The sequence below is a fragment of the Lissotriton helveticus genome, chromosome 10 (assembly GCF_964261635.1).
Source record: "Lissotriton helveticus chromosome 10, aLisHel1.1, whole genome shotgun sequence".
NCBI lineage: Eukaryota > Metazoa > Chordata > Amphibia > Caudata > Salamandridae > Lissotriton > Lissotriton helveticus.
The window spans coordinates 326,856,302-326,928,390 of record NC_136071.1 but is presented as its reverse complement, the minus strand read 5'-3'; positions in this window follow the sequence as shown (position 1 = coordinate 326,928,390).

Sequence of the window (72,089 nt, the reverse complement as noted above, 5' to 3'; positions counted from 1 at the left end):
TTGCTGGCCTCAGGACTATGAGCACTTTACCACTGCTAGTAGTTGCTGTATACCTGATTGACCTATTTAATGTACTTGTAAGTCCCTTGTAAGGTGGTATACCATATACCCAGGCCCTGTAATTTAACTGCTACTAGTGGGCTGCAGAATTAATTGTGCCACCCACAAAAGTAGCCTTTCAAACCTGTCCCAGGCCTTCTACTGAAGTGCCTGTTTGTGCAGTGTACTGCCAATTAGACTTGGCATTTAAAACTACTTGCCAAGCCTTAAACTATCCTTTTATTAGGTAATCCCTAGGTAGATCTATGGGCAGGGTGCTATTTAAGTAAAAGATAGGACATCTACCTTTATGTTTTGCATGTCCCGGTAGTGACAAACAGCCTATTTCACTTTTTACTACTGTGAGGCCTACTCCTCTAATAGGTTAGCAATAGCATTGGTAATTTACTTAATACACTTTTAAGCTGTAATTACTGATCAGAGAGGAGTAGTATTTTCATGTTTCATAGGTTTAGACCAGTAATGATAAATCCTCCTTACTGGTAACGTTTAAGTTCACATTACTGTTTTAGAAATGCCACTTTTTGAAATTGGGCATTTCTCTGCACCTACTGATCTGTGTGCCTGACAGCCTGTCTCCAATAAACGGCTGGGGTGCGTAACAGCTACACTTTGTGCATCCCCTCTAGACAGGCACAGTATGGAAAGACAGGTGTGTCTGAGTACCCACCTACGTACATCTGCACTCTGCCTGGGCAGGATGGAAGGGATGGGCTAACACTTCACTTGAATAGGTTGTGTCCTGTACCCACACCAAGTGCTGATTTTTCCCCCATAGATAGCCTGGGAGACAGGACCGGGCTGAAAGGGGAACCTGTGCACTTCAGACAGCTGCTTTGAATTCACCCCACATGTTAAAGGCACTTTTGGATATAAGTACTGGGTCTCTGACCCCCTAAAATCAGACTCTTCCGGATCTTGAACTAAACCTCTTTCAGAAGGACTGCAGTGCTGCTTAAAAAGGACTCATCTTTGGACTGCAGACTTCGAAGGCCTACTTTTCTCTTGTGTTGCCCTGATGCCTGCTGCTCTCTGACACAACTTAAGCTGGACTCTGCCTTAACTCCAAGTGGTCTCTAAGGGCCTGTTGGCTTGCCTCCAGTTGCTTGAGACTCAGGGATATCAAAGTCTCTACACCTGCTTCTGTGCCTTGCTCACTGGAAGTGGCCCACATGCTTCTGACATGGATTTCAAAGCATCTCCTGCCTGAGTGTAACAGAACTGGAGCTTGTTGTGGAATTCTGATAGAGTAGCCGAGGTTTCTGAGGTATAGGGGGAGTCAGTTCCATGAACTGGCTGTGAAGTAGGAGACGGGCCATCTTCCAGCCCAGTTCCAGTGATTGCAGGGGGTGTGAGCTCATGCGAGGGAGGCAGAGCAGAGGTGTCTGGTAGGTTGGTGGAGGCTTAGGAGGTTGTTGATGTAGGCTGGTCCAGAATGGTGAAGGGTCTTTAGATCATCTGTGAAACATGGATGCAGAATGGTGAAAACTACATATAAGTGAATGCACTGGCTAGGTCACATCGTAGGTTTCAAATCCGATAGCCAGGGATTTACACAGGCTCCCATTACTCCATGAGAGCTTGTGCTACGGCCGGTTTACGGCCGCAGCACAAGCTCCCATAGGAAAATTGGAGTATGCGACCACACCATGTGTGGTAGCATTGTAATGGTGGTGTCTGGACCGCCGACCAGAGGTCGTTTGGTGATGTGACCGCAGCAATGATGGGCAGACGTGAGTCCACCCGACTTCGCGATCAGGCTCTAAGTGTCAGAACCTGCCACTGTCTTGGAGGTCTGCCATTTAGAGTGAAATTAACTGCATTAAAAAGACACTGTGTATGCTGGCTTTTGTGTGGCAATGTGTTCTGTACCACACAACTTGATTACCACAACATACCATGAAAAATGTAAATTTCATCTCATCTGATGATCATTGATTTGATGTGCTTGGAAATTTATAAAGCGCAACCAATGCTCATGGGTGTCAAGGCTGTGTAGTCTTACTAGGCTGTTAGGCAGAGCTGAAAACTGGCAAGTGATCAGAAATCATTCCCAAAATCTCCTCTGTCTTACTAAAGTGTGAAGAGCCACGTTTTGAACGCCTTTCGAAAAGGAAAACGTGTCTTTATAGATAGAGGTAAGTTAGAGGGGTAGACTGTTCCACAGCCTTGCAGCCGTGACTGAAAAGGCTCTACCTCCCCATTTCTTCCTGCGGATTCTGGGAACGATCAACCGATTGCAAGCTGCAGAGCGGAGATTTCTGGCTGGTACATACCCTTGTAACGTGGCTTTAATATCCACTGGACTTGCTTAGTAGAGGGCTTCATGAACAACACAGAGTGCCTTAATCGATATGCGCTTTCTCTGCCGAGAGCCAGTGCAGATCACCAACACCTTTTGATGCCGACTGCTGCTTAGGTAAATCCAGTGTGAGTCTTGCTGCTGCATTCTGTACCATTTGCAACTTAGCAATGGTCATCTTGTTGGCCTGGAGGTAGAGTTCGTCACAATGATCTATCCTAGAGGTAACCAGCACAAGTACAATCCGTTTCTGAACCATACAGGTCATGTAGCGAAAAACCATCCTCAACATTTTGATCGTTCAAAAGCAAGTTAACACTGTGCGATTGGCCTGGCTATTCAATGACAGCTCGCCCTCTAGGACAATGCCCAGTGTTTCGATGAGACTTTAGGTAAATGGTTAATTCTCATTCGCAATCTGTTGCTTTAGTGGGAGGATCCGTCTTTCCCAGTTGGCATCTGCAATCAGCAAATAGTCCTTGTAAGTTAATGCTACTGCCAAAACAGTGCACCACATACATTACAATGAATACACTCCCTAGTTGGAGGAATACAAGTTATACAACTCCTAGTAGCCAATGGCTTAGCAGTGGGCTAATCGAAGGCGTGATTAATCCAATGTAGGCGACCAACCCAAACCAACACAATGTTTATTTGTTTAAACTAAAGGAATTGGATACAAAATCAGTTTTAAAAAAAACTGCCTTGTCCATATAGCCAGCGTTTACATTTTTACATTACCCACTTCTAGCCACATGGTATAAGAGGAAGAAGAACGCCCTCTCCATAGGCAGACTCAGGGACGACTGCACCAGTGACATGGTCGTACAGTGTAACAAAGACACACCATACATCACGAGTGGTAAAAATGCAGGGATAAATATGTGAATGGCATTCAACAACCAATGGATGCAGGGGCCGACCTTTTGCCCATTTTCTTTAACAACCCTACTAGCTCTTGGAAAACAACGAAACCTGTCTCCAGACAGACCTAAAAAGGGAACATCCTTGGACCCTTGCTGCTGTATTCAAAGACCTGATGCCTATGCTCACAACTAGTTTAGTGAGTCACATTTCTAAGCTCGCTGAAGCCTCTCTTAACAGGCAAGTAATTCTTCTTACACATGGCAGGAAACATTAAAGTTGGATAACACATGACCCCACTACCACTGACCTCAAGCTCCAGGTTTGAAAAGTCTGGTGGCAGAGGCAAAAAACACCAGTATGGTATGTCCTCGGTGTGAGGCAGCGGTGGTGTGCCCGCTGCTGACTGTGGTTGTACCACCACCCCAGCACTCAACGGAGCCGCCCCCCTCCACCACAACCCCAGTTCCTTGAGACCCTTGCGGGTGAGTAGTTGTGCTTTACCAACCCCTGATTGATTGATTGATTGATTGATTGGATGGATGTCATAGTAAACAAGGTATCTAGCAATATGTCTCAGTGCATTAACACTTGCTGTTGACATTAAAGTCACACATTCAAACAAATCTTGGCGAAGCCAACTCAGGCTCCTATCCTTCTGAGGTGGCTACACTGAGTACAATTACACTGGATAATATTTACACCTGTTATTTATAGTGCTCAGAAACTCAGAAGTGCTATAACAAAAGTAACTAAAATGACGTGACATCTGCCATTTCAACCAGCTCTGGCACAAACCGAAGAGCTAAAAGGGGATATTAAGAGCTCACCTCAGTGGCCTGACACAGAGGCTGCTACGCCCAACATGGGATGAGTCCTTCCAACACATCTGGAAATGGCTTTCCAAACCTTTCCCAGGAGTTGTAAAACATCTAGATTTTTCAAATGCCTTCAACTTCGCATTTCATGTTCCTAAGGTAGAAAACGAGCGTAATGCAGACCACATTCGCCAGGCAGCGCACTGAGAACTTGCTTTCATCAAGTACCGAAAAAAAGATGGCAGGCACAAATGTCAATAATTAGAGTGTTTACTTTCAAAGGAAAACTTTACGAGGCCTAGTAACACTCACACTTGAATGAATCCTGTGATTTTCGGGAAATAAATCGACTGCATGCGTTTACGGTTAGGGATTCAGCTTATGTCCTCCAGATTAAATCATTCCATGAAGTAGAAACATTCTCGCCATGTGGCATTACGTATAGCAAGAAAAAATGTTGTAGTATTGTAACAACAAAGGAGACATATCATGACCAGGAAAATAATGACCAATAAGTCCCTCCAGATACACAAATATTGGCGTTGACATGTGTGTCTCCTCCTTTCGTTTAATGCCTAACTCGGTATGCGAATCCCACGAGGGCTGTATTAGACTGAAGACATACGTACGTGATGCCGTAGTACGTCAACACCAGGTTAATAATGATATTCAAGAACTGAGAGATAGATGCGCGCGCGGTGGGCGTGGAGAAGCCTCACTTCCTTCCCTGCCAGCGCACTGAAAGAGAGTTCAACACTTTGCATGGGTGTTGTATACATCGCCTGCTGAGCAGGCCTAGTCGGAAGGACTACAAATGTAACAAGCACTGGCAAAGGCAATACGTCTGGATTTGTTTGCCAGCTTTTTAGCTTTGTCAATTTTTGTTTTGTTTTTCATTGTTTGTTACACTGCTATTTAGGGGAACTGTTGGACCAGCATTCTTTTGGTCTGGAATAGCACGCATTGTCTACTAGTCCCTGGCATTGAATGGAGCATGTATGTTTGCTATCACTCACAGTGTGCTTAGTTAATGGCAGACGTGGGCTGATTCTTTACCACATGTTGTATGCTGTAGTGGGTGGAACAAAATGTAAATGCCACGACAACAGACCAATGGATGAAGAGGGCTGGCTGTTAGTGTACTCTATGTATAATTTTAGTAAATTTAAAAGATCTTTGCTAATGCCAGATTTAAAACAATAAATTGGGAAGTGCACACTGGTAACAATGTTTCCAGACTGCCAATCCATACGTGTGGAACAGGAAACTGCTCTATCCACCCACCAGTGAAAGATTTCTCCACCTGCTATATACAGGTTTTTTTTCTCATTAGATGATCACCCCAGTGTGCCTGGACCCTTCTCGGGGGTAAACTCTCTGCAACACAAGGTCCATCACACCCTGGCTGTGTGGTGGAATTGTCATCACAGACAGGTTCACGGAATACCCACACTAGAAATTTCCTTGAGGTGATAGGTTTTTCCCAGAACATCATGGACATGTCAAGAGCTTTCTGAGCAGCACTTCTATGATTTACACAGTGGTTCTTGTACAGGCGTAGTTGCACGGGATATACTGACAGTCAAGCCTCCCTAAAGTGGGCAGCCCACCCAATGCCATTTCCCGCGGCATCACAGCAGTCCATTTTGATGACAGAGCCAGTGCTAATTTCCCCACTAGCAGACAACCTTCCTCTCGCCTTCAAATAAGGCAGGTAAATGCAGAGTGTGCAGACATGATACCGCCAAGTTTTGGTGGATTTCCATTTAGGGAATAAAAAGCTGCAAACTTTTTTTTACTGCTATAGGGAGGACTACAATGTGAATTTTGATCTGTTTTTCAATATGGCACTTCAACATGAAAATAGTATCCTTATACAACACTAACAAAATAGTTTTGCATAAGGCCTACTTTACACTACACAGTAAGGAGCCTATTTAGAGGCGTAAGGTAGCAGACCACCTGCCAAAATTCAGCAGATTTCCCACTTGCTCACTGCCCCATTACCCTGGCCCTTTGGCGGTAGGAAAACAGCTTTGTTTGTGATGGCAAAGCCTCTGTCAGCACCAGCACTAGAAAATACCTTCACAGTGGTTCAGATGTCACAGGATCACAGGTCGCATAGTGTCAGAAGTTCAATCCTATTTGGCAAAGTCAATTTGATACTGTTTTTCACACAGATGACTGCCATGACAGCCCAAGACATGAAAAAATAGATGACCCGCCCCCTCGCTAGAAAAACCTCCAAGTCCATCATGGACATTGATTTTTATTTTTATTTTCAAAAAGAAGCCCCTGCTTTGGGCATTTGCCTGTGAAAAAAAATATAAAAAGGCCAAATGGTCTGCCACGTTGGCAAGACATGGCAGGACTCCTTGCAAAGAGCACTTTTACCAAAAGTGCTCTCACCATTCGAGCGGCAGCACTTTTAGGAGGGCCTCGGCTGGAGTAGCTGAGGAACGGCCAGGTTGCTTTTCTGCTGCACAATGCCATTATGCCTAAAAATACATCTGCATAAGGTAAACTTGCAGAGATAAATCGTGCAAATGTTGGCCAATATGCATAGAAAAGCTTTGCGACGGCTAGAATTGCAGATATATAGTTTCAATAAATTTTTCAGCTTGGGTGAATTTAATTAAAGCAGAACTGTGAAAGGTGTACCTCTAAATGTAAAAAACATGTTGCTCGTGTTTAAATTAAACTAGGAAAGTTCCCAAAAGTCATGGAGGGTGAACAACAAGAACTTTGCGAAACTGTGCCAGCAAAAAGCAAACGTTTTACTCCCTTAATCCCAGTACTCCTCACTTGTAAATCAATTTTTTGTCTCCTCATTAGGGGGTATTTAATTTAGAGTTTGGCACAGTGGCCACCATAAATCAGTTTTGGGAGTTTTATTTTTGAAAACAAAAAATCTATGCTGAGTGGGCACAACAAACATGGCACAGGCTCTGCAAGGGTTTGTGCCTTAAGCATAATTTCTCATTTTTGGCCTTTGCCGACCGAGTGGACTGGCAGGCTGCCTGAGAACCCTTTTACTCTCTTCCAGATTTTGCTTCCTTCCCACACAAAAAGGAATCTCTTCTGCTCTTCCAGGCCTTCTTAAACTAGTATTTGCGCCCCTACTACTTCACGCTATTCACAGATGAACATTGATTTTCTGTAAAATGAAAATATTTTCTACTTTTGCTCGTACGAATACAGTTTTATAATTTTACCAAACACACATGGGGCACCAAAAGAAATACCATATGCCATTTGATCCCACTACTGCACTCAAATGAAGGCCCATCACTCATTCATTGATCCACCCCTCGCCCCAACCAGAAACTACAATGGCACATTGAACTTTGCATTTTAACTATCTTTATTTTAAACTGTAAAGATAAAGCCATGCATTGAAAGAAAAGTACTAAAGTATACAAAAATGATGGATGGCATGCTTGAAATAATCTCAGCCTGGTAATTACTCTGGGCTGCATTCCAGTCCTTCGTTATTTTACACACCATTCCACCTCAGTTTGGACCCAGCTTTATATAAACCAATTGTGACCCTCCCCCAATGAGAACAGTCCAACCGAACTCCCAAGCCAGGTCATCCCTGAACTAGAACACAAGCAAACCAGGACTGGTTTCGCTCTTGTTATGGGATCATCAGCCAGGACAGCTTAATTTCAGTGATACAGTGTGTACAGGACCTACGGATGGGCATACGGTCCCACTTAGGGTGGTATACTAAAGAATACAAAAATGATGGATAGAATGCTTGAAATAATCTCAACAGCTGGGGATTTCTCACCCCTAATACGGGAGAACCTTGTCCTGGGTTGCTGGTGTTCCGGTTCAGGGAGGATGTGGCCTGGCAGTTCCAGCTGGACTGTTCCCAGCAGAAGCATAATCAAGACTGATTTGTACATGGCTGGGTCTAAACTGAAGTGGAATGGTGGGTGCAAAAAGTTTTGGATGCAGCCCGAGTGATTGCCAGTAGTTGAGATTCATTCAAGCATTCCCTTCATCTCTGTATTTTTGCATTTGATGCTCTAAGCACTTCGGGCATGCCCAGATGGTTGCCCCGGGCTTGCTCTGCCACTGGAATCAAACTAAACCTGGCTGAAGAGTCCTAATAAGGGCAAATCCGGTTCTGGGTTTCTTGTGTTCTGGTTCAGGGAGGACCTGGCCTGTTAATGCAGGCTGTTCTGTTCCCATGAGGAGGAGGGTCAAGAGTGATTTGCATATGTCTGGGTCCGAACTGAGGTGGCATGGTGGGTGAAAAATGATGGATTGGGATGCGGTCGAAGCGATTGCTAGTGACTGAGATTAATTCAAGCATTCCATTATTCACCTTGTTGATTTTGCATTTGAAAGAAAAGTAGTCAGCAAACTGCAGCCATTGGAAAGCAGACCACAGAGGTAGAAAGAATCAATAAAAATATATCAATTGTAACTAATAACCCATAGAAGAAATAATTTTAAGGAAAATCCCACATTTTAGCCTATTGGCACGTAGTGTTTGATGAAATATTGGAACTAGTGCAAACAATATGAACACAATGCACTCATTGCACAATTAAGTATTTTCTTCAAACCATATTTACTAAGATTTTGCATCAGAGTTACATCTTTTACTTCTTTTGGCGCAGCCCCAAATCAAAATCTATTTTTGGATTCACGCGGTAATGTAAAGCCCAATTGGTATGGCTATGTAAAAAAAAAAAAAAAAAAAAGTAATGTAATGCAGCGCATAGCACTGCCTTGTGTTAGGTATGAACTGCAAACACATATTTACAAAGACTTGTAAACATAGGTTTTCACGAAAATAGCGCATCTATCCGAGGCTGGCATAAACAGGAAAAATATCTTTATTTCGTCTTGTTACTTCCTGAATGCATGTTTGCTGCCATACACAGAGGAATACGCCTCAAAGGATAGTTTTTCTGAAAACACCTATCCTGAATGCATATAATACACCCTTGCAACAAGATACATGGGAGCCTGCGTGGGCTCTGGGTAGCCACACAAGCAGAACTGCAGCATATCTTTGTAGATATGGCGCAGCTCTGCCCTCTGCCTTACGGACAATGCTCAGGGGCGTAACACAGGCCCCCGCAGCCCACGTGGTGTGGGGGGACCCGAAGCTCCAGGGGGTCCCCTCGGCACTGCACTCTGTCCGGAGAGCTCCTAATTGAGCCCAGAGGGGGCCCCTCTACATACCTTGCAGGGAGGCCCCCTCAATTTTCGTTACGCCAGTGACAATGCTGCACACCAACTTCCCTTGCTGTGCTGTGTTGCATGAAAGCTTAGTAAGTTTGGGCCTTAGTCTTTTACACAAAGAGGGGGTTTTAACTTTAATGACAAGCATGTTTTCGCACCCAGGGCCGGTGTACAGTGAAGAGGTAAAGGTGGCACGGTGCTGTGGTTTGGACGGTGAATGGTGGCAGAGAGTTCTTGACCTGGCTGGCATCTGGATATTATGTCTCATTTAACTGAAAAGGTCCCCAGGATTCTTTGGGGGTGGGGGGCATTTTCAGTATGGAAAAGGATTTGAGCCTTCAGCTCCAGCAAAATGCAGCATTTAGGTTATGCTTCATCGTCAACCTTAGGTGCCCACACTGTGTGTCAAATTCAGAGGTAAATTAATAAGAGGCTTGCATCACATTTGCATCAACCAAAGTTGTACATGCGTGACACAGGCCTCTAAGTCAAATTTATGAAGCCACTTTGCGTGGTTCTGAGTAGCTTAAAAAATCTGGAGTAAGGCAACAATGCAAATCGTTGTGTTGCCTTACTGTGCAAGGAAGGTGTTCCATGAGTGTTGCATTGGGTGTTCCCACACAACTCTCATGGTTTTTGATGCATTCCCAGATTTACAAGGACTTGTAAACCTGGGAATGCACCGAAATCTTATGCCTTCCCAGGTAGGCATAGCAACGAGAATTATCCTAATTTCCCCTAGTTTTTCTTTCTTTCTATGTGTGCTGCATTCTGCAGCACACGTAGAAAGATGAAAAAGCCTCTCCAAATAGTTTTTGTGCAGTTAGGTGCCCCTTTCTGCACCAAAAAAATTCTGCATGCAACGCAGGCACCATGGTGCGTAGACACTAAGCTGCCAAAGTGGCATCAGTGCAAGGGGAAAGGACAGGAATGAACCTTACTGGATAAATACAGCACATTTCTGCCCTTTCCCAGTAATGCAGGGCAGCGCAGCTAGGTGACTTGCTGCGCTGCCTTGCCCCACTATTTTAATAAATATGCCCCTCAGTATATATCATGTGCTTTGCTGTCACTCTTTGCGTTGTTGTTGTTTTACACTAGCTCATTGATATTTGTGTGTATGAATGAATGAATTTTTATTTTATTTAATTTTTCACAGTTACTTAAAACCATTTGCAATATGACTTACATACAATTAAAAGGAAGGTTAGAACAACAATTGTTTAAAAAACATTCTTATACAAATAAAGAAAATATGTTATATACATTAGTAAAACAGCAAACGATTGCAAATATGCAATTGGAGTATAGTCCCAGGTACAATGATGTGGTCACATTAATCGATTTGGAAGGGCCCCTTTTTATTTTCCAGCCCCAAATTTGGGGTAATTTATACGGTATTATACTGTAAAAAAATCTTCCCCTCTTGTGATTTCGGCGCAACTGTTAGATTTGAGTTTTAAAGAATTGCATGTACTGATCGACTCTGTTTGGAGTTGGCCCTTTGCCTCTTATCTGTTCTTTTTGCTTATTCTGTTATCACGCCGAGAAGTTTATGCACAAACAATGCCCCTGGCACGTGAGTCTCTGCCAGAAAGGATGTGCTTACACATGGGATTATGGGTTGAGCGAAGCAATGGGACATTGTTTGATGACTTTCTTCAAGAAAGTTTCTCAAGAGCTGCCCAGAACACCATCCCCAGACCACATTGCTTCCCAGGTTTAGAGGTTTTGTCTCGTTATCGCATTCTCTGTATTCTAGCTGTTGGAGTTTGTTTTGGGCTCTCTGTGTTATCAGCAAGCGTTCAAACACTTACCCAGAGAAAGTCATTAATATTGCAGCATTATATTCCGAAAATAAAAAGCGTGGTGTTGATTCGCTGCAAAGTAAATGTCATTATTCCTGTTTGATTTGTTTAGGTTTTGTCAATATGACCTTTTCTTTTCATTGGGATAACATGATCTTTAAAGGGGCATGGAAACAACCCCTCTGAGAGCAATCTCTTCACTGTAAAGCACTGCGTTCTGCTCAGAATAACCAAACATATGCTATCACGTTACTGTGTATACAAACAGGGCTCGCTCCCTTTCAATCTACAAATCTTTGTTTAGTGATTCTAGCACAGATTTTTAGCTTTTCTGAAACTTGAATAGTATATTATTCACCTCTTTTTCTTGAGAAGATTCTGATATAATTAACATGTATTTTATAAACGTTTTCGTATACCTGTTTGGCTTCACCTGCAAATGAATGGGAAACATCCATCACAACGCAACTTTTATGACGCACTACCATTACAACGCAGGATTTACAACGCAAGTCATTACAACGACTTGCGCTGGAGGGCGCTGTAGGATAGGGAATAGTTTAATTTGCTATCCAAAACCTTCTCTACTATCCACGGGGACTGGTGTTGGAATAGTAAATTGAACTATTCCACTATGCAGCGCCCCCAATGCAAGTCGTTGTAACGACTTGCGTTGCAAAACCTGCTTTGTAAAGGCATGCGTAGTAAAAGCATGCGTTGTGATGACATACATCCCAAATGAATATACCATTTTTTATTTACCAGTGTTTTGCAGAGCCAGGGCCGGCTTTATGGCTGGTGGCGCCCTGTGCGATAATCTTTTTTGCCCCTCCATGATCTCCTCCTCGGATCCCCTTACTTCCATTCAGCAAAAGTGTCCCTCATCTCTCCACAGCCTCCAGTAGCGGCCTGTGGTGGGAGTGCTGACGGTCGCTGACGGGGAAGGGGCAGGGTGGGGTGTAGTAAACTGAGAAATATGGCCGCACAGAGGTAAGTACACAAACAAATAAATAAAACGAATTTCGTTGCGCGCGCTGCATCGCCAAATGCAATGCCGCGCACGCAACAAAATTAATTGTATTTATTAGTATGTGGACTTACCTCTGTGTGGCCATATTCCGCTGTTTACTACCCCCCACCCTTACCCTCCGGCGCCCCACGTCAGTGCCCGGCAGCACTCCCACCACAGGCCGCTACTGAGTCAGCCTCTCTCTCACATACATTTCATTTGTTTTAAAGCGCTGGTAAAGGCTGGATTTACTAACACACTTAGCTATCCACTTTAAATACAAATCTATTCTTTGCCACAGGCATATGAATCCTCTGCTTTACTTTATGGTGAATCAAAACTGCCCCTAGACGAAACTCTGATCTCTTTCTCTCTCTAGCAGGAACATTAATCACAAGAGTTATCTTGACATTTTAATTGCTGCATGAAAGCTGGACACACAAGGAACACTGCAGCAGGTGCTTGTAACTGGCAAGTTATTACTAAACACAGCGCCCCCCCTGAGGTAAGTGCCCCCCTTCCAGGTCAGCATCCAGTGCGGCCCCACCAGTTGCACAGGCTCGTCCTAAAGCCGGCCCTGTGCAGAGCACTTTAAACTGGCGGGTAAGCCGTTTCTAAGACTTCTGAACAGTGTTGGATGGAAAGACTGCATGGCGATGGAGTGATTTTACTGCTATGCAATAAACACGTTTAATCTTAAATGTAAATGTATCCAAGGCAACTACATGTCTGGCGATCGTGCCTTTTCCTATCTCATTCCCAACGCCTGGAATGACCTGCCCCTGCCCATCAGAGCCGCCTCATTAGATTCTAAAATCCGCAGGAAACTGAAGACCTGGGGCCTTATTTATGAAGGCCTTGCGCCGCCGGTGCGTCACTTTTTCCCATTTTAAAAGTGACGCACCGACCGCGCAAGGCCTCCATAAATAAGGCCCCTGGTTCTTCGCCTACCCCTGGATATGGCCCGGCCCATACAGCACTTGCTCCAGTGCCAGGATACCTGAGTGAGTGGTGCACTATACAAATATACATAACATAGCATTTCTCACCTTTTATTTTTGGGCAACCATTCTGCAATCATATTTATATAAATAAGGCAATAAAATCCACATTGCCGGTGGGGGTTAATATTTGAAGTAGCTGATTTAATGACAGCAAATAGATATCTGCTTATGCCTCTTAGACTCCTCCTTGATGCTGGAGTCCACTGCAGAGTATTCCTTTCTAAGGCCCTGATTCCAGTACTCATGTTATTTCTGGGAGGTAATCCCACCTGGAAATTTTTTAATTATTGTGCAGTTGTTTTCTACCCCCGGTGCTATTACCTCTTCTTTCCAAGTTCTGCAGGTCAGAATGGAGGTTCTGCATTCCATGCTCCAAATATTGTTATATTATATTTCTTCCATACATTTTAACAAGATTTTTATGTGGTAAAATATGTCTAAGTAGAAGGCTCCAAGTCGATGCAATATTAATGCACTACTTGTTATCTCAATCACGGCACCAACATCCATTTGCACCTGATCTGAGATTACCACAGTCTTCATAATGAGGGCATTGAGCCTAAATAGGAAGATTTAAAACATTTCCAGCTACAACATTTTTATTTTGAAATCTCTATATGCATGAAAACTGAGAGCCACACTTCTCTTCATTAGCCTGGTGTGTGTCCTGGTAGCATCTGGGCCGGGATTAGAGCGGTAGTAGGCACTCAGGCATGGAAACATCTAGGCGGCTTAATCAGAGTTTTCACGTCTGGGTGGACTGAGATATTCTTGGCCTATCCAGCTCAGAGCACAATTCACAACATTTTCTTAGCTTGATGCTTGTAAGACCTGGCATCCTTGGCGTGGTTTCCCCTTATCTTTCTGGCTCTGCCTCCTGTATGCTTAGCTGTGTGCTGGATTTCGTTTTTGCTGGGCTAGATGCTAAGGGAACTTTGCCACTGCAGATCAGTGTCAAAGTGGGCATGCAGCACTGATTGTGCTACCAACACAACCAGCTTGTCAAACGGTCTCAGACCTGCCCCTGCAGTGTCTGCATGCAGTCTTTACTGCCATGTCGACCTGGCGAGTGCACCCACTTGCCAGGTGCTAACTTTCCCTTTTATTACACATGAGTCACCCCTAAGGTAGACCCAAGGTATCCCTGTGGGCAGGGTGGAGTGTATGTGAAAGGTAAGACATGTACGGGTGTATGTAACATGTCCTGATAGTGAAATACAGTGTATTTCGTTTTTCACTATGGAATGGGAGTTTATTTATATCATTTCATAAGTATAACTTCCCATTGGGACAATGAAGAAAGGTGGAGTTTAGTATGCCTGAACTCGCAATATAAAAATGCATCTTTTAGTAAAGATGATTTTTATAATGTGTGTTTGAAAATATAACTTTTAGAAGTTGGCATTTTCTTGCATAGCCATCCTCTGTGCCTCTGCTGGTTTGTGGATTGACTGTCCGGTTTAGAATGACAGGAACTGGGGTTGTGCAGTCACTGTAGACAGCCACTGGGGGGGTTGAGTTGTGTTCTGCCTTTCCTGGATGACTCAGGGCTGGGCTGAAAAGACCTGGGCTGCATTTAGAGTAGTGGGAGGAGATTCTGCTGCACTTGAATAGGCCTAGTCTGCCTTGGATAATTCTGTCTTCACCTCCTGCCAGGAAGCTGGGCTAGAGAGGATAGAACTAGTTTGGACGGGGCACAGAGCCTCTTAGCCACAAGAGAACAAAGAGAAATTCAGTATAAATATTAGGGCACAGACCGGAGAATTTTTGATTATTTCTGGATTCAAGAGGAACCTCTGCCAAGAAGAAGAGCTGGGAAAACTGAAGGAGAAGTACTGCCCCTTTCTTGTGGGTTGGCCTTTAGTGACTGTTTCTGCCAAGAAGAGGACCAAGACTTTGTTGTGTGCTGCGTACCCTGCTTGAAGAATATCGCCACGGGCTTGGTCTAGAGCTTGCTTCCTGTTTTGAAGTCTCAGGAACATAAAGACTTCATCCTCTCTGTCTTCCTGCATCACAAACTGCTGCTTCAGCTGCCACAGAGGGAAATAGTAACACCGAGGCCAGCGAGTGATACCGCAACCTGCTATGAAGCCATGGTCACTGTTCGTGAGGTGCACGACACACCGCCCACTGTCTGCTACCGCCGCAATGTATCGATTCTGATGCTGTCACAGAGGCTGTTGCCTTCACCGGAGGCGAAGGCACCACTCGTGATGCTCACAACGCACCACCCCGACTTGCACCGCTGCCTCAACCACACCAACGCCGGTACTTCATTATCACGGAGCCGATACCTGACGTGGGTGACCTCCTGAATCCATCGACCCTGCATCATCATAAGGAACTAATGCCCCAACACCACCACAATGTCACCTCTCCAGCAACAGTAAGGAACTGATGCCTCACCTCGCCTGCATCGCAGTAAGGAACCAACACCTCACCTCCCCTGTGGTGGTAAGAAACCAACTCCGCCCAGCACCAACGATGCATCACCTCCCTGACACCATCTTTGTTTTCATCGTTTGCCATGGTACTGTTCTGTGGGGTCAGTGTGACTCCGGGCCCAATGCCTCACACCTTTTTTTTTTTTATATATTTTTTATTGAGAGTTCATAGACAATAGAAAAACATTACATGGCATATTTAAGCAATGAAATTGATAAAGTGCATAATACAGTATGTATAAAAACCAGTAAATAAATAAACCCAGTAGCTTCATTTAAATGCATAGTCATATTCAAATTCCAAAATTTTGAGAATACTCCTAAAGTGCAATGTGCATAGTGCAATGTATTGACTCTAAAAACAGACTAAGAAAGAGATTAAGATCTATGTCCAGCATGCGATATCTAGCATTCGAACACACTCCAGTAATTATCATATTTCCGAAGGGCTCCTCATCTCAGTGCATACTTTCTTTCCCTTCCCTGAATCCTAGATAATTTTGCTTTCCATGCATAAAAGGTTGGTGCTTCCTCTGATTTCCAACTCTGCAGAATAAGTGATTTTGCTACCAATGATGCTATGAACAAGGACTCGTCGTAGGGAGTGGAAATCAGGGAGCAACCAAAAACTGAAGTTAGTTCATCAAATGTAATATTGATTTTGATCATATTGCTGAGATATTTTCCTATCTCCTTCCAGAACTCCTGTATTTTGGAACACTCCCAGAATATATGTTTTCAAGTGCCCTTTTCTTCACAGCGGAAACACTTATCCTCGACTTGGGGATATATACTATGGATAAATTTAGGGCGTTCTATAAGTCAACCATTTGCTATAAAATTGCATTCGCTTAAAGTTAGCGCCTCTAAAAATGCATTTGTTAAATTTGTTAACTTTATCCCACGTAAATTTGTTGATTTCAATGTCTTCCCTCTTTTTCCATCTATCTCTAGCCTTATTGTAGAATACAATTGAATTATCATCCTTGAGATTTTTTATCCAGACACTAATTTTCCTTTGCGTCACGCTATTCAATGCTTCCGTTATGACGCTTTTATGAAATAAGTTACATATGTCTAGCTCACTAAACTCAGTGTGGAGGGCGATAAAGGACCATTTCAAGATTGTGTTCGAGTGGTGGATCTCCACAGTAATTTCCTCCCAAGATTTCCATCTATTCCCTAAAAGAAAGTCCTCAATTATCTCGAAGCCGTTTTCCTTCCAAAGTCGCACAGTGTTTTTATCCAGACAACCCCTCTCCCCAATGTTTAAATTAAGTAAATTAGTCGAACTACTTGTTCTAAAAATATCATAATATTTCAGGAGCTGCGTTCTCTGTTTAAATAACCACTGTAAAGACTTATAATGTACCTTCTTTGGGTATTTCGTAATTCTTACTGGATCATATTTTTTAGATTCCAATAACATCTTCCTCATAAAAAAATTGTCTGCTTCGTGATCATATAAAAAGTGCTAAGTGCTAGTCTCGGAATTTTATTAGCCCATAGAAACGAGGAAAGCATGGCATCCACTTTTTTAAAAAATGAAACCTGAATTGCACATGGAGCTGCACTGAAAAGGAAATTGAAAAGTGGTAGGATAGACATATGGATTAGGGCAACACGTCCCATTATTGATAACGGTAGTTGGTTCCAACGATCTAGTTTTGAACCAATCCTTTTTAACAGAGGTATGTAATTTAACGTATATAAGTCTTCCAAATTGTCAGAAATAAATATTCCCAAATATATCTTAGGGTGTGTATTGTAAATCTGCCTAAAATCCGGTAATAAAGTGTCTACCGTGCAGTTAGCTAAAATAATTTCCGTTTTATTGACATTTATTCTATAACCTCCTAATTTTTGAAAGTCAGAGAAGATTTTTAAAATTTCTACTTGACTTGTAGGCTTTGAATTTAGAAAAAGGACAATGTCGTCGGCGTATAGTTTTATATTTATCATTCCGGCTACAGGTACTGTATTGATCATTTTCCCCCTAATTGCAATTGCCAAAGGTTCAATAAATATGGCAATTAAAATTGGCGACAGGGGGCAGCCTTGACGAGTGCCTCTGTTAATTTCACATGTCCCAACATTTATGTTATTAATAATATTCTGGGCCTTAGAATTTTCATATAGTTGTTTCAGGAGAAAGATAAAAACAGTAGGAAAATCAAAGCTGTGCAAAATCGCAAAAAGACAGTCCCATGACACTAGGTCAAAAGCCTTTTTGGCATCTAAAAGCCAGATTTGGGCTTCCACCTTTTTAATCTTCCAATGCCTCCAACAAAAATTTTGTATTAGTATGGAGTTGTCTTCCTGCTATAAAACCACTTGATCTGGACCTATAAGAAACCCTTCTATTTTATTCAGGCGCTACGCAAGAAGTTTCGTAAAAAATGTATAGTCTGTGTTTAAAAGACTTATAGGCCTATATGAATTCGTGTTTTCCTTATCCTTTCCTTTTTTAGGATACCGACCACTGCGGTGCGGAAAGTGTCCGGAGGGGGCCCCTTGTAGTAAGAAATTAGCTAGTAGCAGGAGCTACTTCCGGAGAATACCATTAAGTTTTTTACAAAATTCCGCAGGAAGTCCATACTTGCCAGTAGCCTTGCCACTGGGGAGGGAGCTAATTAACTAGTTCAGTCTTTGTAAACTCCTCAACCAAAGATTTTTTTATCATCGCAACACAGTTTGGGAATTTGGAGTGCATCTAAAAATTCCCGAATATTTTCTGTTGCGCCCCCTTCACTCGATTGGTAAACTCCCTCATAATGTTTTAAAAACATCTCACCTATAGAAGCCGTAGTCTTCGGCTGTAATTTTGGTAATGAGGTCCAAAAGGTGCTCTATTCTGTTGCGGACTTGATTTTCTTTAGCTTGCCACACCAAGAGTTTACCTGTGTATTCACTCTCTTGATAGAACTTCTGGGCATAAAGATTGCTATTTGTATCACCTAAATAATAGTAAAATTACTTCATTTTTCTCTTTGCTTCTACTACCTTTTGCCCCGAGTCCAAAGATCTCGCTCTATAGTGCTCTAGGTTCGCCTTCACGAGGTTTCTCTGTAAAATAATTTTCTCCTCCCTTTTTGCCCTCTGTTTCGGTATTTCTTTGGAGGTAATTATTCCCCTCAAAGTAGCCTTAAAAGCGTCCCAAATTACATTGATTGGAGCTGACCCTCTATTCCACATCAAAAACTCCTCAATCTCCTCCTCGATGTCTGTACACCATTGTGCCTCTGAAAGGTTCAATTTATTAAAATACCATCTTCTAGGTGTCTCTGTTTCTTGATTCCCTATAGTTAACTCCATATAAAGTGCCGCGTGATCGGAATCGGATTTGGTAGGTGATAGTATTTATGAACTTCTAACCCATAGAATGTCAAAAAGAAGTCCAACCTAGATGCTGAATTATATTTTGCAGAATGGCAAGAATATTCGCGATTAGATGTATTGCGAGATCGCTAGTAATCAATGACGTCAATATCTGATTTGCAATTTTGTAAGGCAATAGCAACTTTAGGTTTATTTTGGCGCAACCTATTTCTCATTAATACCTATATATCAAATATAAAACTAATTGTGTGCAAAATGCAGCAAAAACTAGAACTAAAAAAGAAGAAGAGACCTGGGAAAACTGTGCAAAATACATGCATAGAGATCGTAGGAGTTTGAGCAACTTTCTGTGCAAAATACGCAAACCACCGTTCATTTTGCAGCAGGTAGTTGTACAAAATCAACATTTGAAGTATAACTAAAGTGCAACATATGCGGAATCCTGGGATAAAAAATTTGAGGGAAACAGGTGTAAAAAACATTACTAAAAGATAAAAGTTATACCCTCCTATACCTGGCCTCTGTGCAAAATCAGCGATTAAAGTGCAAATGGCATATGACTTAAACCTTACGATAGTTTCCGATATTAGACACAGAGATCGTAGGAGCTTGAAGAACTTTCTGTGCAAAATACGCAAAACACCATTCCATATAGCAGTAAACAGATGTGCATAATCAGCATTAAAAATGCGAATAAAGTGCAACATATACAAAAACCTGAGATATAAAATCGGAGGCGAGGGATATACAAAAGCATCGCTAAAAGAGGTAAAGTTGTAGCCTCCTATACCAGGCCTCTGTGCAAAGTCAACAATTAAAGTGCAAATTACATAAAACTTAAACCTTGGAATAGTTTCCAATATTAAATAGAGGCAGGCTGCCATGGGTTTATACATATTCCGACCGGCACTTGTAATAAAGCCCTCCACTCTGAATCTTAAAGTGCATTTCAGTGCTAAAAAAAAGAAAAAAAAAGTGCATCAGCATAAAGCAAACTACTGCTACTAATTTGCTACTAATTTCTCCAATATCGTGACTGTGCCTCTAACTGACCATGTAACTTCTTATCATATGAACTCTCTTTTTTCCCCTTTGTATCACCTTCCCCCCTCCCAATCCCCCCCAGAGGTGACGGCAAACCCCCGTGCTTCACTTCCGTCTCCCTCTGTTCTTTATTCTTCTTTGTGGATGCCATGTTATTGCATCCTTGTGCGCTTCCTGTCACCCCTTGCAACCGCCCCTTTTAACCCCAACAAAAAAAAAAGAGAAAAAGAAATCAGGTACACATAGGAGCTTCCCCCTCTCTCTCCAGAATATCTTTGATTGTTTATTTAATGTGTAACTATACTGAGAGACCCTCCAAAAAAGACTGGGCTTCTTGTAAATCTGTAAAAATAAAGAATCTCCCTTTGGCGAGGACCTTCAGCTTAGACTGCTGGATGATCATAGCTTGGGCACCTTTGGCCTTAAAAGAATTGATCATCTTGACAAAATCCCTGCGTCTGTGGGCAGATGCCGCTGACATGTCCGAAAAGATCCGAAGTTTTTTTGCATCATCGGTATTGAATGTTTTTCTTGAAAAGGCTGTGTTGAGGATTTTCTCTTTCACCCTATAATCCGAAAAGTTAAGTAATATTGTGCGAGGGTATTTAAGATTATTGGGTTTCTGTGCCGGGACTCTGTGTGCCCTTGTAATTGTTAAGTCGCCTTGCAGTTCCGGTATAGCCGTTTTTAACAGGGACTCTGACCATTTCACTACGTTGGTATCCAATGCCTCACACCTTGAGCTTGAGCTTGAGCTAAAGAATGATGATGGATTAAACCCATATCAGTTGACTGGGGGTGAGTGCTTGCAATGTTCAACACTCCGTCCATCATCCCCTTTGGTTTTGCTTTGTTCGACCCAAGTTGGCAGGGTATGCCCAGACGTGGGTCCGTTGCTCACTTTGCCACTGGATTCAAGCTAGCCTGGCTGATGATGCTGATTAGCCAGAAACCAGTCCCAGGATGCTTGTTTCCGGGCCATGGGGAGACATGGCTTGGCAGTTCGGTCTGGACTGTTCCCATGAGGCACAGGGTCAGACTGATTTGCATATGGTCATGTCTGGACTGGGGTGGGGGAGTGAGCCAAAGAATGATGATCAGTTAACTGGGGGTGAGTGCTTGCAATGTTCAACACCTGGTCCATCATCCCCTTTGGTTTTGCTTGTGCACACCTTGAGGTCGGCACCATGCTTTGGGATTTTCACCTGTCATGACTTCCTAATAGCCCCTGGTGGAGCTATTTGTTGCTACAAGCTTTTTTTTTGTATAGAACCTATTTTTGGTGATCTGATATATGTATGGTGCATTTTTGTTATTTTGGTCTTGTGTTAGATAAAGATTTCCTATTTTTTTCTTAACTGGTGTGGTATTCATTTGTTGTGTTTTTGCTGTAATACTGTATGTGTGCACAAATGCTTTACACACTGCCACTGAAATAAGCCTGTGTGCTCATGCCAAGCTACCAAGGGGGTGAGGAGGGGTTGTCTAAGGGCGTAACTCCCTTACCCTGCCTAGAAGGAAGGGTCCCTACTTGGACAAAGGTGCAACCCATTGCCAACTAAAGACCGCCATTTCTAAAAATGTGGCTGCAAAATTATGCTTTTTGGTACTCTTCTAGATCTACTGCATTAGAGTTTAGGAATTAAAAGTAACCATGATTGCTTCCTACTGACCAGATTTCGGCTTGACCTTTTTCACTATCTCTTGGCCCAACCATGTGGTCTTTCTAGAGGGCAGGGTCTCATGTCCTGTAGCTGTGGCGATGCTCCTCAGAACATGATGCACTGTTTAATGTTTTGCAGTTTTCATGAGGTCCCTAGAAAGTGTTTTATTATTCCTATTCTTAAAAAGGCTTGCTTTATGAGGGTGAGACCTGCTTTTATCTTTTTACAACTTCTCTCAAATGACACAGTACTGTACATGCATAGTTTTTTAAGGGCCGCTATCAGGCTTAGGTTAAGTTGTGATTTACTTTGATAGTGGGATACATTTTTTGTCCTGTAATTAGATTACAATGGCTGTACTGTATTGCTATTTTGTACATATACAGACTTTTATTAATGTTTGTATGACTTTTATGGTTTTAACTGAAGAAACCAAATAAAGTTTGTTGAATTAATATTGCATTGGAGTACATATTGCTTTTCAAACAAATTCATTGGAATATTATCCTGTGAAATAGATCTTTGAACGTCATTTAAAATAAATATTTCTTGGAGGGAGCGATCCCCAAAATCCCATCATGTTCAGTTGAAGCTAACTTCCTCTGTGCAAACTGGGTCTAATATTAAAAAAACTTTCAGGGGATTTTTTTCACTGCCACGTGCAGAAAAGAGATCATTCTTTTGCAGATGGTTGGAGAGCTGTGTCAACTGACATTGTCTTGGCTATGAAGCAGTTAGTTCACTGGCTTTTACTGTATTGTTTAATTTATGAGGGAGATCTGTCTTGGGATTGGGATTCAGGAATCAAAGGCATGTCATGTGTGCCACAGGACTGGGGTCAAATGCCAACTGGAAAAATCTGTGGCCTAACGTTTGGTTAACAATCTCACTCTGAATCAAAAGGTTGGTATACCTTTAGAAGAATCCCTCTGCTTCTTTAATCAGCCTAGCTACAATGCAAAAGGGTTGTGTATGGAACAGCTGTTGGCAGCTAGCACATTACCACTAACCTCTGAATGAAAGCCTAAAACCTTAGCCATCATGTGGTTTAAACCAATAACCAACATACCTAGCCTTTTTTGTTTAGAGGCCCATTTAGGTCATTCCTGTCAATAGGACACGTCTCATATCTTTTACTGATGTCTTTTACAGACATCTTGGCACTAGAGTAGCTGTCCGCCTTTCCAATGTGAGCACTAAGCTGCTTCAAATGACATTCTTCAAAATGTCTGTGATTTCTTCTTTATATCTGTGGTTTGTGGGAATGTTGTGTTCCTCCTACTTAAAGAAGTAATAATGGAAAGAAACAGGGCCGGCTTTAGTACTGGTGGTGCCCTGTGCGACAGTGTTTGTTGGCCCCACCTAATGACCACCTCACCATGGATTCCCTTACTACCAACATTTGACAATGCCCCACAAGTCTCCATACCCACTGTCTCTTACATTCATTTACTCTTATAGCACCACTCATACCAGTTTAAAGTGTCAAAACACTTTACATGACACATACATTGCTCAGAGACAATCATAGGTGTGTAAAACAGTGGATAGGAAATGTTATATAAGACACAGGCCTACAAGATGTATGTGTCACATCTCATCCATACTGGTAGACTTTATAGTTTAAGAGTCCTTGGTCTGGAAAGGCACACATACAGAATTTAAATTGTATCACCATTGTTATGGTTTTTCTTTAATGATAAGAATTGATTTCTACCCAAAGTAACCTAATTTGAACTATTAGGATAATGAAAGACTGAGCAAAAAACATGTAGGCATAATATATTCCTTGCAGTCTGCATGCAGCTCTTTGATGACAGTTAATAGCTCACTGCTCTATGTTCGGATTTTAACTTTTTTTTTTTTTTATTTGTTTATTGGTGTTAATCACAGCCATACATACATGATTGGACGACATGTTCAAGATAATCTACATTATAACTGAGCAGACATAAATTCTCATTGCATATCAAACACTTCCCCACGTCCCGCTTGTCTATGCGTCTCCATTTCAACAGTAGGCGACACACAGGGATCCCCTCGATATGTATTCCAGTGTGACCACTTAATATCCCATTTCTTGGGGCACCCCCAAGTCTTAAAAACCTCAGTCTCTGCCAGCATGCATCTATCCATTTCTTTAGCCCACAGGATGACAAGTGGTGGGTTCGCTCCCCCATTCGCTTGTCAGTTCTCATTTCACCAGCGTGTATCCCAGTGTTGTAAATTGTTGTTCAATTTACGTGAGATCAGTCGCCTCCCATATGTTGAACAGTCCCAGTTGTGGTGTTAATACTATGTCCTTTCCCAGGGCCGTTCGCATCTGTTCTGAGGCTCCCTCCCATAGGGCACGTATCTGTGGGCAACTCCACAGGGTATAGTAAAATGTGGCCTGTTGTCCACACCCCTTCATACAAAGGTCATCCGGTCTAGCTCCTATTCTCGCCAAAACTTTCCCTGTGTTGTATGATCAGTGGAGTATCCGAAGCTCAATCAGCCTGAATCTCTGTGTGATGGCCACTTCTTGAGGGGACATAAGAGCCGCTCGCCAGGCCTCGTCATCTATAGGACCGAAGTCGACTTGCCACCGCTCCCTGAGCTTTGGAAAGGTGTCTGGTAGGTTATTACTCAACTTCTTGTAGGATAGAGATATTGACTTTGAACTGAGAGGCCCGTCTAGTAGACGGTCCTCCAGTGGTGCAGATTCTGGTATATCTTTGAGAGATGGGAACGCCGCCTGTATCGCATGTCTAATCTGTAAATACCTGTACACTTCTTCTTGCGCCAGATGGTATTGCCTCTGGAGGTCATCGAATGTAAGTAGTGCTCCCTTCTTCACCAGGTCTTTCACCACTGAGATCCTGATGAGGTCCCACCTATCAAACCCGGGCTGATAGCACAGCATGCCCAGCTTCTGGGTGAACCACAGTGGTGTGGCCTGCGAGAGGACGCCCATCCACCCCAACCGGGAATTAACTATACGTCAAATTTCCAGTGTATGTTGGGTAGGTCCGAAGAACCTCCCCCTGTTCTGCCTATCAGTAGTGTACAGGACCCCCAGATATCCGGAGCGATCAGTTTGGTAAAGATCAAGAGTATATGCTGGGTTGTCCGGGGGGGTGATACATCCAGTGGTTAACAGTTACTAATTGCGCTGTCCAGTAGTAATGTTGTAGGTCAGGGAGTGCTATGCCTCCATCGTACCAGCCGTTTGTCAATTTCTGCAGTGCGATCCTGGAGGCCCTCCCATTCCACAGCAGCGTACGAATCTCACCTTCAACTGCTCTAAAATACGAGTCTGGCACTCTATGTGGACAGTTATGTAGTATATAAAGAAAGCGAGGGAGGGCAAGCATTTTAAAAAGTGCAGCCCGCCCCAACAGTGTCAAGGGCAGCGACCTCCAATGCTTCACATCAGCTCGTAACCTAGCTGGGGGGGGGCAGATTGGAGCTGTAAAAACAAGCTGGGTCTTGTGTGACAAAGATCCCCAAATATATAAACCCCTCAGTCTCCACCGCTATATTTTCTTCAACATAAACAGTACGGACTTGTGCCAGTTGATCGCATATCCCGAATATTTACCAAAGTTTGTAAATATGTCCAATACCGCTCTGATCGATTTGTACGGGGATACTAGATATAACAGTATGTAGTCCACATCCAAGGATATACGATCCTCCACTTCAGCCGCCCAGCGTATCCCTAGCACCATCACGTAACTGCGCACCCCGGCCGCAAGAGGCTCCAGCATAAGAGAAAATATCAGCGGGGAGAGAGGGCATTCCTGCCTAGTACTCTTTGTAACTCGAATGTCCGGGATGTATAGCTGTTAACTCTCACCTGTCCCAGCACACCAGTATACAGAAGCTTTACCCAGGCTATAAATTTAGGGCCCAATCCCACCTTTTCTAGGACCTCGAACAGATACAGCCATTCGATGGAATCGAACGCCATTGAGCCGTTGAGAGATAGCACCGCCGCATCCTCCTCAATATATTTTCTACCAGCCATCACATTGTGCAGACGCCGTATATTAAGGGCCATATTTCTGCCTGGCATAAACCCAGATTGGTCCGGGTGGACCAGTCTTGTAATAACTGTCACCAATCTATTCGCCCGGACTTTTGCCAACACCTTTGCCTCCACGTTAATCAATGAAAGTGGCCTACAGGAGCCACAATTATCTGCTGGTTTACCCTGCTTGTGGATGACCACAATGGTGGCTAGTCGCTAGTCCACTGGTAACCTACCCACTTCCGGACTTTCTTCATATATGGCTCTCAAGTGTGGCACAGTCAGAGATGCAGTGGCTTTCAAAAACTCTACTGGAATGCCGTTAGGACCCATCGCCTTTCCGGACTTAATCTGTCCCAAGGCCTTGCATATTTCTTCGTTCGAGAGGTCTGTCTCCATGATCTCCCGCTCCTCATCCGAGAGGCCCTGCACATCACTGTCCTGGAGGAGCTGACGGGAGTCCTCAGCCGTGTAATGTGTTGAGGGGGAATACACCCTCTCGAAATGATCAGCAAACTTTTCCGCTATTTCTTGCGGATGCATCACTGTCTCACCCCCTGTGTCGTCAGTTTGTGTACCCATCTGGATCTCTGCTCTCGTCTTTCTAACCACGCCAAAGTCCTGCCAGCCCTATCCCCTAGTTCATAGAGTCTGTGGCACGGTATTTAGCCAACATATGTTCCCCGGTTTTTATCCTGTATTCATCTTGTTTCAGTAGGAGTTTATGGCTCATATCTGGTGAGGGATTTTGTACCTGCTCCCACTCCAGTTCGAGGAGGTCAGACTCCACCTGGACCAGGAGTTCACACTTTTTGACGATATATCCCGTCTTCAATGACAGAGCTTGCCCCTTAAGAACTACCTTGTATGCTTCAAAGATTATTTGTGTGGAGTCGAACGAGCCCACATTTTCAGTAAAATAGTTCTCTGATTGTGTGCGGAGTTCCTCCCTAATATCCGGTATGTGTAAGGGCCATGGGTTAAGAACGATAGTGGTGCGTGCCTGCCGTTCCCAGTGTGTATATTCCCTACAGACTGGGGAATGGTCCGATATGCCTCTGAGTAGAACTTTATACTGGGCAAAGTTACCTATCGAGGACAGGTGTGTGAGGAAGTAATCAATACGTGATGAACTACAATGGACATTAGAGAAGTATATGAATAATTTGCCGGTTACTTGAAGCGCACAACCTACATCTGTCAAATCCAGTGCCTTCACGTCATTAGATTTCTCTCTAGACTTCTGTGGGTGGCGAGTGACGGTGTCATCTAATATCATGTTGTAGTCTCCCCCATGATTAGTGTGCCCTCCCGGAGTCCCGTCAGCCTACTTCCTAGGTTCCCCAGTGCTGCCTTGTCCAGAGCGGGTGGTACATATACTGAGAGGATGTTGATGTCTCTTCCATCCCTCTGGGCCTCTGCCCCTGCTAAGCGTCCCCCGTATCCACCCATGTCTTATGAACAATAAGGGGCATACTTTTTTTAACCAATATAGCCGTCCCCCTTGAACCCGTGGTGTAGTCTGCATGCACTAGAAGTTTGTATCCCCACCTAGTAAGGGTCTTAGATTTCTGGCCCACGAGATGCGTTTCTTGCAGCAAGACCACATCAGGAGAATGCCTTTTTAGGTACTGTTGCACAATCCCTCGTTTAATCTTATCTCCAACACCATTAACATTCCAGGTCATTATAGAAAGTGTTCGGTCCCTATCCCACCCCATAGCTATGCATCACACAGTTCCCCAGTACTCGGATAATTGCAAATGTAGAAAAAACTTGAACCCGCCCACTCAACAGTTGCCGTCCAGTGTTCAATATGGCTACTTTGCTCTTTCGAACCACAGTATCACAGTGCCAACCAATAAAACAATCAAGAAAGAAACATCCCCAATTTCCAGACCCCCTGGTTCTCTCACCACTCCCCACCCTCCTGTCCATAGAACAATGTACCGTCTGTATACCAAGAAAACAGTGGGAAATGAAACACCCCTTTCTCCCTAACTCTCAGGTTCCCTCCCCCTCCCTGCCCCCCTGTCCGTGGATTTAGAACTACCCACTCCCAAACATGGCAGAGTGACTCTTTTCCCCCTGAAATGCTGAAAATGCACGGGGATAGTCAACTCCCATCCCCGCCTATACATATCACAATCATTTTGAATTTGAGCCATCCACTACTAATTCTTAGTATAGTTACATTCAAAACACATCATATAAACCCAACAGTCCTGGCTTGTTAACTAGGAAACAACATCAATGTCTCTCCTCAAATGGTATCCTGAACCTCATCTCTTCCCTCCCATACATGTGCGCTCGACCAGGTACCGGCTCACAGCAACTGTCACTAGGAGTGTCAGTCTCGCTCCGTCCTCTGGTCGTCTTCTTCCGCTTGACCATTGGTCGTAGCTCCCACATTGCTACCTCTTTGTTGACCAGATCTGCCTGGACGATCCCGTTTATGGCTTCCCACTGTGCTCCATCCTTCCATCCAGTCCCAGACCGCCTCCGGTGACTAAAAAATCATGATTTACCATCCGATTCCATTCTCAGCTTTGCAGGAAAAAACATGGCGTACTTCACCTCTCGATCTCGTAGTTCTGTCTTCACTGCCTGAAAGCTGCACCATTGAGCCTGGACCTTGGCCGTAAAATCAGGAAAAAAGGCCACCTCGTAGTTCTCAATTTTCAAAGGGGGACTAGATCTCGCAGTTTGCAGGATAATGTCTCTATCGCGGTAATTGAACACACGGGCAATCAGGGGTCTCGGGGGATGCTCCTGGTTTTGACCTGCCTCCCGGTACACGATGCACCCTTTCAATGGAGAATAGCTGGACAAAGTCTTAGGCTTGAGGTGTTTGGTAATAAGGTCCTCCACATATAGGTCCGCAGCCGGCCCCCCGGCCTTTTCCGGAACGCCTAAAATGCGGATATTATCATGGCGTGCCCGGCCTTCGTAGTCATCAAGCTGTCGTGCCATCCGTTCCTGCTTCTTTTACAATTCTATCATCTGTGTTTGAAACTCAGATGTATCCATCTGCAGAGCACCGGTGACTATCTTTAATTCCTTGACTTTCTCGTCCATCTTCCGGAAGTCGGCCCTGATGAGGGAAACCGCCACTATAACTGAGTCCAGCGAGGTATGCACCCCATTGATCGCCACCATGACATCATGAAGTGTTGGTTCCATTCCTGGCTTAGAGGCAGCGGCTCCCCCTTCTTTATCCAACTGCGGCAAGTCACTTTTGTCTCCCGCCTTCGACCATGCAAATTTGGCCAGTTGCTTCTGAGCATTGGCTTTTGGGCCTTTCCCTCCTGTCGCCATGAGTGCATGCTAGCCGTTGACACGCCGATCAGGAATCCAAGGTAGCACCGATGGCTACTTGCTACCCACCGTTGGAGCAACTGGACTGATAGGAATCTCCCTGGGGATGTATCTTCTCCGCACCGCCTCTGAAAGAAAGTGTAGCAGACTTGACTCCACCTCTGCCTGTGGTGTACCTTCGACTCAGCGCAGACGGATTTTAACTTTTAAACTGCAAGTAACAAAAGGATCTCTCTGACAAATGTGATAACCCACTTCACTATTTCTAGTATATGCATTTTGTCATCTAAATGGAACATGTTCTTTGAAGCAGGCATATTAACCCTCTGCACTAGGAAAATCAAAGCTTCCACTACCAGATAAAGCTCCAGTCTCTCTCCAGGAAGAACATTAATCACCAGAGTTATCCTGACATTTACTAAATGGATTCACATCAAATCACAAAAAGCATAACCTCTGGGTAAATGTCTAGCTTTTTTTCAAATTTGATGTAATTCCATTTAGCCATTTTGGCTGTAGCACTGTTCAATTTTCATATGGGAAATTGCAAGGCAAAAAAACATTTTGACCACCCCGCCTTTTTGCTAGCCATCCCTTGAAGGATCACGCCAAATCTTTCCAGGAAGGAGCTGAACTTTGTTGTCTAAAATTTTGTGAGGATTCACCAAAAAGCACCAAAAGTTAGAAGCAAACCCAAAACAATCAATTTCCTTTGGAAGCTGGTCCTATCTAACTGTAGAGGTAAATAGGGTAAGCATTTTTAAAGTTATAAGGCATTTAAACTTAGTAATATTAGTTACCATGGTAGTTTTGAGCAATTTGGCAAAACTACCGCAGTACATGTGAATGACAAGTCATTATGTGATTTGCTAATGACTGCTTTTAAAAAGTTAAAGGCAATCGTGTTGTGTAAAGACCACTTTCCCTGTGTTTGGGTTAGGGCATAGATTTAGGTAAGTATAAGGTTTTGTAATTTTCCTCTAAATATTACCGCTAAATTAAAGTGGAAATAGGTAGGGAAAACTTATGTACAGTTTCAATGTTCCCCCCAAAACATTTACAGAGGGAAGCAGTACTGCCAAGGAGGTACTGTGGTACTTAAAAAAATGTTTAAAAAAATAAAGGAAATACATTTTAAAAATCACTGTAATCATTTTTTACAAATATAGTGTACTACAGTGTATTTTAATTGTTTTACATATTGAATTCTTAATTAAAAATTGTACAGAGTGCGGTGGGAATTCAGAGAAATTATGATGCAACAATTATTATTATTAGTATTTTTAAAAAGTAAATTTCTTAAACAACACAGTACTTCCTAGGTATTACAGCGGTACTCTGTATACTTTAAAAAATATATATTCAAAATAGAAATACATTTCCCTACCTGTTAACACTTAAAAAAAATGATAATAGGTAGGAAACAATAAAAAAAACTTATACTTAGCTATATTTGAGGCCCTAACCCAGACCACAGCTAAAGTGTAGTAGAAAAAGATGCCTGCCTTTTAATTTTGTAAAGGCAGCTATTAGCCAATTATAGACTGCCTTATCATCAGCATGTACTGCGGTATACTGCAAAGTTACCACGGTATGCCATGGCACATTATATGACTAAGGCACAAATATATTATTTATTACATTACCCTTACATCACACATGGTCTCACATGGGCAACGCAATACTTAACTCACACTTACAAAGCAACACAAGGCCACCATAGTTAAGCCTGCGTTGCTTGGTAAATCTGGAGAAACACAAGGCAATGCAAATTGCTGTCTTGCATTAATCTGCACACCATATTATGCATTCCTAACAAATTTCATGTACATACATTAGCCACCACACTGTATGCTACTCCACTCTGTGCCACTCCACTGTACCCCACTCCAGTTCACGACACTCTACTGTACGGCACTCCACTCTATTCCATTGTATGTCACTTCACTTTATGCTATTCCGTTCTATGCCTCTCCACTGCACTACTCCACTCACTATACACCATTCCACACAATTGCACTGTACGCCACTCCATTCTTAGCTCTTACCCGGTACGCCACTCCACTATGTGCAACAGCACTCTACCCGACGCCATTCAACACTATTCCACTATATGCAATTACTCTCTACGGTACTCCATTGCTATTCCATTCTACCCACTCCACTGTAGGCCACTCCACTCTATGCCACTCCACTGTACACTATTCTACTGTATTCCACTCCACTGTATGCTACTACACTTTACGCCAATACACTGTTGCCACTCCACTCTACATTATTCCACTCCGTGCTTTTCAACTCTTTGCCACTCGACTGAACACTACTCCACTCTACGCCAGTCCACTCTATGCTATTCCACTGTATCCAACTCAACTCTACACCACACTTCTCTATTCAATTCCACTCTAAACCACTCCATTGTATGCCACTCCAGTGTATGTCACTCCACTGTACGCTACTTCAGTCTACACTATTCCCCTTTAAGCCACTAAACTGTACAATACTCCACTCTACGCTACTTCACTGTATGCCACTCTATTCTATACCAATCCCCTCTACGCTATTCCACTGTATGCCACTCCACTGTAACTACGCAACTCTATGACTCTCCACTCTATGCTATTCCACCCTACCCCACCCCACTGCACACCAGTCCAGGCTAGGCAATGCACTATATGCAAGTGCACTGAAACTTCACTGTACACTACTCCATTCTATGCCACTCCACTGTATGCCACTCCACTCTCCGCTACTCCACTGTATACAGCTCCACTGTAGGTTACTCTACACCACTCCACTGTATGCCAATTCAGTCTATGCCTCTCCATTGCATGCTATTCCACTATCAATCAATCAATTGAATCTTTATTCGGATATGAATATATCCATAAAAGCACAGGTCAAATAACAGCAAAGGAATACATTAGACTATAAAAATACATTAAGATAAAAGAAGCAGCAACATCATAAAAAGAAGGAGAGGTTCCCAATAGAGACCGGTAAACACAGATCAAATAGCAGCATAGAATACATTGTTCTATAAAAGTGAAATCAGATAAATGACAGTCCAACATCATAAAACAATTTCAAAAAAATTGACTCGTAAGATATACATGAATCCTATCTCAAAAAGTATAAGAGTTAACGATTAGGCGTGACAAACCCGATGTTTTAACCATGATCATAAATTACAGATTAATACACTCATTAGAAACAGCCTTCAGTGAATGCTCATTGAGGCACGCGTGCAAACTGCGGCTTTCAAAAAAGATCCCACGCAAAAAATTAAATCATCCTCTTCCAACTTAAGAATTTTCATGTAGGTTGCCTTATAATGAATAGTGGCAATTTTATAAAAAAATGCAATTGTATATTTTTTGTAAAAATTGCAAAAAAATTGAAAGTGTAACATTGATTGGTTACTATGATAATCACAGGGACATTGTAATTGATCAAGGTTAGCATTGTACCCTAAGGGGAAACAAAGCAAACATTTCAAAGTACCTGTCCTTAGGCAAAAATATAATCCTCTCTCCCCACGGCCTATGGTTTTTAAAAGGTAACTTAATGACAAATGTGATGACAAATGGGATGCATCCACTAAGGACATATATCTGGCTACTGAGGTTTTCTGAGCCTCATTTTCATACCTTACATTACTATACTGTGCGTATAAAGCCTCCTGTAGGGATTTTTTGTTTATATGCTCCATGTCAGTTGGATTTAGAAATATATATTCAAGATTCACGCTGTTTAGGCTCTCCCTTACAGCAGCAAGCCAAGGTATGTCGCTGACCTTTTCACATTTGAGGCAATCTATTATTACATCTCTAGTGAAAGTCGCTCCCGGGTTTTTCCAGATTGCAAGCCAGAATCTAGCTCGGCGAGCCCTGATATAATCTTCAACGTATGGCAGTTTCAGTTCCTTGTGGCAACCATACAGTGAAGAAGAAATCGAGGATCCCAGAAGTTTGCGGCAAAATCTATTTTGCTCACCCTGGATGCTACTACACTTTGTGAAGCTCCAAACTTCAGCACCGTATGTTGCAGTGGGGATACGCTGTGATTTAAACATTTTGGTAATAGCTAAAACCACCTATGACTTTTTGGGTTGCGGAAGGCAGAGAATTGCATTGATGGCTTTTGAAAAGTTGCTCCTACTAGGTGCCACATGATCAACCCAGGAACCACTGGCTGCGAATACTGATGTAAACATGCAGAACCCACAGAAATGGTATTAATAAGGTGCTTTTTCAGACCACAGGCCATGAAAAACGATTTTTTTTTTAAATTAGTGCAAAGATCTAAGCCAGCCATAAAATCTACAAAGCCCTGAACTAAAGTACATAATGCATTGGGTGTGCGTCCAATTAGGACCGCATCATCAGCGTACAGTAGGGCGGGAAGTATATTGCCGTTAATTCTAGGGACATCATTAGTAAGTATAATCAGTGAGTTATGTAGGTCATTAATGTATAAAATAAAAAGGAGAGGGGCCAGGACACACCCCTGCCTGAACCCTCTACCGATATTGATGTCCTTTGAAACCTCCCCCCCTTACTGATCCTCACCCGAGCTTTAAGGTCCCTATGTAAATAGGCTAAAAAATTAACCAAAACCTCATTGAACCCGTATTTTAAAAGAATCGACCATAAGCTGACCTGTTAACATAATCAAAGGCCGAGGTAAGATCCATAAAATCCAAATAAATAGGAAATTTCTGCGCTATGGTGTATTTTCCAATGATCAAGTTAAGGTTTAGACACTGTTCGACTGTGCCTATTTTACTTCTGAAAACCTAACTGACAAGAATTTAAAATGCGTTCTTCCTCCGTCCACAACCTATTCTTGTTAAACAGGATCCTCCTGAGAATTTTCAATGTTTTATCAATCAGGGAGATCGGTCTGCAACAACTTGGGTTGTAACAGTTTCATAACATAACAGTTTATTTTATTATGATTTGGAATTCCGAGGAATTCCACATAAAAACAAGAACAAAAAAAACAAACATTTCATACAAGTCATTGTGCAAACAATAACGAATTACAACATCAATATTGTAAAAACATCCATTTAAAAATAGGAAATCTCTTTTCTTGGTTATCTTGTCACTTCAATATTCGGCATAATTCAAGTGTGGTACACTTACGGGCAATAATCATCAATTTCCAGTAAGAACATCGTATTGGCTATCACCCTGGGTTAACACATTAACTGAGGTTTCGAAGGCACACAGACGGATTAATATACGATCATCATCCAATATACACATATCAATAAAACCAAAACAATTAAAAAAAAAAACATCATATAGGGAGATCATGGAATAGTATTAGCAGCAAATGATTTTTATAAAGTGCTTAATAAAAGTGCTAATGCAATCAGTAAAGTGCATAATGCATTAAATACCATCTTCCAGGACATCTATTAACAGGATGTATGACGTTATAACGCATACTTTTACTCCGCAGACCATTACAACGCGACTTTTACTCCGCATACCGTTACAACGCATAGCGCCTTGGGGCGCTGGATAGTGGTAAGTATAATTTACTATTCTAACTCCAGTCCCCGTGGACCCTAGGGAAGGTGTTGGATAGTAAATTATACTTATTACCTATCCTAGAGCGCCCCCCAGCGCAATGCGTTGTAATGGTATGCGGAGTAATGGTCGCGTTGTAATGGGTCTGCGGAGTAAAAGATCCGTTGTAACGGGTGTATACCCTATTAACAATAACTGAATAGCAGCAGTGTACCTAAAGTGATGCACGAGATAAATGGCAAGTCATACAAAATTGCTAGTACTCAATCCAATTTTATGAAAGAGTAAAAACTGCAGCGGATGGTTTTTATAAAGTGCTTGAGAAAGTGCTAGTGCATGAGATATTCTCCATATATACCAAGCAGCGATGGAACTCAAAAGCTGCACATGGGCAATTGATTATCAAGAAAGAGGAAGAAAGTGCCGATGCTCTGTACAATTTTTGAAGGATGTTTTCCAACCACCCCTAACAACAGTATAGATTGACAAACAGGGAAATATTAACTACTTAAGGCAACTATCATGTGATACGCGGGTAAAGATTAGTCTTTACAATTATATTGCTGCTATACATGTGGGTTCTCATAATACTATTAACGCCAAAGGGACAACTTAACCCATTATTTTTAAAAGACATTTAAATTTTTTTTTTAAAAACGACAATTTTTAAAACATATCAATTCGGATGGAGGGAACAGAAGAAAATTTCGGGCCTGTTCTGCTGTGGAGATGTTATACTGTAAAAACCCATGCCTTAAGTATTTGCGTCGTATTGAGTAGAGTGCTGGGCACACAATCAAAACATGATTTAGGTCTTGTATACCACTAGCACATAAGTGACATTGTCTTTCATGTTTGGGAATACCCTCCCAGGATCCTGTTACAATTCTCAAAGGGAGCAAATTCATTCTTATTAGCAAAATCACTCTACGTACACCGTGATTCATGTTCCATAGAACGTACGGCTGAGGATTTTTAACAATTGAGCTCCCCGAAATACAATCCATCCTACCATTCGAGTGACATAATTTCAGATCTCTTTCACGTGAAATCACATATATAGTTTTTTTAATTATATGCTTTAATGCTGTTTTATTTAAAACTGCTGCCCCTTCGAACTCTAAGCCGAAGATACTTAAAGCCTTTAAATAATTCCTAAAAATTGCACTTTTCCACATCATGTTTACAAAAATTCCTTGTGCAACGCTAACCTTAATAAGTTGTCATGACCATTTATCAGAGCATTACACCACCTCAAGCAAGCTGCCATTGATAACACATATGTTGACAGAAGGCCAAATTCGAGCCTAAGTGCCGCGATTGGCGCAGCATGACTCAAATTGCATATTTGGCGCCAGATCTTTCCTTCCACTTTCTCAAACTTTGCCCACTCACTCTCATCTATTGTTTCGCTTGCATAATTCAGAGTTAGTGGAATCTTTATTTTATAAACTGCAATAGCATGCGAAAAATGTCTTTTCCTGCATTGCAAGTACAAGCGATTAATTGCGGAGGCTTGTGAGATAGCTTTACTTTTGCAGTGATCCAAATGTCTCTTAGCTGAGCACCTGTTTGTGAATAATTTTCCTAAGTAAGGGTAAAATGTTACTACTTCCATTTTTTCATCTCCCAAGAACCATTTCAAATTTGTTCTAACCTTGCAGCCATTGTAACGTATAATCATCACTTTACTCTTTGAAATATTTATTTTTAAAAAATATTCCTCAGTGTACCCAACTAATTCCGTCAGTCTTCTCTGTAACCCAATTGGAGTTAAGTCCATTATTATAGCGTCGTCTGCATACAGCAAACAACTTATTTTCAAGTTACCCACTTGATGAGGATCCCATTTGCTCTCCCCTATCCGACTCGGTAGGTCATTTATGTAGATTGAGAAAAGCAAAGGGGCCAGAAGGCACCCCTGCTTCAGCCCATTGTGAGTGGATATTTTCTTTGAGAGGCCTTGAGTACCCCCTAACAAGACTTGGGTCCATGTCGAAGAGTGGAGAGCAATTATTAATCGCAAAAGGTTCCCTGGGATCCCCATAGTAACCAATTTCCTCCACAGCGTCCCCCGATCTACCCTGTCGAACGCTGTGGAGAAATCAATAAATGCTGTATACAATGGTATCCTCCGACCCACAGGGTATTTATCGATCAGAGTTTGCAGAACAGATATGTTATCTAAAGTACCACTGTTCTTACGAAACCCGATTGTTCTAGGGGGATTAAATTATTTCCGAATACCCACTCTTGCAAGTGGCCAAGGATACTTTTTGCAAACAGTTTCCCCGTAGCGTCTAGAAGGGAGATTTGCCTAAAACTTGCCGGAGAGTTTTTTGGGCCCTTCTTATATAACGGGACTATTATACTTCCTTTCCAAGAGTGAGGGATGTCCCCGGTGTCATAACAATGGATAAACAAAGGATGTAATAATTTTGCCCAATCACCACAGTCCTGTTTTATTATGGCTACCGGGACATCATCCGGCCCCATTGCCCCTGAGTATCTTGCCCCCTTAATGAATCCTTCAATTTCCCCCCCTGATGGAGCTTCCACATCACCTGCCAATGCTGAGGTATTAATAACCCCCTCAAAATCTTCACCTAGTTGGTTGGGGGCATACAATTGGGATATGTACATAAACCATTCGGTTTCAGGAATCAGCATGGGGTGTGATTTTTCTCTGCCGTCACAATATTTTGCTATCAAAGCCCAGTACTTTCTCGTATCCCCTGATAGAGCCACTTCCCGAAGGGTAATCCATTTTTCATCTTCGACGGCCCTACGATCAGCTCCTATTTTCCTTTTCCGAACCTGTTTTAGTCTGTAAATCTCTTTTTGCCTTAGTGAACTAAAATCTCTAAATCAGCCCATTTATCTCTTTATTAAGTTTTTTTATTTCGCAGGAGATTGTTACTGTTGGAGCACCTCTTATACTTTGCTTCTTTCTGCCCAATTTTCTAATAGCAGTCAAAACTCTTTCATATCTCTCAACTGGGCTCTCCCGATTTATATTAAAAGCGATATTCTTAAATACCCACTGAAAGTTCGGAAGTGACTTATGTGACCAACATGTACGACCATTGTTTCGAGAACAAGTTACATTTTCGTTCCTTTGGTTCCAGAGTTCAGGTTTCTCTAGGTTTTTAACTAAATTTACCACCAGAATATTATGATCGCTCATCTTTGTAGGGAGCACTTTAAACTGTAGACATGCCCCAAACAATTGATAAGATACTGCCATATAATCAAGTAGGGAGTGGCCATATGTCCCATGAAAGGTAAGGGCTGCTGGTGAGTCCTCTGCGAATCTGCCGTTTAGTAATACAAGGTCAAGATTCCTAAGATTTTGAAAAAGAGAAAGGCCACGTTTGTCCGATTTCAAATTGGCCGGGAGTACTGCCTCTGGAATAGACCAAACCTCCTCCAGGTCCAAATTGGAGAAGGACGAGACAGTGCTGTTACTTATCTTTGCGTTAAAATCCCCTACCATCATTATGCATGCTCTTTCTTCATCATTACATAAGCTTTGTACAAAAGTGCAAATGGAGTCAACCAGTGGGTTAGATGCCTTCCCTGGGGGTATATACACATTTACCAAGAACATAGACGTTGCGTGTTCCAAATTATCTTTTCCTACTTTTAACTTTGCGCACATACAACAATTTGAAGGGTGTATATATATAACGGGGTCCCATGCTATCTCACAACTTAGCAAGATGGCTAAACCTCCACTTGCGTGTCCCTTTATAGATTTTTTTGCTACACAACAGTACACATAATATTTCTCTAACTGAAACTCTTCCTTTGCCCACGTCTCCTGAAGACAAATTATCTTGGGGGCTAGGTCTACTAAGGAATTAAGCTTGTGATTCGCTTTACCTAGCCCCGCTATATTCCACGACACAATATTTCCCAATTGGCATCCCCCGCTCTGGAGGTTTAATGTTGGTTGTTTTTGCCCCATTCAAAGCACTTGCGATCCAGCTCCATTTTAACACCTCATCTCCTCCATCTATTCTAAGGGCCTCTTGAGCCTCGGGAACTACAAGCTTAATTTCTCTTATGCCCGATTTCATTCCTATTGTTATTTCCATATCCTCAAATTTTTTATTTGTACGTTCAACCTCAAACCCAGTGGAACCCTTCCCTTGCCAATGATAAGGTGTTTCTAGACTTTTGGGCGGCACACCATGAGCAACTTCACTAATAAAAACATCTATTCCTCTCTTCCTAAAGCCATCAACATTTGCCAAGATAAGAGATGACACTACCCCCGAAGTAAAAGTGGCTTTAGTTACATGTGGATTATTCCTCCATTCTAAGTGTACCACTTCAATGTCTTTGCTGGTAATTAACTTTAGATCATATATTTCGGATATGATTCTAAGGAGGGCACTTCTGTTCAATGTCAATGACTCTACATCGAAGAGAGGAGTAAAAAGTAAAGACTTATTCACTTGTCCAACGCCTATACCAGAAAACCGAGTTATATTAATATCTTGCAGGCTTCGAGAAGGATCATCATTTAGAATCCCCCCATTTTTATTAATAACAGTCATAGTCATTCTCCGACTATCTCCCCCACTGCCACTTGCTGCAAATCCGGTCTTCCTTCTATTAATGGGGGAACAGCATTGCATACACCCCCACTGGACTTGAGTATAGTTACAACAGGGTAGAGCGACTCTGGTTGTATAGAATGACACTTCACTCTGTATCGGCTGTTACTTCAGAGACCATTGCTTCCTCGACTGAATCCCCCTTTTTTTCCTCTTCTCCAGTTTTTTAGAACTGTACTGCTCTTAGAGCTTCTTCCCCCCTTAGAAAACATTGACTTTACTGAAGGATAAGCCTTCAAAAGAGAAAGATGGTCCCTGTTTCTCCGCCGACGAATAGTTTTCTGTGGTTTTAAGGGACTCTTATCCATCTGAATGTTAACTCCTAGAGTTTCTGCAGATTTTACTTTTGACTGTGAACGCAGTCGCCTGACTGACATTACCATTGCCTAAGACGATTAAGATCTTAGACACCACTTAGTCTTGGTGCTCCTCCAGTTGTTGATGAGAGAAAGTTGGGAGATGATGACAAAAAAGAGAGGAAGACAACAGTGTAAAAGACTCAGCCGTAGATGAGATGGAGGAATGGACTCCTCACGTACCACTCACGTGCCACCTTGCCCGAGGCCTGGGCGATTCAGCGGTGACCCAACCAGAGGCAACCAGAGCCACACGCTGACCCCCGTCTGGCTGCTAGGGCTTTAGTGGGCGTAGCAGTATAGGGAGTTTGAATGAGTATGCTCACTGTGGGACGTGGTTCTCCTGTAACACCTTTTCCTCTCTCAGTGTGGAATCGCTGACTCAGACTCCGTCACTAGGAACGCTTTTGAAGGTCTTTTGGGGGTTTTTAGGAGGAAGGGGTATGGCCTGTAGCCCCTTACTCTTCTCAGGATGACCCCCCCTGAGGCTCTGTGTCTCTCGTGCGATGGAGCTCCGCTTTTCCTTATTGCTCCGCGGCTCTCTACCCTTCTGCCCAAGGGTACTGCAGGACCAGCAGCTCCAGAACACTCCCTGCCGCCTACGATCGCCTGCGGCTATAGCCCTTGATGCTAATGGACTTGCACTAGCCTCCGCCGTGAGGTACCGGTTATACCCTGGTCGGTGTTGCTTCAGCTCTATATAGCTCTGTGCACCGCAGCCGATTATTTACTCCTTCGCCTCTATGTCTTTCCGCCTTTCCACCTGCTGAATCGACCCCCTGACCCCCCCACACCGCGCTGCCTTTTGTAATGCGCGGGGGCAGGGGGGGGGGGGCGGAGTGGCAAAAGGAACGGTAACAGAAGAAGCCAAGCAGAGCGGAGCAAAGGAGAAAGCGGGATTGTGTGCTTTTCAGGCTGCGGGCTACTTAGTTTATTTGGAGGAACGGGGGGAAGCAGGGGAACCCGGGGAGCCACACCAACCTGCTCGACCCTGTCCTGGACGCCTCCACTCGGCCCCTGGACCTTGCCACGCCAACTCTCGCTTCCCTGCTCGATTCCTCGGCTCCTCGCTTTCACGCCCGCCCGCCCGCTCGGCAGCGTCACTCCACCACAGCTCTGCAGCTCCGCTCGGCAGCTCAGCAGCTCAGCAGCTCGACTCGCTTGCTCGCTCAGAACACCTGACTGCAATCTTTGTTTTGTGCTGCCTATTCGGTAATCCGTGGTTAAACCAGTAGCACTTTCAGTAAAAAGTCACGAGCCTGGAGGCTGCCTTCGTGCAAACAGACGTACACCGTGGTAGAGCGGAACCTGGCTCTGCTGCCTTCTTTTACTTGCATCCCTACAACTTGGGTTGTATTTATCACCTTTTTAAAATAATGCTGGTAGACCATGTGCTAGGAATCGTAGCATTGGTTAGATTATTAAAAGCATTTAATAAAAGGGGCGCCCAAAACTCCAGTTTATATTTAATAAGATCAATAGGGAGCCCGTCAGGGCCAGGAGCTTTATTGGCCAAACTTTGATGAATTGCATCCTCTACTTCAAACAAAGATATCTGAATCCTAGAAGCAGTTTGACTGCACACCACTCCAGTCTAGGCAATGCACTATATTCAAGTGCACTGAAACTTCACAGTGCACTACTCCATTTTATGCCACTACGCTGTATGCCACTCCACTCTACACTACTCCACTGTATACAGCTCCACTGTAGGCTATTCTACACCCCTCCACTCTATGCCAAGTCAGTCTACACCTCTCCATTGCATGTTATTCCACTATACACCACTCCTCTGTATGCTATTGCACTATATGCCACTCCACTGTATGCCACTACACTCTACGCTATTCCACTGTAGGCAACTCCACTCTATACCAATCCACCATATGCCATTGCAACCTACCCTCTTCCACTGTACACCACTTCAGACTACGCCACACCACTCTATGCTATTCCACTCTATGCGATTTCACTGTACAACACTCCATCCAACGCTATTCCACTGTATGCCACTCCACTCTATCCCACTCCACTATACACTATGCCACTCAACTGTACGCTACTCCACTCTATGGCACTGCACTGTAAACCCCTCCACCCTACGCCATTCCACTGTATGCCACTCCCCCCTATACCACTCCACTATACAGTATTCCCCTGTGTGCCACTCAACGGTATGCTACTCCACTCTACAGCACTGCACTGTAAACCACTCCACTGTATGCTACTTAACTGTATTCCACTCCACTCTACGCCACTCCACTGTATGCCATTCAACTGTATGCTACTCCACTATACCCCACTCCACTGTATGCTATTCCAGTGTACTGCGCTCCTCTGTACACCACTAAGTCCAGAACACTCCGATACATGCCACTCCACTGTATGCTACTCCACTTTACTCTACTCCACTCTACTCTATTCCACTATATGTCACTTCACTATAAAGTACTCTAATCTACACCCCTCCACTATATGCTATTCCAGTGGACCCCACTTCACTCTACGCCATAACATGGTACACCATGATACTCTAAAATATGACACTCTACGACACTCCATCCTATGACACTCAAGTCTACTGCACTCTACGAACCTCTACTCCATTCTACGCCCCTCCACTCTACCAATCGCCACTTGCCTCTGTGCTCCTCCACTGTACAACACTGAACTCCAGTCTATGTCACTGTACAACACAGTAGTCCACTCAATGCAACTCCCTCTATGCCACTCCACCAGAAGTAACTCCAGTTTATTCTATAACACACTACTTGGCTCTACTTGGCTTGACTCCACTCAACTTTATGTCACTCCACTCAATGCAACTATATATCTCCAATGACGACGCTCTACGAGATTCAACTCTAATCAACCTCACTCCTCTCTACAACACTGTAATCCATTCTTTGCCATTCCACTTTACTACACTCTACACCAGTTTCCCACACTCTATGACATGGCATACCACTGGAATGTACAATATGTCACTCCACTTTATGAAATTTTACTCCACTATATGCTACGCCTCTACACTATACTCCCCTCTATGACGCAGTACTATATGAGACACCACTCAACTACATGACTTTACTCCACTCTACGCTACGCCACTTCATTCAACTCAACTCCACTGTACAACAGTTTACCACACTCTATGCTACAGTATGACACTCGCCTCTTTGCCACTCCTATCTATAACACTCTACTCTATAGAAGTCCAATCTACAACATGCTACTACACTCTATGTCACTGTAAACCACTTTGCTACACTGTATGCTCTTACACTCCTCTCTACTCCACTCTATCCCAATATACAACGCTCTACTCTATGCTACTCTACAACACTCTAGTCCACTCTAAGACACACTACTCAACTATCTGTTAACCACTCCACCCCAATTTACTCCACTCTACTCTATGACACACTAATCCAGTCTACTCTACTACTCCACTGTCTGCCGCTCCAATCTACTCAAATTTGTGCCACTTAGCTCTACAATACTCTATACAACTACACTATGACACCTTACTGTATGACACTCCACTTTGCCACACTGTACTCCACACCACTCCATTCCACTGTGCCAAACATCACTCCACTGTATGACACTTGACCTAAAGTATGATACGCCATGCCACTCTACTCCACTCCGTGCCACTCTACCATACAAATTCAAATTCAAATTTAAATTTGTTTTTATTGCACAATTATTTAAAATCATTGCAACATGCAAGAATACAAAAAACGATAGTAGAGACATTCGAGGCTGTTAAAAGCTAAAACTAAAACAGTAAATGGGTGGGAAGGAAAAGTAAAAGGACAAGGAAAGTCAAAAATCGATTACTTGCAAGGAATTAAATGCAGACAACATAACACTCCTCTGTATTAAAGCTTACTCTACTCTATCCTATGCAGTCCTAATGAACCCCAATCCAATCTACTCCACTGTATGATACTTTACCCTACTCTATGCCACTGTTCAACACTCCACTCCACGCCACCCTACTGTACTGTATGCAACTCTACTCTACAACACTACTATACTCTATGCAACTCTAGGGCACACTACTCCACTTTATGCCACTGTACTATACTGTATGACACTCTAGCACATGTCAATCCACTATAGGAGACAGCACTCCATTCCATGACTCTCTCCTTGACAGTATGACACTATACCCCAGTACGACACTTCACTGTATGACACTACACTATACGAGACTCTCCATCACTCTACTGAACTCCACTCCACTCCACTAAACTGTACAACACTTTACTGCACTATACTCCACTCTATGCTACTGCATTGTACAACAATCTTCTGCCACTGTACAACACTATACTCAACAACATTCCACGACACTCAACTCCACCACACTGCAGTCAATAACACACCTCTCCACTGTACAGCATAGCACTCTATGATACTCCACTCTACGACACATACTCCACTTGTCAGTGTAACAATTTACTCCTCCATGGGCTATATCATTTGACTCTTCTCCACTCCCCTCTATTCTGCTTCACATTCTTTGACACTACTCCGTACTACTCTGTCCTCCATCATAGTCTACAACACTCTACTTAACAACACTCAACTGAAGAGGACACTCTGCACTACAATTTAATACACATTTTTATTAAAAATAAAAACCATTTAAATTTAATTAACTACATCAAAGGTTAAGGTTAGTTATAGTTAGTAAACCCTTTTTTAGGTCTCGCCTAGCGAACACAGCAAATGCGCTGATTTGCTTGGCGAGACTCTATTGTCATCGCTTTGGTTTGGGAAGGGAGACAAAACAGGTGCGCGCACAGACAAGCGATGTGCACGCGCATGGTGTCTCCTCTGTACAAGCACACAGCGTGCACATCGCGCGCTTTCACTTTCCGTCCCTCCGGTCGGCTCCACGGAGACAGTTTGTCATCAAGGTTTGCTGCTGTCACGCGCTCATCGTGAACAGGCAGAAACAGAGGAATTCGATCCACGCAGACATGCAGAATGCGCGAGTCATGGTGAGTCGTCTGCAAATGACGCGGTCTGTATTCTAAATAGGGGTGTCATATTACACTGCGGGTCATCTGGCACAGCCAGAGAGGAAGGTTAAATTCCTTTTGTTGCTGAGTGAGCTGAATTACAGTGGATACACATGTATCGACACGGAGCAGGTTACAGTAGAAATACGTGTGTTGACACGCTGGGAGGCTGCTTTCCTGTACAAGTGCGAGTGTAAACACCCAGGAGTCACCAGTAGAAGTGGGTGTGTTGACATGCGAAGAAGCTGCTTTACATTAGAAGCACTTGAATAGATATGCACATAGAAGCACCGATAGGAGCGTGTGTTGAGACCAGGAGGCTCACAGAGACATGTGTAGGAGCAGAGAGCTCTATGAGAAGTGCCAGCAAAGGGGCTTTGATACAAATTTGAAAGAAAACACTCCTTGAGTGCTGCCTTCGCACAGGTGTTATCATAAATCTGTAAGATTACAGATGCTTGAAAATACACTGATTAACTCCGTATTTATACAGGATGTCCTCGCCAGGAGCAAAAACTTTATATTAGTACCAAACACAGAGGCAGAATTCAGGCAAGACTTTCCCAAGTGTTGAAGTCAGAATGATGAATATTCCCAAGTTAGGGAAGTCAATAATAAACTGCTGGGAAGTAACAGTACATAAGGTGAATTAAATAGGTTGCGCCTCTTAAGTAGCGGTCTTTAGTTTAAGTAATCGTTATAGAGAGATGTACAAGATTACTTAAACAAGCATTTGCAATTCAATAGGTCTCTCAGTTACGCAAGTTTAAGCTATTCGCATTGTAAATGACAATGCCTTTTATTTATGCTTTTAAAACAAAAACAAAAATAAAAAGCATTGTTATTTGCAATGTCAATAGCTCAAACTCGCGTAACTGTGAGACATATTGCATTGCAAATGCTTGTTTATTCTTTCTTTACAAACCCAACTTAAACTATACAAACATTAGAAATTCTAATTTAAATTTCTAATTTACGCACCGCGTTGAATTTACTGCTAGTCACATAACTCCATACGCAGTCTTGTCACCTCATTTACCACACTACATTAACTCTAAGATGCCACTGTACCATGCAGTGTATTCTCAGAAATAATGTCATTTCAGATGTCATAAGTGTGGTTATTAATGCTATAATTTCACATGCTATAAGTCATGTATTATGCAAGAGTATAACAAATGCACAGAGAAGGGGGTGAATATAGTTAATGGAGTGTGAGGAGTGAGTGGCAAGACTGTGTACTGAGGTGTGCAACTGAAAATGTAAGTTCTAGCTATAACCCTAGCATTTCTAATATTTGTATAGTTTAAATTGCGTTTGCAAAGAATGAATACATACATTTTTCCCAGCTATAACTTATCCTTTGCCCTAACAACATAATTGAAGGACCAGATCAGAATTCATTGCAATGAAGTGATGAATGTGGTGTAGAGATTAGCATGAACATCTATATACAGTATTCACACTTTACAGGCATATTTACATTTGAACACAGTGTATAGAACAATGTTACAGTATAGGCTGTAAGTTAACTTTTCAAGATTGCAACTACATTTGTTCATCAGTATGAACATAAACAAAGGACTGGAATATAGTTGGAACTGTGTAAGTATGTATTTTTGGCCTGGTGTCATAGATTTTGTAAGATACGGAAACCAGCTTTCACACACAGATGAATCTAGATGCCTGGTGCTGTGTTCGATTATTTGGGAACTCGTAGTTGCTGATTTTTGATGATATGATAAACAGAGGTCATAGACAGATAAACCGAGAGCCTGCATTGCTGCATTTTAAACATGCTGTAACTGGGACACAATAATGAAATAAAGGTATTCAAATAAATAGTTGTAAGGAGAAAACCACACATGATCAGATGTTTTTCTGTGGATCATGAGTCTTATAATTTCAGCACAAAGTAATATGATTACCACACTATTTTTCAAATATGTGGCGAGACGGAAAAAAAAAAGGAGGTACATTGCGGTATGTCATTGTCAGGAGTTAACTGTTACAAATGGGGTCTCTCATTGGCAGTGGTAAGCACCCTGTCCAGGTATGGACTCTACCTTCTAGTCAGGGTAAGGGAGTTACACACCCAAGATCAGCCCTGCTCACGCCGTTGGTAGCTTGGTACGAGCAGTCAGGTCTATCTCAGAGGTCATGTGTAAAGTATTTGTACATAAAACACACAATAACACAGTGAAAACACTACAAGTGGACACCACACCAGTTTAGAAAAATAACCAATCTTTATCTAAACACAACAAGGCCAAAATTACAAAAATCCAATATATAAAACTCAAGATATCACTTTTTATAGGTTTAAGAAATTCAGCCCATAGAACTGTATGGATGTGTTAATTTTTAGGACAAAATACCTTTGGTGCGCCAAAATCCATGAGGAAAAGCAGTCGCAAAGGAGGGAAGCATCAGAAAACACAGTGCTGTGGTGATGCTTGAGTTTCCGGGACTGGAGGCTTCACTACTGGTGTACGCAGAAGTAGTGTTGCATTGATTCCTTACTGCAAGAAGCGATCTGTCAAATTTTGGAATCAGCTCCTTACTACGGGGCAAAGTGATGGCTACTTGGCGCACAGGTGCAATGCGTAGAAAACCCAGGCAGCACCGAAACAAGTGCTGCATCAATTCTTCCAACCGTGAGCGGGTCTGCATCGAAGTCAGAGTGGTGATCTCAGACGTCGGAGATATGGTGCTCTGGACTCGGGTTGTGGCGATATTTCCAGCAGGGAACAGGTGCTGTATCAATGTTTGGGGTGCACCGCAGCGATCTAGGGGTTTTTCAACTGCATGGCAAGCTTGCAGCGAGAAAAACAGCAGCAAAACTACCTAAAACAGCCCAGAACAGGAGTTAGTACCACTTGGCAGGTCAGAACCCCGGTCAGAGGAGGTTGGGGGAGCTGCAGATGGCATCTTTGAGGCAAACATATACAAACCCTCGAAGAACTTGGAAAGTATGATCCCAGAAACCAAAGTCTAGTTCTTTCCCTACTCACAGACAGAAGCAGCAACTGCAGGCCAACCCAACAAAGCAACACAGAAAAGGGGAAGTACACCTCCTGACAGGTTTATAACTCTTCTTCTTGACAGAGTCCTCAGTCCCGCAGGGTCCCAAAAATGTGGGGTTGTAGGTCCAATAATGATACCCCATTTCGCCTTTGAAGAAGGCATACTTTAAAGAATGGTATGTGTAGTGCACAGATCCTGCTTTACCCTGTCCTGGCTCCAGACACACTACAGTGGTGTGGACACAGCATTGTGAGAGGACAGGCACATCCCTATTTTGGTGTCAGTGCCAATTCTGTCTACTCTCTAGAGTGAATGCACAAACAGCCCAACTGTCAGTCTAACTCAGCCGTGGATTTCACAGGCAGGCATTGGCCCAAAATGGTAAAGCAAGAAAATGCCCACTTTCTAAAAGTGGTAGTTTCAAACAGTCAAATTAAAAACCACCTTCAAAGAAAGATGTCTTTTTAAATCCCGAGTTCAGGGAACCCAAATTTCAAATCTCTATCTCTTCCCAATTGAAAGTTACACCGCTAAGATGTTGCAAGGCAGCTCCAATGACAACCAATAGGAGAGATAGTCCTTGCAATAGAAAATGGATTTAGCAGTATTTCACTATCAGGACATGTAAAACATACAAGTTCATGTCCTGCCTTTCACATAACCTGCATCCTGCTCATGGGGTTACCTTGGGCCTACCTTAGGAATGCCTTACATGTAATAAAAAAGAAGGACCAGGCCTGGCAAGTGGACGCACTTACCAGGTCGACATGGCACTTTAAAACTGCACTTGCAGACACTGTAGTGGCAGGCCTGTGACAGGTTTGCAGGGCTACTCATGAGGGTGGCACAAACAGTGCTGCAGACCCACGAGTAGCATTTTATTTGCAGGCAATGGGCACACGCACTACACGTTACTAGGGACCAGAATATGCCAATCATGCCAATCATGGTTAGCCAAACATAATCACAATTTACAAAGGGAGCACTTGTCCTTTAGCTTGGAAATGCCAGGACTAGCTTGAAGCAAAGACAAAAAAATGCCTTGACCACAGAGACTCGCAATATTAGTAAGGGGTAATTTGATATATTTGATACACAAATTGATTTAAAATTGTGTAAGGACATTACTGCTAACAGAACTGCCTTTATAGGCACCAATTTTGTGTAATATCCGACACAGCATTCTCTTTAGGATCATCAGTAAAATTGCAGAGGTTTAATAAAATTGTTAATGTTCAGTGAGGTATATAGACTTGGAAACTAGTTACAGGATGCAAACGTGAAATTCATATTTGTAAGGCAGACAGATGCCCTCCGGGATCAGTGGCCACATCCTAGGAAGTGATACAAGAGTGTAAAGGGTTGCCCATGGGAATTTCACTCCTATTGGTTGCAGCCTCAGAATACTACTGTATTACCAGCCTCAGAACACTATAGGATTGAAAAGAACAGAAGAGGGACTACATCTGTGGATCTCAAAGGAAAAGTCTGCAAAAGAAGGACTGAACTTGTTGAACCAAGTCAGGAAACTGGCCTTAGGATGCTTGTTTCCAGTCCAGGGAGGACCTGGCTTGGCAGTTCGGGCTGGACTGTTCCCATGGGCACAGGGTCAAAGCTGATTTGCATATGGCTGGGTTCAAACTGGATTGGCATGGTGAGCAAAAAAACGATGGATTTAGGCCCAGATCTCTGTACTGGGGTAAATGTATGACATTGTTCTGCATTCTGTTCATCAACTGTTGTTTTTGCAATTGAACCAAATCAGGACTACAGAAAAAGAAGGGCTTCGGTTGACTTCATTGAGATACTCAAAGGCTGGACCTGCTCCAACTTGTGACAAGGACCAGAGAGTGGACTCCTAGGGATAGTGGGCTAGCCTCCTGTTAGGTTTCAAGGGTACAAAAGCTAATGAAGCCCTGCACCTGCAAAGGACCCTGCTGATCAGTTTCCATTGGTCTTGCCCTGGACTTTTTTGGTGGAGGCCAGTGAGAACAAGTGCTATCCCCCAGGTCCTGGACCCTTGGCTGGTGCTAGAGTGAACTATTTCTCACAACAGAAGTCTACTTTATGAGCCCAATGCAAAAGAACTGTTTTTGCACAGATTCAGAAGCTCATACACTACTGCTACTTTGCATGTTTAATCAATCAATCAATTAGGATTTTGTAAAGCGCGCTACTCACCCATGAAGGTCTCAAGGCGCTGGGTGGAGGGTGGGGTACAGCGCTGTTTGATTCGAAGAGCCAGGTCTTGAGGTTCTTGCTGAAGGTGTGCAGGGTCGGAGAGCGTCTGATGTTAACAGGGAACTCATTCCAGGCTTTGGCTGCGACATAGAAGAAGCTCTTCCACCAGTTCTATTTTTGAGGATGCGGGGATCTCTGCTAGGGCGAGGTAAGCGGAGCGGAGGTTCCTTTTGGATGCGTGGAAGGAGACTCTCCCATTGAGGTATTTGGGTCCGATGTTGTGGAGGGCTTTGTAGGCATGGGTGAGGAGTTTGAAGGTTACTCTCTTCTCAATGGGGAGCCAGTGGACGTCTCGCAGGTGTTGGGTTATGTGTTTGTGTTGCGGGGTCCTGAGGACGAGTCTGGCAGCGGCGTTCTGGATGGTTTGGAGCTTGTGTAGCAGAGTTCTGTTGATTCCGGCGTATAGGGCATTGCTGTAGTCTAGTCTGCTGGTTATGAGTGCATGGATGACGGTTTTTCAGCATTCGAGGGGTATCCACTTGAATGTCTGGCGAAGTATGCAAAGGCAGGTGAAGATGGTGGAGACGACAGAGTTGATTTTGCGGGTCATGTTGAGGGAGGAGTCGAGGATGATGCTGAGGTACCGTGCGTGGTCTGTGGGAGTGGGTGGGTTCCCAAGGGTGGTGGGCCACCAGGTGTTTTCCCAGGCAGAGGTGGAGGGCCCGAGGATGAAGACCTCAGTCTTCTCCGAGTTGAGCTTCAGGCAGCTATTCTTCATCCAGTCTGCGACATCATTCATTACATTTTGGAAGCAGAGGCTGGTGTTTTCAGGATCCTTTGTGAGGGGGAGGATGAGCTGGGTGTCGTCGGTGTATGACACTATGCTGAACCCATGTTGTCTGATGATGGTGGTGAGGGGGCAATGTAGACGTTGAAAAGCGTGGGGCTGAGCGATGATCCTTGGGGTACTCTGCAGTTGATCTTTGTGGATTTGGAGTCTGATCCTCTGGGCCTGTTCGTATGTAACCTCGAAACCCAGATGAAGGCTCCCATTGACCGCTGACCTTCGCCTGTCTATCAACTTTGAACCCAACACTGGATAAAGGCTGCAGAGGACCCCGACATTGAGCCTGTGTATAAGAAAGTTTTCATAAATGTGAAGGTAAAAGTTTGACGGGGACAAACCGGGTCCCTGGATCCCACCCCCACTCCATTTCGATCAGCCTGAATCTCTGACTTTGGCCTGGACCCTTGATTTCGAGACTCACAGACTATCGCAACAAATGAAAAGCAGTGATTTACAAAACTTTTTTATTGAGTTTCACTAAACCAGTACAGCAAGAAATATAGAGTGTACTAATATACATCAAAACTAATTGCAATAGTAGCACATAATCGTGTCCCAAACAAGGGTGCATGAAATGTACATTACAAAATGAGAAAAATAAACCCCCCCAACCCTAAACAAGAAGAAAGGCAATTAGCACAGCATCATAATCGCATGTAATAACAAAAAATTAGCATTATGACGATTACCTCATCCTAGACAAAATAGATTTATAAGCATACTCATCAGGTAAAACAGCATCAAATGGCAACTGTTGACTATGAATGGCCCTACAGCCACAGCCCATTGCCTGGACCTCCACTCCATGACATGTTTCATCCCATCTCATGTACTGTGCCTCTAAGATACCTCTGCCTCTCCGGTCATGTGAGTATGAGTCCTAACCCAATCTTGAAAAGGACTCCAAATACCGCAGAGCCTGGATGCCGCCGGCATTAGCTCCTAGAACGTATTAAGCTGCATCTGGCAGTGTATAATGTCAGCAATCCAGGACTTTGTCAGTGGAACTCCAGCCCTCCCCTAAGACATGGCCTCCCGTCTCTTCGCTAGCAGGAGCAGCATCGCCAATAGGCGGTGAGCCACCACAGGGGTGTCGGCCCCAGCCTAAGGTCTAGCATCACTTTAATTATTGCAAAAACATCCGCCCAGTATTTTGCCCGTTTGGGACAGTGCCAAGCCATGTGTAGAAAAGGGGCCTGTGGTGCATAACATCGCCAACACTTAGTATCAGCCCCGAGGCCCATGTGTAGTAGTTGTGCAGGGGTCCTATAAAACCTATGCAAAAATTTAAATGGATTAATCGAAGTTTGTAGTTTGGGGAGAGCAATTCCAGCTGCCCGCAGCAGAATTTCCATTGGTCTTCAGTCAGCGACAAAGGTAAATCTTCATTCCAGAGCTCCACAGATCTTTGTATGACTACAGGATAGGACAGTTGAATGGCATTTTATATGTGTGTGTCAGTATTCCCTCTAGTGCTGTATGTGTAGGTTGAGACGCAGGGAAGGAGTCGTACAACCTACGGCCGGTAGGCGAATCCTATAGTAGAGGAGCAGGTCAGAAAAATATGAGGCACCCGCCCCCTCCTTTACTGGCGGGGGGCTGAAAATTTGCCCAGGGTATCAATCTGCATAAGTCGACCATCTCAACCTTTCAGCTCGGATTACCTCTTCGCGTCCCGACAGTGCCGGTATCTGAGGGTTATACGCCGGGGGGGCAGAGTTAGCAAATAATAGGTCATGTTTAGCCCTACTGCGTAAATTGTCACACGCCCACCGTAGCATTTCTGTGGTGTCTATTTCGTTCCGTGGTCTTGTAAATTTGGAAAAAACTGCCAGATTTAATGGCATCGGAGTGGCTCTATCTGTTTCAATGGCTATGTGGGGTTGAAATAGGGTTGGAAACATCCACTGAAGCAAGAACTGAGCCTGGATTTACAAAAGTTTAAGGGAATATCAGTGACTTATAAAAACCTTGCAAAAATCATAGCTTTGGTTCCCTACATCAGATTTTAGTTTTAGTGTGTATTTTAAAATTTAAATAAATACTATTTGTATGAATTGGACTGGGGTTTTTATTGTGTTATTTTTCTTACTTATTAACTGTTTCGGTTCTACTACATGCTTTACACTTGTTCACCTTTGAGGTAAGGGTGACACTCTCTGCCACAACTACCTAGGATGGAGCTAAGGTTTGATTTAAAGAAATCTGACAGGAGCTGGTCCGGAAAAAATACATTATTACGTGGTGAGGTCTCACAACCTCCCCAAATATTAATCCACATTCTCCTAATATTGAAGTGATTAATGATAAGGAGTAATGATGGTTTGACAAATGTAATTTTTTGATTTCTGATTCTATATGTTATTTCTGTATAACAATATCACGCCCTGAAGAAGTGTCGACACGCATTGGGGATATGTGAGAAATAGCGAAAGAAGTGAACAAACATGTTGCAAGATGATATAGAGATAACAAAGATCAAATGTAGTTATATACATAGATATACTTTCTAATACAAAAAGAGAATGTGGTGAATATAGATAACTATCAAACTTTTTTGTGGAAGAGAGAAAAGATTTAGGGCCAGATGTAGGTAGGCATTTACCGGTCCGACCGGTAAATGCAATTTGAGATGTAGGGCCCTGTATTTTACAGACTCGGTAAATTTACCAATAGGTAAATTTACCGATTATGTAAAATACCGAGTCGGTATTTTTACGGAATAGGGAAAATTGATATGTAGGTGGGACTCTTCCCACAAGCATTAAAAAATCGGTATTTTACCATCAAATACTATTTGATGGTAAAATACCGATTCTGGTGTGCTTGCACATGTGTGCATGCACACCTATGCCATATGACAGGCAGACCTTCCCTTAGGGCAGGTATGCCTGCCACATGGCACCTGAGCCTCTTTTGGGGGTGCCAGAGAGTGTCAAAGTGACACCCCCTGCACCCTTGTGTCAATCGGTATTTACCGATGCGGTAAATACCGACCGGTAAATGCCCAATCATTCCTATGGGCTTCAAAGCCCATAGGAATGCATGGGCATTTACCGGTCGGTATTTACCGCATCGGTAAATACCGATTGTTTCCGAATCGGTAAATGCACATCTGTATTTACCTACATCTCGGTACTTTTATTTTACCACTTCTTAAATACCGAGTCGGTATGATGCGGTATTTAAGAGGTGGTAAAATAAAATTTACCTACATCTGGCCCTAAATAACTAGAAAAGGTTTCATTGAGCACCATGAAAAGCTGTGCAGAATGGAAGCATTAATAAATGAATGCGGAGTGCAAATTACAGATTATTAGTAGGGTACCAGAGATCAGTGGAGCACCCCTTTCCCCACCACCCATTTGTGTCTGAGCAGTGAGGTTGAATGGTGGACAGGGTTAAAGCGCCAAGAGACCTAATGGTGTAATTGCACTTTATAAATTCCCTGTAACATAAAATAACATAGGTAGTGACATAAGAGAGGATTGCCATTTATTGGTATCCCAAATAAAAAATATTTATGGATGTCCGTCATCCATATATAAACCCTTGGTCATGTGTTATTGTTGCAAGTGCACCCAATGTCTAATTGGGCAATTTTGAAAGTTCTTTCTTAAAATTGCGATTTACTGGTGATGATCTTGTCATGAAATGCTGTTCTGGTTTTGTTTTCAAATTGGTCCTGGCTGAAGTATGATATTGTAGTAAGTATGGAATTATACATTATTGCTTGGTTTGAGGGAGAGACATTTAAGCACAAAAAGGGAGATGGGGAGCATATTGTCACAAAAACATTTGATTAATCGAAAGCCCCTATCACCTTCGAGAGTTCCATGCCCTATTAATCTCTGCTGTGTAGTCAGTTGTAATGTTAGGTTGTCAAGGTTGTGTGTTGCACACGGATTGTCTGTCTCAACAGATCGCTCACAAAGGTGTGCTATATTTTATGTAACCTGTACAGGATCATGTTGTATAGGAAGTGGTAATCAGGTTTATAGTCCTCATAATAAAGGGTTGTCTTTTTAGACGTTTGGTGAGTTAAAGATGTAACCCTGAGGTAAGATTGTATGTAATTGACTGTTTTCTTCAGATAAGTCTTCTTTAGAAGACTCCAAATTTGGTTTGAGGATCTCTCTAAACAGCATAAATGTATCAGATATAAGATCTTTGATGGAGATGGACTTGCAGGAATATGACAACTTTGTATTCAAGGAAGACATGTAATTGAAATGAAATTATCAGTAGCTGAAATCATAGTAAATTATGCTAGGCTATACCTAAATGAGCGAACAATGAAAAAGATAGCACCCTATTCATGGCAGATAAGGTGAGGGGAAATCATGAAAATTGCAGTTACAAAGTTTAGGCCTACAGTCCACGAGCCTCATGGGGACAGGGACTTATTTCAATTGTGGGATATATGGAGGCGCTAGGGGGCGCACAGCGGAATGGCTGCCTGAGCTGCAGCTCCGCCGGGCGATCATCAACGGAGTGACCGATTGCCGTTATCGCCCCTGCCAATCGCTCTCCGGGCTCATCAGCTGTTGGGGGAAGATGTGCTGCGCCGATTGCGGTGCAACACGCGCTCCAAAGACCGTCCATTAAGTACTTTTACTCCGTGTGAAACTTTGGCGCGTTGGGCTGCCTGACAAGATGGCCGACACTGGTGGACAGCCGTCGGACGACCATGGAGCTGACGGCGAATAATCACCCTCCCACGCCAGCGATACCACCACAGGGGTAAGGACCTACTCCCTGAGCCTTCCGGTGCCGGTGTCTCGCCCCCTGCCCCAGCGGATGACAGGGTGCTTCTGCTGCATCCCGCTACACGATGCCTGACAATATGGCGGCGGCCGGCACCGGACAGTAAGGACTGTCGCCTCTTCTCCGGCAGACACGCACCCACCTCTTCCTGGCTGGTTTCCCGGCGGGATACTGCGCTCTCTGCTGCCTGTAGCGCTGCTGTACGGGCACAATCGACGTGACTACTGCGCAGGCTAAGTTGAGAGGGCAGGTCAGCGTGGAGACAGGGGGGATCCCACAGCACATGCCAGCAGCCACAGGAGTGTTGAAGTCCGGGTGTTGACGGGCGCGCCAGTTTGAAATCGACTGCCCCGAGGTCTGCACTGGCGCGTGACCGGTAACTAACCGTATTGCGCCACGCTGCGACGTGGGACAACCGCTGGCGATCTCCCCCATTACCACACAATTGGTTGGCTAACTGTGGTGGCCCCTTACTAATCTGTGGAACACTATCGTAAAGATTGCTGTGCACCCTGTGTGGTGCACCACGGCGGCCGCAGCTAGAATAACGAGGGCATCTGGGCCCACAAGCAAGAAGATAACATCCCCAACCGCCAACATGGGAAAACCAGACAAGCAACAGCAGAAAATATCGTTTGAGAACAAAAAGGCGACGAAACTCACGGGAGATGTGGGGGACGACAGCGATAATACCGGGCCTGCGCCAAACAACAACATAGAGAAGATTCTGTTGGCGATCCAGTCCAATTTGCAGGATATAAATGGCAAGCTGGATAACCTGACTTGCAGAATGGACAACATGGCCGCTCGTCAGGAGAAGCATGGTGAACGTCTAGATGAGGCCGAAACAAGAATATCCGCGGTCGAGGACGAAGCGAGGGCCTCCACTTCAAAGTGCGCAGGTATGGAACGTCTCCTGGAGGTGATCAAAGCGAAGGAGGAGGATTTGGAAGCGCGCTCGAGGCGCAATAACGTACGCATCGCAGGCCTACCGGAGACTACCAACACAGGGAGGATGGAGACCTACATTGAGAATCTGTGCAAGGATCTGTTTGGTGCGGAGGCCTTATCGCCACTTTTCATCGTGGAGCGGGCGCATAGATCGCTGGCCCCGAGACCACCGCCTGGCGCCACACCGAGGCCAGTAGTGGCGCGGATCCTCAATTATCGTGACAGAGACACGATCCTTCGACTTGCAAGGGAAAAGGGGAAAATTCAACATCAAGGCAACTCCTTGGAGTTTTATCCAGACCACACGGTAGCGGTCCAACAGGCCCGCAAGGAGTACACCGCCGTGAAGGCCAAACTGCGTGACCTGCACATTGTATACTCAATGTTGTATCCTGCGAGACTCAGGGTGGTATGGAAGGAGAAAGCGATTGTGCTGGCGACACCAAAGGCAGCCCAAGACTTTGTAAAAAAGGTGCAGCGCGAGATGAGGGACGACTTGCAAAAGGACCAACATCAAGACTCGGATTGACACCAGTGGCTAGATTCCAGATCAACCAGCGGTGAGTTGTATTGTGCGGATCACCTATGTGTGTCATAACTCGGCCACTGGTATGTGCTCTGGTGGGACGAAAATGGCGCCAGACTCTTGCATGCAGTGTTCTAGGGTTGGAGCTGTACTGACTGTCTAACTGGGTGTTGGTCGACTGTTGGGGAAGCCGGAACTGCGGTTCATTTGTATAGTAATAATTTTGACTATGGCTTTTGGCTTCCCCACATTACCGTGCCCCCCTTCACACTGCACTGACTACCGGAAGAGGTTTGGCGGGGCGCCAGTTTACTGACTCAAACCGGCGGACTGGATCCCGCCCGCAGTACCCATTGTTGTATCTTCTCATCGTGCACACTAAGGTGAGACGACCATATGGCTGATGTACCTTGTGTGGTGTGAGCCGGTAACTATGCATCCACCTCTGCACGTCTAAGACAATGCTACTTTTGCCGACGGCGCATATACTACATGGGGTATTTAAGACACGGGTCGAGATGTGAACTGTACTGATTACTGCAGTATGCTGGAATTGATGTCGACTGGTTCTGCCCCTCACATGGGGAAATTGTTATGACGTAGTTGGTGTGTTATTTGGGAGTGATGGGGGCGGCGATGAACGATCACTCAAACTGCGTAGCTAAACTGTTCTATAGCATTGCCTGCACCCGTCTATCGGGTGGAGAGTTGTGCTCCTAGCGGACCTCCAGGAGGGTAAAACCCACTAAGAGTGCTAATCTGGGCACTGTATTTATGGTTAATTGTTCTGGGGTATGGTGCACTGTAGGGGTGAGGCTTCGGCAGGTTGGGGTTGCTGGAGTGGGTGGGTTGTGGGGTGGGGGGTTGTTTAAATGTATGCAAAGACCGACAGAGTTCGAGGTATCTATCCTTTTTGTTCCCCTGTGGGTACGGACTGCCATTGTAGTGCCTAGGCTTTATACTAATGATAGGCTAACAAACCTTCAGGTGTTGAAATGGGTAAAACTGTCAAGTAATGTATTAATCGAAATTGATGGGTTCTAGGGGTACGGGTGGGAGAAGCTTGAACATTATTACCTGGAACATTAGAGGGTTCTCGCAACCTCGTAAAATTCGGCAGATTTTTGCTAGCCTGGAGAGGTGGAATGTAGACATAGCGTTCCTACAGGAATCACACCTAGCACCATGCACTCACGCACATTTGGGGACGAGGTGGGCGGAGGCGGCCTACAGGGCCTCATACTCCTCCTATTCTAGAGGGGTGATCATATTGATTAAGCGGGGGGTTGGTTTCGAGTCTCACCACGTTACACAAGATCCCTCTGGCAGGTTTGTGTTAGTATCAGGTACACTAAGGGGACAGCGAGTAACGTTGTTTAATGTGTATGGCCCGAACACTGACGCTCCGGACTTCTTTCGGGAAGTCTGGGACCACTTGCAACGACATACTAGTACACACATATTATGCGGGGGTGACTGGAATATGACCCTACAAGACGGCTTGGACCGCTCATCTAATTCCCAGGAGCAACACAAACAATCACGCCTATTGGTGAGTCACATGATGAAAGACCTAGCTCTGGAGGATCTCTGGAGGCTGAAACATTCTGACACACCCGGGGCCACACACATAACGGCATCGCATAACAGCTGGTCGAGGTTGGATTACTGGCTAGGCTCTAAGGACCTGGCACTATGGGTTCGACAACTACAGGTGCTACCCCGCACGCTGTCGGACCATAATCCGGTCCTGTTACAACTAGAAATTCCACAATACACACCTCCTCCCTTTCATTGGCGTTTCAATTCACAAGCCCTCACTGACACGGTGTATGCAGACACCATTAAAAAAGCGATTAGGGATTACTTTGACTTTAATGCACAGAATACTGACGACCCGTGTCTCCTCTGGGAGGCATTTAAAGCCACGATCAGAGGGGTCTGTATTAGCACAACTATAGGGGTACTGAAGGATATTAGGGGCCAAATTCACCGCTGCGAGCAACAGATGAGAGACTTGGAATCGTTATATGAGGCAACTCAAGATGTTTCCCTTCTATCTAAGTTGCGCGAAGTGCACACTGAACACACGGACTTCCTGGAGTCCGAAATAAAGTACCGAGATCGCAAACACTTAGCTAGATCCTTTGGAGAAGGGGGTAGACCGGGGGCTGCACTAGCCCGGAAAATCTGTGAAGGCCGTGGTCCAACAGCGATACTCAAAGTGAAGACTAGGGAGGGCATACTGCAAACACAAGCTACAGACATATTGAAATGCTTTGTCGACTCCTTTGGGTCGCTCTATCAGTCACAACCCACAGCTCCTGCGGCAGAAACGTATGACTACCTACACAATGTGGCGATTGGCTGGCTGTCGGATGCGCACAGGGAATATCTAGCTAGGCCCATCACGGTAGACGAGGTGACCGAGGTGATCGGATCTCTTCCGAACGGTAAGGCGCCAGGCCCTGACGGGTACACCTCGGAATTTTATAAACATTATGCGGACGTCCTTGCACCACATTTGGTGGCCATGTACGGCACCTCCTTTGAAAAATCGAGGCTCCCCCCCACACTGCGAGAGGCCATGATTATCGCCCTCCTTAAACCATCCAAGGATCCGGAGGAGTGTGATTCATACAGACCACTATCTCTGATCAATGTGGACTCAAAAATCCTCGCGAAACTGTTGGCGGGGCGACTGTCCCCCCTAATGACTAGTCTAGTCCTGCCGGACCAATCTGGCTTTGTGCCAACCAGATCAACCACACATAACACCAGATCCCTGTTTGCGCTCTCACACTATCTTCAACCTTCGGTTAAAGCGGTGGCTGTCATGCTCGACGCTGCAAAAGCGTTCGATTCCATTGAATGGCGCTACATGCTTACAGTCCTGAATAGAATGGGGTTTCCTAAACGGTTTGTGGACTGGATCTCCTTGCTCTATACCCAACCGTGTGCCAGGGTTAAAATTAATGGCTATGTGTCGGACAAATTTGCAATTGAGCGGGGCACGAGGCAGGGCTGCCCGCTCTCGCCTCTCTTGTTTGCTCTAGCGCTGGAGCCGCTGGCCTGCATAATACGTCAGAACTACAAAGAATCTGCTTTGCAATTTATAGCCAGACCACTACACATATCGCTATATGCGGATGATATGTTGCTCTATGTTCGTGATCCAGAGACGCACCTAAACCCATTGTTAAGGGAGTACATCAGATTTGGCGGACACTCGGGGCTAGCGATCAATTGGGCTAAATCCTCTATTATACCCCTCACGGACACCACCTCCCCCTTTGCTGTGGATTTTCCGTTGGAGTGGCAACGAGACCCGATTAGATACCTGGGGGTCATGTATCACAGAGACCCTGAGGAGGTCCTGCGTGCGAACTACGGGGTGGTACTCTCAAAGCTGGAAGACAGCATCCAACGCTGGATACATTTGCCACTATCGCTGGCCGATAGGATAGCAATTGTTAAAATGAACGTGTTGCCTAAATTGTTATACTTGTTTACTAACATACCGATCACGCCGCCACAAGCAATATTCCGTCGCATTAACTCCCTGGTGAGGACTCTGATATGGGCGGGCAAGCAGGCCCGTGTTGACCTGCAGACTCTGACACTCCCATTTGCACAAGGAGGCTTCAGTGTGCCCGATTTCCTTCTCTACTATCTCTGTGCACAGGCGCAATATGCGGCATACTGGTACCATACGGTCCCATACATCACACATGTGGCTATAGAGGAGAGTGATGCGCATCCTGTTCCCCTCTCGGCAATAGTCTCGCATGCACGTCCCCCACTACATGGCAGGGATATAAACACGGTGGATACTACGATCAAAGCGTGGCACAGACTTGGGCAGCTGGCGCATAAAACCCCACTGTACGCGCCGGCCATGCCATTACACCATCACCAGGCACTGTCGGTCACAGGGGAGAAGGTCGGAATGAACTTGCTGAGCAAGGCTGGAATTGACAAACTGGGGGATGTATTCCGAGGGGGCACATTTGTGCGCCTGGACCAACTGACTTATATACAGAACCAAACCCCCATGTTTCGCTTTACGTATTACAGGCTGACCAGAGCGTTGAGGGAGCATTATCCGTTGTTTCCATCAGAACCAGAATGCCTTGCACCACTGCAATTATTGATCACAACTAACGACTTATCCCACTTAGTATCTAGGCTGTACTCAGCTGCACAAACGGAATTAGCAGGGCACGCACTGAAGGCCAAAGGGCGGTGGGACACATTCTTAGACGCACCATTGACAGATGTAGAGTGGACCAGCGCTTGCGCACTGACACAAATGTTGACACCTAATGGTAACTTACGAATTATTCATTTTAAATTTCTCCACCAGGTGTACTACACACCGACGAAACTGCTTAGATTCGGGTTACAAGAAGAGGACAGGTGTAAAAGATGCAACAGGGAGGGAGCGGGGTTTACACATTTGGCCTGGAACTGCGCCAAAATAGCGAGGTACTGGGTGGAGGTCACTGCCACATTATCGGTCATACTGGAGGAAGAGGTGCAATGCACGCCCAAGGTCTGCTTGTTGGGAATCGTGCCACAATTTAGAGCGTTAAAACGCAGGTTTTGTGCGATAGCCTTATTATTAGCGAAACGTCAGGTGGCACAATGCTGGCACAGTCGGAAGGTGCCGACGAGAAAAATGTGGTTGCATGACATGTCCACCTGTCGTGACAGACTACAAACTTATGAGGAGCAGTTACCAGCAAACTCCAGGCCAAAGAATATTTGGTGTTATTTAGAGGCATACCTCGCCTCAATACAGGATGTTGAGGAGGATGAACACCTCGTTTGAATAAGTTAGGAATTGAAATGCTTGGCGCACGAGGTCGAGCCCAGTGACAACGGTCTATGGGTGGGAACTGGAATCAACGTCACAGTTGAAGTCTAGTATGTAAGGGATAGTACTGTAAGGTCTTAGTTGGGGTATGTTGTTTTCTGTTTTTTCTTACCTATAGAAGTAGAAAATGTAAGACTCACATCTTGTTGTCAGCTGATAGCCGCCGTGAGACACGTGGGGTGGCTCAACCTCACAGTGAAGAAATGTTTATGTTACACATGATTATGCAATGATGAATGTTCATACAAACGTGGCGAGCCGGCCCCCGGGTTGTAGGCTCATGCTGTGTAAACCACTTGTGTTAATAAAGGTCTTGCACAAAAAAAAAAAAAAAATTGTGGGATATATATTTGTCTATCACTGGTTTATGAGGTCCACATAAAGCACTGATCATGGTAGGACTGGATCGTTATAAGGTATTTACTCTATCACTAAGTACTGATAGCTAGGGTGCAGCATTTACCAAGCGTGGTACCTACTGCATATTGCAATTTATGGACAAGGAAATGACACACAGCATGCTGATTTGCTATTTACAGCAACCAATCTTGCTTCTTTACCATGTGTTTTAGTAGTTCTTGGCAACTTTGAAATGCCGAAAGGCATCAGCAGTAAATTATGGCAAGTACTATAATTAAAGCATGTGCTAAATACCACATGTTCAAGTTCAAGTTTCCAATCTTTATTTCGGCCAATTGGCCATAAAAGATAAACAATACAAATACATCACAGTGAATCAGTTCATAAAAAGATAAGAACCATTGGAAAACATATAAAAATACAGTAAACTATGCATCTTAAAATTTTTTAAGAAAGGGTCTGCGTTTTTAAAATACGGTTACGCGTGTACCAAACCTTGGTAAGAAATTTTGTTAGTGCAAAAACTATTGGGGGGGAAACCTCAGATTTTAAAATCCTGTACATTGGTGCATATTCCCTACAGCCCATGTTCCTTATCAAAGGGAGGAGTCAGTATTTTCTAGCTGCCTTGTAAGCAGGGCAGAAAAAAGCCACATGTAGATCGGTTTCCTCCGTAGCATCACAGGCCGGGCACTGCTTTGTGGCAGAGCAAGATGACCAGGTACTTGTGAAGGACCGGAAGGGAAGCGTGCCGTATCTCCATTGGAGATACAACTTCCTAGCAAGAACAGGGTAAATAGGATCCAGTACCTTCTCGAACCTATAAGTGTCCTTGCTCTGCAGAAACTCAGAGGACAAGGACCCTTCTGCCTGCATTGTTCGGGCCCTGGTTAGTTTATGTTCGTAATGCAGATTAGCCAGTGACTTTTTAGAGATACTTAATGCGGCATTCGCCGGGTCCGTCCATAAATCGGGGAGCCCCAATTCCATGCAGGTAACTTGGATGTTTTTGACCCACGGGATGTGGAGCGCTTTCGGATGGGTCAGAAATTCGGCCAATTCCGCCCTATATTCTGCAAGATCGTTACTGCTCCACAGCCTACGCCAGAAAGCTATAGGTCTCAGACTTATTTCATCCGCTAGCGGTCGTAGGCCCAAATCCAGCCTCAGGGGGAGCAGCGGAGTACCAGGCGGGAGTGCGGTTATCCGTCTAATAAACTTGTTTTCCGTGAGTGACATAGTCCGACAGGGTGTATGCCCCCACAGTTCTGCCCCATACATAATCGCGCCCCTAGCTTGAGCTTTGTATATCTGAATTATTGCCCCCAGTGGGCGATATGTCGAACCAGTCATCAACCGGGCAATACCTCCAGTAGTTTGTATGAGCTTGAGGTTTGCCCTAGTTTGATGGGATCCCCAAGACATGGTTTCGTTAAGAGTCACACCAAGATATTCGAAGGTGGATACTCTCTCGAGTCGCACAGTTCCCAGTTTCGGATTAGGCCGCAATTTTTGACTCGGATTCAGAACCATGAATTTGGTTTTTGCTGCGTTGATTTCTAGCCCTCTGTCGATGCAGAAGGCCAGGAATGAATCAAGGATCCTCTGTATCCCCATCGGGGTTTTGGATAGCAGCAGGGTATCATCCGCAAACATAATTGGGGGTACCCTGCTGCCATTCAGTTTGGGGGCATCGGTATAATCTGTGGCATTTAGGTGGGCGATTACCCCATTGACGAAGAGGCAAAACAGGGTCGGTGCCAACACACAACCCTGTCTTACCCCGCGGCCAACGGGGAATCTATCCGTCAGTTCCCCTGAACGGCCACACCTCACTCGGGCATAATTGTTTTGATGGAGCCTCTGCAGGATTTGTAAGATGTCCGGGGGAACGCCCATCTCCGCCAGGACGCTCCACAGTTTCCCCCTAGGCACCAAATCGAAGGCGGCTCGTAAGTCCACAAAAATTGTGTACAGACTGCCGCCCTCGAATTTAGCTGCCCTCCAGTAAATAAGGTTCAATCTAAAAACCTGATCCACTGTGGATACCCCCCTCCTAAAACCCGCCTGGTAGGGGCTAAGGGCACCCACCTCCTCCATCCATTCCTGGAGCCGATTAAGCAGGACCCTGCCAAACAGTTTCTGTGCCACATCTATTAAACTGATGGGTCTGTAGTTGGCTGGGAGCAGAGGCGAGCCCTTTTTAAAGATGGGGACCACCTCTGCCCCTGCCAAGTGCTAGGGATTTCCATGCCACGTATGACTCCATTAAAAAGGGCAGTAAGGTAAGGCGCCCAAACAATGGGCTCTTGTTTAAACATATCTCCAGGTAGGCCATCCAGTCCTGGCGCCTTTCCAGACGCCAAGGCTGAGATGGCAGCATTAACTTCACCCAGCGTTATGAGCTCGCCCTCATGTCTCTGCCAGCACACCTCCGTAGCTGTAGTGGATTCACCCGGTTCAGAACTATATAAGGCCTGAAAGTGTGCCTGCCACACCCCTGGAGCGATGTTAGGCTCCAGTGCCGAATATTAGTTCCCTGACCCCCCACTCACTAACCTCCAAAACAGACGCTGATTCTTGTTCGCTAGGGCCTTTGTGAGTTCTTCCCACTGGTTTTCCTCCCATTCCACCCTAGCATAGGCAACAAGCTTTTTATAAGCTTTCCTACTCTCTTTTAGCCTATCCCCCCCTACCCCCTCCTTGATTAGTCTGAGGAGTTCTGCTTTTGCCCTTCTACAAGTTGCGTTATACCACATGTAGTAATCAGCTCAGTGTTCATACTTGCGATTGCTACACAAACTCCTATGTGTGTTTAGGCTGGATTATCTTGTCATTCCTGACACTGAACCAACAACTCAATCAAAGTTACTGAGAGAAAGATGTAAAATCCCCAGCAGCATTTACAATGTTTCCCTGAGCAGTGTCTGTGAGACCTGTGCATAAGGTCTAAGCAGTCCTTAATATTAGATGTAGCGGGTTCTACAAATCATTAACCCCTCCCCTGCTGGTGACGGAACCACTCCGTCATCAGCTGCGGTCGCGCTGTGCTGATGACGGATGTACCGTCCAATTCTTACTTTTCTAAGACAAAAAAGTATTTTCTTTCTAACTCAACACTTTCAAAGGAATACCAGCATTCACGAGCAATGAAATAATCCCCTTGAGGTCAGGACTCTAGTCAAGTCAAGTTAAGATTTGTATAGCGCACTACTCACCCAGAGGATCTCAAGGTGCTTGAGGGAAGGGGGGTACGTTACTTATCGAATATCCACGTTTTTAGTTGTTTTCTGAAGAAGAGGTGGTTCTGTGTAAGGCGGAGATGGGTGGGGAGAGAATTCCAGGTCTTGGCCGCTAAGTAGGAGAAGGATCTTCCCCCCATGGTGGATCTTTGGATGCGTGGAATCGCGGCGAGGGCTTGATTGGACGATCGTAGTTGGCGGGTGGGGGTGTAAAAGGTCAGGTGCATGTTGAGGTATTCGGGTCCTAGGTCCTAGGTGTGTGCGTGGGTGAGGAGACGGAACGTTATTCTCTTGTTGACGGGGAGCCAGTGGAGGTCTTTCAGGTGACTGGAAATGTTAGCATGGCGGGGGATGTCTAGGATGATTCTGGCTGAGGCGTTCTGGATGCGTTGGAGTTTTTTCTGTAGTTTGGCTGAGGTTCCGGCCTAAAGGGTGTTTCCGTAGTCCAGTCGGCTTGTGACCAGTGCGTGGGTGACCGTCTTTCTTGTTTCGGTGGGGATCCAGCGGAAGATTTTTTGAGCATACGTAGGATGTTGAAGTATGATGATGAGACGGCGTTGACTTGTCTGTTCATCGAGAGGGAGGAGTCCAGTATGAAGCCCAGGTTACGTGCGTGGTCCGTTGGTTTGGGTGCGTTTCCCAGGGCCAGTGGCCACCATGAGTCATCCCAAGCGGAGGGGGATGATCCTAAGATGAGGACTTCCGTTTTGTCCGAGTTCAGTTTTAAACGGCTGTTCTTCATCCACTCGGCCACTTCTTTCATCCCATCGTGTAGGCTGGTTTTGGCGGTGTTTGGGTCTTTGGTGAGGGAGAAGATCAGTTGGGTGTCGTCTGCGTAGGAGATGATGTTGAGGTTGTGTTGGCGCACGATGGATGCGAGGGGGCTCATGTATACGTTGAAGAGGGTGGGACTGAGTGATGATCCTTGTGGAACGCCGCAGATGACTTCAGTGGCTTCTGATTTGAAAGGGGGGAGGCGGACTCTCTGCGTTCTTCCGGCGAGAAATGAGATGATCCAGTTCAATGCTTTTCCTTGCATTCCGACGTTGCTGAGGCGTTGTATAAGGGTTCTATGACAGACTGTGTCGAAGGCTGCGGAGAGGTCAAGTAGGATGAGGGCCGCTGTTTCTCCGTTGTCCAGTAGAGTTCGAATGTCGTCTGTTGCTGCGATCAGGGCGGTCTCGGTGCTGTGTTTGGCTCGGAAGCCGGACTGAGATGGGTCGAGGGAGCCGTTGGATTCGAGGAAGGCGGCGAGCTGACTGTTGACGGTTTTCTCAATGACTTTGGCAGGGAATGGGAGGAGCGAAATGGGGCGGTAGTTCTTAAGTTCAGTGGGGTCTGCTGTGGGTTTCTTCAGGAGGGCACTGAGTTCTGCATGTTTCCAGCTTTCCGGGAAAGTAGCGGAGTTGAGGGAGCAGTTGATGACATCTCGGAGATGGGGTGCGATAATGGAGTCTGCTTTGTTGAAAATGTGGTGGGGACATGGGTCGGTTGGCGATCCTGAGTGGATGGAGTTCATCAAGCGGATGGTGTCTTCAGTGGTGATTGGGTTCTAGGCGTAAAGGTTGTTGGAGGGGGGTTTTGGTTCGGAGGTGGGTGGGGTGGACTGGTTGCCAAAGCTGTTATGTATGTCAGCGATTTTGTTGTGGAAGAACGAGGCTAGAGAGTTGCAGAGGCCTTGAGAGGGAGTGATGTCGTTGGTGCCGGCGGTGGGGTTGGTAAACTCTTTGACGATGTTGAATAGTTCTTTGCTGTTGTGGGCGTTGTTGTCGAGACGATCCTTGAATGCTGATTTCTTGGTGGATCTGATCAGTTGGTGGTGTTTGCGGGTGGCGTTCTTGAAGGTGGCCAGGTTGTCAGTGGTTGGGTTTTTTCGCCAGGCTTTCTCGAGGGTGCGACAAATCTTCTTGGATTTCTTAAGGTCATCATTGAACCAGGGGGCTTTTTTGCTGCCTTGCTTGATGTGATGGTTTTTCAAGGGTGCTAATTCGTCAGCGCTGTGGGTGATCCATTGTGTGAGGTTGATGGCTGCTTGGTTTGGGTCCAATGATTTGGCAGGAGGGTTTTGGTGAAGGGATGTGAAGAGCTGGTCGGTAGTAATTTTGTTCCAGTTTCTGAGGGGAATTGGTTGTGGGTGGTTGTGGGTCATGGTCTTTTTGTAGTTGAAGTGAACGCAGCTGTGGTCTGTCCAATGGAGTCCTGTGGCGTGATTGAAGGAGATGTGCTTGCTGGAGGAGAAGATTGGGTCGAGCGTGTGTCCTGCATAGTGGGTGGGGGTGTCTACAAGTTGTTTGAGTCCGAGATTGGCGAGGTTGTCCAGAAGGGTGGTGGTGTTGCTGTCGTTGTTCTTTTCCAGGTGGAAGTTGAGGTCTCCCAGTAGAATGTATTCCTCGGAGGGGAGGGCGTGTGGGCTGATGAAGTCAGTGATGTCTTCGCTGAATTGAGTGCGGGGTCCTGGTGGCCTGTAGATGAGGGTGCCTCTGAGTGTGGTCTTGGGGTCGGTGTGGATCTGGAAGTGAAGGTGTTCGGCGGCTGCGAGGTTATCATCGGAACTGGTTGTGATGCTGATGGTGTTCTTATGGACGATGGCGATGCCTCCTCCTGTTTGGTTGGTGCGGTCCTTTCGGATGATCTTGTTGTCAGGCAATTTCCTGTCCCACCCTCTCGCTTATAACGTGATTGGGGATTATTGCCCATTCACTGGTGGCTGCATCTAAGGAATGCTCATTAATAGGCCGTACTCAAGAGCTCCCCGTGAACTCTTAGAAATAAGTTAAAAGTGTACACAGTGCCTCAGCAACTTCTGCAGCAAATCCACCAGGCCCCAAAAGCCCAGTTCGAGCCTTACTCACCCCTTGCACCCTTTGCCACTGGATTCAAGCTAGCCTGCCTGATCAGGGGTGCTACCTCAAAACTGGTCCCAGGAAGCTTGTTTCCGATCCAGAGAAGTCCTGGCTTGGAGGTTCGGGATGGACTGTTCCCATAAAGAACAGGGTCAAGAATGATTTGCATATGGCTGGGTCTGAACTGGGGTGGCAAAGTGATCTAAAGAATGATGATGGATTCTAACCAGATCTAATAGTGACTGGGGGTGAGTCTCTTAAACGTTTCAGCGCACAGTTCATAATCTCCTTATGTTTGCTTTACCCACTCCTGCAGCACAGAAGCTTTTGGAGTTACAGCGGGTGCCTAAAGAGACGGCACTCATGAGTTCTTATCCTGCTTGGAGAAGGTGGGCTACTCGCTACACATATAGAAGCACCGGGCTGGCACAGGCTCACTCTGGAGTGGCACGCGGGTTCTACCCAGCGATCATATCAGCTTCCAGCTCGGGGAGGGGGGTATTCAATCCTTTAGCTCCCGACTAAAGCCCAGCAAGTGTGCAATGTCCTCCTTGGCATCCTCTTGGCATTCTGGGGTCAGTCATAGCAGATCTTGTAGAGCTGATTCAACTCGCAGGTCGCAGCCTCACTCTTGTCCTGGGTAACAGCCCAAAATCCCTGGTAAGTTAATACCAACAGCCTCTCCTGGCATATGGGGTTGTTGCTGTACCTTCAGATACAACGTAGACTCCTCCGGTGCAATCACCCACATCATGGTGGCCCCGCTTGGCAAACAGGGTCACGTCTAAGGTGTTCACCAGTCCTGGCACACTGGTCACACAGTTATTTCCATGGTGGGCCCTCTGGAAAACGGGGTTACCGCCACGAGGAGGTACGGACTTGGCACTCCCTTCAGATCGCTTGTTGAATGGCTCGGTCTACGACAGCCCTCTACTGTTATACGGGGGTCCCCGAAAACAATCCTGCACATGTGCTATGGCCTGATCGTGCACAGATTAATCCTCACACCTTGCACATGGAGTCCTCACAGTAGAGCTCCCTCCTGGACCTCTTTCCCTCCAACGCCTTTTCTCCTCTTCCTGACAGGGCACACTGGTCTTGGAAAGGAGGAAGGCACTGGTACTCTAGACTCCAAGGGGGGTGATCTTGATTTTCCCTGGAAGATGTTGCTTCACCCAGCAGAGAGATTAGCAGGCCTTGGCCCCCAGTCCTAGTCACAGGCAGAGGTCTTGCAGATCTTCCTCTCCTTACACAATCCATCTGGCTGTTTGGCAGATGAAAAATTTTGCAGTCTCATCCTTCCCTTCTTATAGTCCTTTTCCAGACATCTAATGTCATTTAGGATCTGAGTCTTTGAAGTTTTATGTTGGAGTTCTACTTCTTTTGAAATGTACATTTCTCCTTTTCTTCTTTCCTCCTGAAAGGATGTTTGTCACAGCAGGCATGACTCTGATGAAGCTGACTGACCCACAACACAATTCATGGGAATGACCAGACAACACCTGGATCTCAGCACCAGTGCATTGAAACGTTAATCCCAGGCTCCTGTACCTACTCTTTATGATTCCCTTATCTGCCACATCTCTTTTCCTGAGATATGTCCAGGCCCCTTCCTTGTGATCTATCATGGAATCAAAGAGCAGCCTTTGAAAGTATAAAGGGAGGATCTCTTTCTACATCCCTCCGTTGTGGTACACAAGCTCACAGGACAACGCCCACCACCAACTCATAAAAAAACGAGGAAAAAAGTGATTGAAGACAGAATCTCCACTCATGCACACAACGGCAAAGAACTCTTCAACATCATCAAGGAGTTTGCCCAACCCACCAGCGAGTCCACTGACATCCCTCCCTCACAAGACCTCTGCGACAAACTTAGCACCTTTTTCCACCACAAAATCAAGAGCATCTACGACAACTTCGACAAAGACAACTAAAACACTAAACCCTCACCAATGACCCGACACCCTGATGCCAGCAATCTACAACGGGACAGCCCTCACCACCGAAGACACACTGAAGAGGATGGAGTCACTCCACTCCAGGGCCCCCACGGACCCCTGCCCCCAGCACATTTTCAACAGAGCTACCAACACCATCGTACCCATGCTCTGACACACCATCAACTGCTCCCTGACAACCGCCTCGTTCCCCGATGACTAGAAACACACTGAGATCAACCCCCTCCAAAAGAAACCCTTGGCAGACCCCACCGACCTCAAAAACTACAGACCCATCTCCCTGCTCCGTTTCCAGTGAAAGTCATCAACAGCCAACTCGCCACATTCATCGAAGAGCACAACATCTTTGACTCCTCCCATGCCGGCTTCCTGAAAAACCACAGTACGGAAACTGCCCTCCTCGCCACAACAGACGACATCCGCACCCTACTGGACAAAGGAGAAAAAGCAGCCCTCATCCTCCTCGACCTCTCAGCGGCGTTCAACACAGTCTCTAACCACACACTAATACGCACACTTCACAACGCAGGGATCCAAGACAAGGCCCTCGACTGGATCCGCTCCTTCCTCTCCGGCAGTGCGCAGCGGGTCAGAATCCCTCCTTTCCTCTCGGACCCCACACCTACCACCTGCGGAGTCCCCCAGGGGTCCTCCCTCAGCCCTACACTCTTCAACATCTACATGGCTCCGCTCTCCCCCATCATCAAAACCTATGGACTCAACATTGTGTTATACGCAGATGACAGCCAAATCATCCTCTCCCTATCCAACGAACACAACACCGCCAGACACAACTTTCGAGAAGGCATGGAAGCCATTGCCAAGTGGATGAAAAACAGCTGCCTACAACTAAACACCAACAAAACTGAAGTACTCATCATGGGCCCAAACCCCAATGCTTGGAACGACACCTGATGGCCCCCGTCCTCGGAAGCCCGCCCACCCCCATGGACCACGCACGCAACCTGGTAATCATCCTGGACTCAGAGCTCAAAATGGACCTCCAGATCAACTCCGTCTCATCCTCCTGCTTCTACCCCCTCCGCCTCCAACGTAGGACCTTCAAATGGATCCCCCTTGAACACAGAAACCCCGTCACTCACACCCTGGTCACCAGCAGACTCGACTGCGGCAACGCACTCTATGCGGGAATAAACAAAAACCTCACCCGCAAGCTACAGAACATCCAAAACGCCGCTGCAAGACTGGCCCTCAACCTGCCAAGACACTTCCAAAATCTCCCAGCAGCTGCGCACATTCCACTGGCTCCCCATTGAAGCTAGAGTCACCTTCAAGATGCTCACCCACGGTCACAAGGCCTTCCACGACACCGGACCAGCATACCTGGACAGCCAACTCAAATTCCATGCACCCCAAAGGACTCTACGATCAGCCCAGGTCTCCTACGCTGCAGTCCCCCACACCAGAAAGACCAGCTCGGGAGGCCGCTCATTCTCCTTCCTCGTGGCCAGAGCCTGGAACAACCTTCCGCTCCAACTCAGATAGACATCACTCCCCATCTTCACAAGAAACCTCAAAACCTGGCTCTTCGACAGACCCCCTCCTTGATGGACTGATGGACTGGAACCTGCGAACCCCCCCCCCCCCCGCCAGCACCTTGAGACCCGTATGGTTGAGTAGTCACACTTAACAAACACCTAGATTGATTGATTGATTGATTGATTGAGCAATACTCACATTCCACTGGGGGATTCCTCAACTCCTGTGTCTTCACCAGGCTGGCCTGGGCTTTTCAAAATGGAACAGATAGTCCTCCGTGTAATCTATCATTGTAGACACACTTTCACACAGTGTACTTTCCCAGCACACTTACTCTCCAGTATTGTTACCTCAATGCACTGTGCCACTACACCCACACATGCATTCAACACCACATTCAATCTGCATGCACTCACCAGTACTATAGTCATTCTGAATACAGAAATACCCTATGCACACACAAAGTATTAATGTACACGTAGGTGGTAGTACACACAATAGTGAACAAATAACGTTACAGAGAAACAGTCAATAATCAAAAGAGA